The sequence below is a fragment of the Leucopleurus acutus genome (genome assembly GCF_964270905.1).
Source record: "Leucopleurus acutus genome assembly, chromosome: 3".
NCBI classification, from domain to species: domain Eukaryota; kingdom Metazoa; phylum Chordata; class Mammalia; order Artiodactyla; family Delphinidae; genus Leucopleurus; species Leucopleurus acutus.
In genome coordinates, this window is record NC_139145.1 from 16519758 (window position 1) to 16591846 (window position 72089).

At 39.1% G+C, this 72089-nt stretch overlaps 1 long non-coding RNA gene across 1 annotated transcript; it reads left to right on the plus strand.

Moving 5' to 3' along the window:
* The first annotated feature begins 1424 nt into the window (after positions 1 to 1424).
* Positions 1425 to 31732, plus strand: LOC309960122. Its single transcript, XR_014326118.1, has 5 exons — positions 1425 to 1540; positions 2458 to 2670; positions 5844 to 5970; positions 6712 to 6807; positions 29359 to 31732. It is a non-coding gene; the product is annotated as an uncharacterized lncRNA (long non-coding RNA).
* Positions 31733 to 72089: the final 40357 nt, after the last annotated feature.

Sequence of the window (72089 nt, forward strand, 5' to 3'; positions counted from 1 at the left end):
GGGCAAGGGCAAGTAAAAACATCACAGTATTACCATGATTTCAAATGTGGTATTTTCCTTGATTGAGTTTTCGGGGTTTTTTTGCTGTAGATATTTTACTGTTTTCCAGAGCTTTCATATGGTTATTTTAGCCAGTTTCTATTTATGTTTCCAAGGGGGGCTGTGGGCTTGGAGTTCCCTGCTAAGCCATTTTGCTGACGTGCCTCTACTTTGACTTTATATTAACATTGTACTAGAAATCACAGCCCACTCAATATGGCGATTAAAAGAAATAAAATATAAAAGAAGCAAAAGTTTTGCAAAAGAAACAAAACTGTCATTCACATAGTATATTACATAGAAAATCCAAAACACAATAAATTCATTATTGGAATTTATAAGACTTCAGGCAGTAAGCTATACACAAAACCGGTACTTTACAAATGAAATTCAAAAAGAGATACCACTTACAATAGCTTCAAAAAGTATGAAACATACTCAAATAAAACTCAAAAAATATGTAATACTGCTATGGAGAAAATATATGGAGACTTAAATAAAAAGACTGCTGTACCATGTTAATGGATTGTTAAAGTCCATATTGTTAGATATTAATTTTCCTCAGGTTGATTTATGGATTCAAAGAATCCAGTCAAAGCCTCAGCATTTTTATTTACAAGTTGACACGATGATGATTATTCATATGAGTTGATTATAGCCAAGACAGTTGAACAAAAACTTACGGAAGGATACTCATTCTACCTTACCGAGATTGTTTCCTAATATGTTAACAAAGAGCAGTATTCGTGACCCTAATCCGTGCTGCAACTTGCCTCCGTACCTAACCCAGACACTTCCAACCCTGCTTTCCTTTCGCTTTTTCCGTTAATGCTTATTTTCTAAAATGCTATATAATTATGTTCATGGCTTACTGTCTGCTCCCTCCCTCCTTCCCCCACCCCCACCCCCCCAAAAAAGTTCTCCAGAGCAATGATCTCTGTTTTGCTCACTGAGGTATTTCAAATCCTTTACAATAGGGCTTGGCGCGTAGCAGGTGCTCAATATACTTGTTGAAAGACTGAAGAGGAAATAGGTTTGTTTTTTGAAGGTTGTCTACTTGCCTTACTATCATTTACGCAGATGCAGAGCTACAATACACTGTCCTCGGCGAAACTCCGTTTCCTCTCGGAAGAACCGGGAACCCAGGAGCCGGCAACTCACGGAGCGCGGCCACTAGCCCAGAATGAGTACCCGGGCACATGACAGGTTCAGCCGGGCCTCTCCACGCAGCAAGCGCGGAGAACTACACTTCCCAGAATCCTTGGGTTCTCGCGTGGACTACATTTCTCAGGGGGTTAGCGACCGTTCCCCCGCCTCCACCTCACTACCCGGCTCCGGACCTGCACAGGAGTTGGGCGTTTGTCGCTGGCGTGAGCGGCGTTCTGGGCTGGGGTCGGCCCAGACAGCACCCCGGGGAGTCCCGACCCGAAGTTGCTGTTAGGCCGTGGCAGTTCCGGAGCTTCCCGCCTGCGGCCCGCGGAACACCCGAGGCCTGGGTGAGGTGAGCGGCGGAGGCTCGGCAGGATGCGGGAGGGAGGACCGGGCTTCGGGAGGATGCGGCGCCGGGGTATGGGACAAAGGCCCAGGAGGCGCGAGCCGGGCCTTTGTGGGCGCCGGCGGGCCGAGGGCCGGGCACCCCGGCTCTGTCCGCCTGCCGCCACCAGCCATCCCACAGTACCCCTGAACGAGACAGGTCGGGCACTTCGTCCCCATTGGCTGGACCCAGCCACCCTTCTGCTTCCTCCCGACCCATTCCCAGTGCGCTACCTGCCCAGCGCCTGCGGGCATTTGAATTTGTTTCGGGCCGGCAGTGAACGTGAGAAATTTCCTCCCTTTACCATCACTCCTGCACTTGCGAGTGACAGGCTTGTTTTGCGCGAGAAGTGAGTCGCCGGCTTCCCCCAGTGGCAGAGTCAGGACTGGAACCCAGGTCTTTGGTTTTCTGTGCCCTTTCCTCAAGACAGCAGCCACCTCCCCGCCATAGGAGAGCTGATGTTTTCTCTTTCCGAAGCAGCTTTCTCTAGAAATCTGGAAATTGTTTCCTTGATAGGAGGGGGAGGAATTGGGTGGGAAGGCTTGAGGTGGAGAAAAGTTGTCACATGCACGCAGGGAGGTTAGAGCAGGTGCTCTGGAGCCCGCGGTGCTTGGAATCCTGGTGCCACCCTCCCTGGCTGTGTGGACTGGGACAAGTTGCTCCCACTCTGCCCTCAGTTTCCTGATCTATAAAATGGGGTGCTGACAGTGCCAGCTGTGCTGTGGGACTCGATGATGTATTGATAGGTAGTGCCTGGCACGCGGTGAGGCTCAGGGAGTTGCTGCTACTGCTGATGGAGTCCTAGGACCTTTTCCTCTGAGCCAGGGAAAGAGCTGGGCCTGGACCAGGACCCAGCCCTTCTCTCTGGTCCTCTCTACTCCTAGCTCCTGACTTCCTTCCTGAGGGCACATGGCATCATTCTCAGGTGGTGTAAAGGTTTCAGAACTGCTGATTCTGAGGGGTGCAAAGCAGAAGGGCCTTCCTCCTGGCTCCCATTTTCTTCTCTCAGATTTGGCTTCTGGAGACTTCTCCCATCCTAAGGGGAAACTGCCCAGAAAGAGGACATGGCTACTGAACAGAGGGAAACAAGGTCTCAGGTGAGTGCATTACCATCTCAAGTCTTACAGACAAATAGGTTTGTTTTTTAACCCTCAAACTGAAGTTCTGTCCCCAGTACAGTCTTCGCCAGGATTTGGAGCCCATGTCCTTCTCCCTTTGAAGAGTTGGTCCATCCTGGTAGATGGTGGATTGCATAGGGATTGCTTGCCTCCAACCCCCCAATCCATGTGTTGTGTCTCTCTTTTTTTTTTTTCTGATAGACACTCTTTTATTCATTAATCTCAATTCACTGTATGATTACTGAATTGACAGGTAAGATGCCACATATCTTATACCACTTGGGGTCAGAACACATAAACATGCGCACTTGGCAGAGTTCCTTTCTGTCCTGCCTCCTTTGCTCAGTCATGTCCCCCTCCCTAACCTTGGCCAGGATGCTTTTCTTTTTCTTTCCACCCCGAGAATCTTAATGATACCTTACCCAGGCTTTTCCCAGTCCAGAGTTTTTCGTTTTTTCTCCCTCTTAACTTTCTGGATCATGTGCCTTGCTTCTATCACTCTCTTGAAAACTGATCTTGACCTGCCATTGTCATCTTTATTCTGTGGGAATGAGGGTGGGACCCCATCCAGGTGAGGCGGTGTGTGAACAAAGGATAGCCATTTTGGTGGGGACACAGATAGAGAGGTCTCTTGACTTTAAGAGCTGAGAGAAGACTCCTCAGGAAGTGGCAGGGAGGGTGCTGTGGGATATCAGTAGTGGAGAAGCAAGGTATACAGGGTGTACAGTTAGAAGTGGGGCTCTCAAGCCAGACAGCCAAGTTTGAACCCGTATCTTCTGTTACCATTTATGGGCCTTAGGCAATTGCATCTCTCTGTGCCTCAGTTTCCTCACCTGTAGAATGGGAATAACAACCATGCGTACCTCATAGGGTAGATGAGAGGAATTGCAGCATGGCAAGTGTTTCAGTAAGGGCCAGGCACATAGTTGATGTTGAATATGTGGTGATTGTGGTAGCTGAACAATATTATTCTAGTACATGATACTATTACTGTTGATAGATAAAAATTAACTGTACAGTGTTTTTAGGACCCAGAAAATACTGTTCATTCTGTACTCATTTTCATCTAACAATAATAGTTAATGTTGCTGGGGGAATATCCCGAGGGCTTTACCTTTGTTCTCACTCTCATAACAGCGCAGCAGTTATTACCCCCATTTTACACATGAGGAAACTGAGGCTTAAAGAAGTCAAGTGACCTGAAATCAAACCCAGGTATGTCTGGCCTCTGAGTTCATGCTGGTTATTATCCAGCCATTCCTCTGGTGCATCTCTCAGAACATATGGCAGTCCCAGCCCCTGTGTTACCAGAGCTCTCTGCAGTGCGATGTTGTATATCATTTGGACCCACGAAATGTCATGGTGGTTGATCTTCTGAGGCTATGGCTAGGACCTGCCTTTGCATATTTGGACTGCTTTTTTTTAAGGCTTTCACATTCCATTCCAACAGAGCCAAGCTGCTCTCTTGCCCAGAATTTTCTCTGTCCCTGTGTGTGAGTCCTATGTGACATTTCTCCCTAACCTCACCTGCTGTGTGGAATTGTGTGTAAAACTCAGTAATAGGATGTTTAAGATAAGAGGGAGAGTATACCAAGTGCTGTGTTGGAAGAAAACTTTAGTTATCATCCTGTCTCTGCCATTAATAAAGTATGTGACCTGGAATCTTGACTGTCCTGGATCTTGTGTTCCTCGTCTCTAAAATGAGGATTAGCAGATATGGTGTATGGTCCTATCCAGCTACACATTTTCCTTTCAGTGTTCAAATTCATGCACTTTTCTTGTCTGCCAGTTAGATTGTAAGTTCTTTGAGAGCAGAGATCATTTCTTGTATTCCTGCCAATGTGCCAATAATTTAATGCCTTTTCTTACTATAAAAATACTTCATGATCATGGCAAAAAACTTTATAGAGAATAAAACATGCACATATATATATATGGGTATATGTATATATGCTTGTAAATGTACATGTGTGCATAGATGTGTGTATGTACATGTATTTGTCTATATATTTTTTCCGTATATGCAAAAAAAAAGTAAAATCACCCTTAATCCCACCATCTGGAGATGATCGCTGTCAGCCATTTGTTATGCATCTCTCAGCATCACTTGCTATGTACATATATAATTTTTTTTCAAAAATGGGACCAAACTATACATACTGATATGTAACTTGCTTTTTATACTTAACATTATTATGAATGCCGTTTTAAGTCAAAAATACTGACTTACACCATCAATTTTAATGATTCATAGTACTTTATATTGACATGATAATAGGTAAGATCTGAACCTTTAATATGAGCCATGTATGGTTTTAAGTACATTGTATGGATTATTTCATTTATTTATTAACTATTTGGTAGGTTTTGAGAGGCAGTTTTACAGAGTGGTTAAGAATGGAGCCTTAGACATCCACCTGGAATTGGAATCCCAGCACTACCACTGACCAATTGTGTGACTTTAGACAAATTTCTTATCCTCTCTGTGACTTCTCTTGTGTAAAACGAGGACAATAATAGTACCTTCTTCCTAGCGTTGTTGTGAAGGTAAAATAAAGATTTACACTAAAGATTAATATAAAGCTCTAAGAATAGTACTTGTCCTGAAGAAAGCATTCAGTTAATGATAGCTGTTTTAATTTCCATTATTACTGTCCTCAGGCTGCAGAGAGCACACAGATAGTGCCTTAAATTATTTAACTGAGCCTCTGTCAGTGATTATTTAGGTTGTAGGTGTTTGTTTCTCTGCTGTTAACTAACACCATAATAAATGTCCTTTTGTGTGCATTTTTTTGCACTGTTGGTTATCAAACAAATATAGTAATTGGAGAGTTAAAAAGTATGCACATTTTAAAGCTCTTAATATGTATTACCAAATTGCTATTAGAAAGATTATTCTAATTAACACTCCCACTAATGGTCTTAATACCGCCACACATCTCTGTGTGGTTAACACAGGGCCTGGTTCATACTTCATGGTACTCAGTATGTATTTGTCACAGGTCAAGTGTTCATTAAACGAGTGACTTGAAACCTTAAGAACCTAGAATAATATAGAAGCATTTCATGGTAGCCTGTCTACTTCCTACTGCCGCCCTCTTCACCCTGTGTGATGGGTGGTCTTGGGTGAGCTGGGATGCTTGTCTCTACAGCTGTCAGTGACGTTTGAAGATGTGGCTGTGCTCTTTACGCGGGATGAGTGGAGAAAGCTGGCTCCTTCACAGAGAAACTTGTACCAAGATGTGATGCTGGAGAACTATAGCAACTTGGTGTCATTGGGTAAGGAAATTTCCTCTGTTTAGAAATTGGGATAACTCAGCATCTGATTCCCTGGATAAAAGCCATGGATCATCAAAACTTTAGCTGAGTTTTGCCTTAGCACTGTACAAATTGGATCTCCACAAATAAATCTGAAAAACTTTTTCCTGCTAATAGGCATGGATGCCTGATGCCCCACGGATGGGACAGTCTACAGAGCTGCACATTAGAAATTCCCTCATAGTTCAGGCATTTCCCACTATGATTGTTCTATGATGTGTCTGCTCATCTCTAAGCAGAGAGCATCTTTCATCCCTCTTCTTTGACCCACCACTTGCCTTTCCCGTTCACTTTTCCAGCTAGATGAACACTGTATAATCCATATTTGAAAGGGAACCAGATAGTGTTTTCTCATTTTAAACAGTCTACCTGGTATCTTCTCCATAGATACCTGTTTATAAATATGAATTTAGTCTGTACATCTCATATATTTCCTCTTTTATAGAAAGCTAATGGTACCCTATTTCAAGGGTACATGTTTATTGTACTTTCCTAACATGTAACTAATTATTACATTGTTATGTTTTACAAGTCCCTTGCTTTTTCCCTAACACACCCCTCACATCATGGGGGCAGAACTTGAGCACCCTAAGGAGCTCTTTATATCATCCTGTAAGTTTCCACTCAGATCTCAGATACCTCTTCGTGTCAAAACCAAGTTTGCTGTTGTTTTTATTTTTTTGTTTTTTTTCCTATGAGCAGGACTCCTATTTTCCAAACCTGAGGTGATCTCCCTGTTGCAGCAAGGAGAAGATCCCTGGAAGGTAGAGAAAGAAAGCCCTGGAGGCTCCTCTGTAGGTGAGTGGGTGGGGAATCTCTGCAGGCAGCAGTCTGGTAAATGAGTGCATGTGCAACTTGGAGATGTTGGTCAGGGAAATTTCTCCAAGTTCTCAGTCCTCAAGAAGTTTTGGAGAAGGGTCACAAACTTCTGCGTCATGTCTGATAATCACTTCACAGGTAAATCTCCCAGGATCTTTATTCTTTCCTCTTGTTTCGGAGGAGGGCTGCATTTTCATGTATTCACTGAGCAAACTTAGTCCATGTAAGGAACTGCAGATAATTCGTTCTGACTGAAGCCCAGGGTTGTGGGAAAAGAAAGAGATGAGGAAGGAAATGAGATCAGAAAGCCAGGTGGGGGCCACACTCTGAAGTGCTTTGGTACAGTTCTTAGAGATGGGAACTGTCCGTGGGTGACTGGAAATAATTCAAGGATTTTAAGCAGAAGAATTACATGGTCCTTGATATTTTAGAAAAAATGGTCAGAGTCTGAAACACTTTAAATGTCCTTCAGTAAAGGCATAGCTAAAGAAGCTGAGGTGGGTCCCTACACTGGCACACAGCACCACAGTCAGAAACAAGCACTGGTGTGGGTGGAGCTCCAAGGCACGTGAAGGACTAAAGCTAGTTACAGTGCATGATTATGACATGTCGCCATTTATGTGTAAAGAAAATTACGTGGGTGTTTGTCTATATGCATAATATGCATGTAAGTGCTGAGAGAAAGGGCACGGGACACCTAAGGTGGTAACTAGTTACATTTGGATTAGGATCGAGAATGAGTATTGATGAAAGGGGACTTTATTTACATGTAATGTTATTAAAATTTTCACAGAGAATATATTCATAAAGTCCTTATTATGCAATTTCAATTTAATAAGAATGGTCACTTTGGAAACACTGTTGGTCTTAGATTTGAAGTGAGGAAAAACTAGAGGTGGGAACCTTCTGGAGATTATTGTGTAATGCAGGCAAGACGTTACCTGCAGGAAGGCACGTGCAGTGGGTTCAGGAAAGAGGAGAGACTTCCCTGGTGGCGCACTGGTTAAGAATCTGCCTGCCAATGCAGGGGACATGGGTTTGATCCCTGGTCTGGGAAGATCCCACATCCCACAGAACAGCTAAGCCTGTGCACCACACCTACTGAGCCTGCGCGTCACAGTTACTAAGCCGGCGTGCCTAGAGCCCAAGCTTCACAACAAGAGAAGCCACCACAATGAGAAGCCTGTGCACTGCAACAAAGAGTAGCCCCGACTTGACACAGCTAGAGAAAGCCCGTGCGCGGCAACAAAGACCCAATGCAGCCAAAAATAAATAAATAAATAAATATAACATTTTTTTAAAAAAAAAGGAAAAAGGAGAGGTCCCTTTGTTAAGGGTTCAGGACGAGTTCGGTGTGGCATGGGTTTCATTTGAGATGTGAGTGAAATATGGGTAGAGGTCACCAGTGGACAGCTGTAGAAGGTATACAGGGTTGGAACTCAACAGGGAGGTCAGGGAGCCGTCAGTGAGAAGGTAGCATTTGAAACCTTGAGCTGAGCAGACGAGGGAACGGAGGAGAGGACAGAGTCCCAGGAAACCTCAATGTTTATGAGGTGAGTTAAGAAGGAAGAATCTGTGGCTGAGCCTGAGAAGAAGTCACCAGAGGAGAAAACTGGCAGATTCGGCTGTCAGGGAAGTTGAGGACTGAGAGCTGTTGAATTGGGGAGGCCAGGGCTCTGGGGGAGCCAGGTTCTAACCCTCGCCCACTGCTTTCCTGTCCCGTGATAAACAGCAGTGCAACCTTGGACAGAAGGACGCAGGTCCTGCCCTGGCGGAGCTCAGTGGAGGGGGAGGCTAAGCGCACACAGGGCTGTGGAATGACAGACTCCGGTGAGGACCTCGGGAGAAGAGCCACAGGTGCTGTGAGAACGTGAAACAGGAGGGGTGCTGTGGGTAAGGCTTCCCGAGGAAGGGCCGGATCCCACGTTGTGAGAAGCATTCAGGCACAGGAAGAGCATGTCCGAGAGTCCAGACAAAGGAAGCCGGCATGTAGAGACGGGAGCGGGGAGAGGGGGCTGGGACCTGAGAGCCAGGCACAGCCCCTGAGGAGTTGAAGTACCCTGGCCACGGGCCCAGGTTTATATTCTGCAAGGATCAGCCTGCAACCAATGTGGAGCCACCTGGCATAGACGTGGTAGGACTTGTCTGAGGTTGCTGTTGGGTCCAGACAAGTCAGTGATGCCCCCACACAATGGGGGCCCAGCAGAAGGGCTGTGGGACAGGCTGTCTCAATCCCTGAAGCGCCCACACCTTTAGTAGAGCTCATTCTTTCCCGTATAAGGTGAGATCTTTTGAGGTGGGAATCACACTTATCTCTCCTTATATCTTTTAACTGTCATTTGGGAGAAATATTCTAATTTTGTGGGAACTGCTGGAGACCACCACAAAGTAAACAGAACGCAGGCAGCAGGGAACCAGTGGAGAGTTTAGGAGGAGCGTCAGGTGTGGACTGAGTATGGCTTGGAATATCAAAGGAAGAGAAGGAAGAATTGTTCACTTTCCATTCGCCTCGGGAGCCTCTGATCCATGAGGAGCCCCCCTTCCTGAGTGAAGTGTTAGTTGGATTAAACTGAATAGAAAGTATTACTGGAGTCGAAAGCTGTCCAGAGAGACCCTGAAGACACCTAGTGGTGATGTCAAGTCCTTCTCAGGTTTGGGAAGCTGTCCCTGAAGGAAAACTCTGGGTGTCTGGAGGAAGTAAGGACATCAGAGCCAACCAGTGTGTGCATTTCTCTGGACGGGATGAACCTCCTCTCTTTGGTCAAAGGTGACAGTCAGATGGAGCGTCCTGGGAGTGCTGGCCTGTGGTTGTGGTTGTGTCTCTCCTGCAACCCTGGCGAGTCTCCCATCTGCCTGGACTAAAGTGCCCTCAGAACAGTTTCCCTTCCAAGGGGAGCTCAGTTCTCTGAGCTCAGGTGAAGGATCTGGATGTTCTTGGAGGCACCTTGATCATTAACTCTAGACCAGAACCAAAAACCGACCCTTTGAACAGCCGGTGACGGAAAAGCTTATGCTTCCTGTATAGGACTCCTAGAACCTCTAATTGCCTCCAAATGTGCTTTTAAAATATTATTTTCACATCAAAACTATTTACAACTAGGAAAAATAAAACGAACAGAAAAAACAAACTGTGTCACCCCTGGCTCTGTATGTTTTATATTGAGAAATGGGAGGAAATGGCTCAAAGAGACTCATCTGAGTCTCTTCCTTAAGAAATGAACCCAGGGCTTCCCTGGTGGCGCAGTGGTTGAGAGTCTGCCTGCCGATGCAGGGGACATGGGTTCGTGCCCCGGTCCGGGAAGATCCCACATGCCGCGGAGCGGCTGGGCCCGTGAGCCATGGCCGCTGAGCCTATGCGTCGGGAGCCTGTGCTCTGCAACGGGAGAGGCCACAACAGTGAGAGGCCTGCATACCACAAAAAAAAAAAAAAAAAAAAAAAAAAGAGAAAAGAAATGAACCCAAAGTCTAATCATTTTTCTGGAATATTTTATATGTATATATATATGTATACATATATATATATAATATGGATAATGTGATTAAATCAACTTGAACGTCTCATGAGTTTGGTTGACACCCAATGTGAAAATATTCTTAAAATCAAAAATTTAAAAATTCAGGGATGATTAGGTAAATTACCTCCAATGAAAAAGTGTTTGTCTTTTTCTCTTTCTTTGTTATATTTATGCTAGAATTCAGGGCAGACTGAACCTGGCAGGGTGGTTGGCTGAGGGGTCCCTTGTGGGCTGCCTTCCACCCACCAAGATTTGGTGAGGCTGCATCTGCAAATTTTTTTAATTTGCAGAAAGGTGCTGTAGGGGTTAGAGCAGCAGTGGTTTTAATATAACATGCAGTGGTTTTAAAGAGTTAATTTACAAGGTGAAAGTTGAGCCCAAATGCTCTGTAGTCCTGTTTAATATGTTTGATTTAGTCTTGTCCTCATCCCCTGCCACCAACATCTGTTGTCCTTGTAGCTGCCAGAATAGTCTATTTAAAAGGTAGATCAGGTTATCTCACTCCCATGCTCAAAACCTTTAGTAGCTTCTATCACATAGAACACAATCCAAAGCCCCTAGTGTGGCCTTCGTGGTCTGGTCTTGGCTACCTTTTCACCTTCACCTCCTTCCTCTCTGCCCTTCATTCAAGAATTCTAATCCCCTGGTCTCCTTGTAGTTCTTCAGACAGGCCACCTCAGGGCCTCTGCTTGTTTTTTCCTCTCCTGGACCATTCTTCCTGAGCCACAAGCCCACATGACTGACTTCCTTGAGTTGCACAGGTTTCTGTTCAGATGGCACTTTGTCTATTAGACACAGCACATCTGAACATGGCCCTCTGTCCTCCACATTCTTTTTTTTTTTTTAATTTTATTGAAGTATAGTTGATTTACAATGTTATGTTAATTTCTGCTGTACAGCAAAGTGATTCAGTTATACATATATGTATTCTTTTTCATATTGTTTTCCATTATGGTTTATCACAGGATATTGATTATAGTCCCCTGTACTATATACAGTAGGACCTTGTTGTTTATCCATTCTATATATAATAGTTTGCATCTGCTAATCCCAAACTCCTAATTTAACCCTCCCCCACCCCCTTCCCCCTTGACAACCACAAGTCTGTTCTCTATATCTGCAAATCTGTTTCTGTTTCATAGATAAGTTCATTTGCGTCACATTTCAGATTCCACATGTAAGTGATATCATATGGTATTTGTCTTTCTCTTTCTGGCTTACTTTATTTAGTATAATCTCTAGATCCATTTGTGTTGCTGCAAATGGCATTATTTCATTCATTTTTATGGCTGAGTAGTATTCCATTCTGTATATATACCACATCTTCTTTATCCATTCATCTGTTGATGGACATTTAGGTTGTTTCCTTGTCTTGGCTATTGTAAATAGTGCTGCTGTGAACATAGGGGTGCATGTATCGCCTCTTTCTTTTTCTTTTTTTTTTTTTGACAAAGGAAACACAACATTTTTATACTTAATGCATTCTTTAAAACATGCATGCAAGTTAAATGTGTAAAATCCAAGCAACAGACTTAAATGTTATAAGAAGGTCTCCATTCTCAGAGAGCTAAAAAATAAATGTGGACATGAATTTTAGTGGTGTAATCTCCATTTCACTTATAGTTTTAATTTTGTTCATTTCCTTTACAGTCCAGTGGCTTGACTTCTTTTTTTGTGGAGGGGAGGGCTAGCTGTCTACTTTTTATTTTAATATTTATTGGAGTATAGTTGCTTTACAATGTTGTGTTAGTTTCTACTGTATAACAGAGTGAATCAGCTGTACGTATACATATATCCCCTCTCTTTTGGATTCCTTCCAATTTAGGTCACCACAGAGCATTGAGTAGAGTTCCCTGTGCTATACAGTAGGTTCTCATTAGTTATCTATTTTATACATAGTCTCAATAGTGTATATATGTCAATCCCAATCTCCCAATTCATCCCACTCCCTCTTCCCCCTCGGTATCCATATGTTTCTTCTCTACGTCTGTGTCTCTATTTTTGCTTTGCAAATAAGATCATCTATACCATCTTTCTAGATTCCATATATATGTGTTAATATATGATATTTGTTTTTCTCTTTCTGGCTTATTTCACTCTGTATGACAGTCCCTACGTCCATCTAAGTCTCTATAAATGACCCAATTTCACTCCTGTTTATGGCTGAGTAATATTCCATTGTATATATGTACCATATCTTCTATATCCATTCCTCTGTTGATGGACATTTATGTTGCTTCCATGTGCTGGCTATTGTAAATAGTGCTGCAGTGAACATTGGAGTGCCTGTGTCTTTTTGAATTATGGTTTTCTCTGGGTATATGCACAGCAGTGGGATTGCTGGGTCATATAGTAGTTCTATTTCTAGTTTTTTAAGGAACCTCCATACTGTTCTCCATAGTGGCTGCATCAATTTACATTCCCACCAACAGTGCAAGAGGGTTCCCTGTTGTCCACACCCTCTCCAGCATTTATTGTTTCTAGATTTTTTTGATGATGGGCCATTCTGACCAGTATGAGGTGATACCTCATTGTAGTTTTTTTTTTTTTTTTGCGGTACGCGGCCCTCTCACTGTTGTGGCCTCTCCCGTTGCAGAGCACAGGCTCTGGACGCGCAGACTCAGCGGCCATGGCTCACGGGCCTAGCCGCTCCGCAGCACGTGGGATCTTCCCAGACCGGGGCACGAACCCGTGTCCCCTGCATCGGAAGGCGGACTCTCAACCACTGCGCCACCAGGGAAGCCCCTCACTGTAGTTTTGATTTGCATTTGTCTAATAATTAGTGATGTTGAGCATCTTATCATGTGTTTTTTGGCCATCTATATGTCTTCTTTGGAGAAATGTCTATTTAGGTCTTCCGCCCATTTTTTAATTTTTAATTTTTTTTTTGATATTGAGCTACATGAGCTGTTTGTATATTTTGGAGATTAATCCTTTGTCAGTTGCTTCATTTGCAAATATTTTCTCCCATTCTGAGGGTTTTCATTTTGTTATGGTCTCCTTTGCTCTCAAAAGCTTTTAAGTTTAATTAGGTCCCATTTTTTACTTTTGTTTTTCTTTTCATAACTCTAGGAGGTGGGTTAAAAAAGATCTTGCTGTGACTTATATCAAAGAGTGTTCTGCCTATGTTTTCCTCAAGGAATTTTATAGTGTCTGGCCTTACATTTAGGTCTTTAATCCATTTTGAGTTTATTTTTGTGTATGGTGTTAGGGAGTATTCTAATTTTCTTCTTTTACGTGTAGCTGTCCAGTTTTCCTAGCACCAATTATTGAAGAGGCTGTCTTTTCTCCATTGTAATTGTTGCTTCCTTGTCATAGATTAGGTGACCATATGTGTGGGGGTTTATCTCTGGGTTTTCTATCCTGTTCCATTGATGTGTATTTCTTTTTTTGTGCCAGTACCATACTGTCTTGATTACTGTAGCTTTGTAGTATAGTCTGAAATCAGGGAGCCTGATTCCTCCAGCTCCCTTTTTCTTTCTCAAGATCACTTTAGCTATTCGGGGTCTTTCGTGTTTCCATACAAATTGTTAAATTTTTGGTTCTAATTCTGTGAAAAATGCCATTGGTAATTTGATAGGGATTGCACTGAATCTGTAGATTGCTTTGGGTAGTATAGTCATTTTCACAATGTTGATTCTTCCAATCCAAGAACATGGTATATCTCTCCATCTGTTTGTGTAGTCTTTGATTTCTTTCATCAGTATCTTATAGTTTTCTGCATATAGGTCTTTTGTCTCCTTAGGTAGGTTTATTTCTCGGTATTTTATTCTTTCTGTTGCAATGCTAAATGTAATTGTTTCCTTAATTTCCATTTCTGATCTTTCATTGTTAGTGTATAGGAATGCAAGAGATTTATGTATTAATTTTGTATACTGCAACTTTACTAAATCTATTGATTAGCTCTAGCTGTTTTCTGGTGGCATCTTTAGGATTTTCTATGTATAGTATCATGTCATCTGCAAATAGTGACAGTTTTACTTTTTCTTTTCCAATTTGGATTCCATTTATTTCTTTTTCTTCTCTAATTGCCGTGTCTAGGAGTTCCAAAACTATGTTGAATAGTAGTGGCAAGAGTGGGCACTAGGGGTGCATGTATGTTTTCAAATTATAGTTTTTTCTGGATATATGCCCAGGAGTGGGATTACTGGATCATATGGCAACTCTATTTTTAGTTTTTGAGGAACCTCCATACTGTTTTCCATTGTGACTGCACCAATTTACATTCCCACCAACAGTGTAAGAGGGTTCCCTTTTCTCCACACCCTCTCCAGCATTCTTCCACGGTCTTTATGCCCTCACCATGTGTTATTTTCGCTCAGAGTACTTATCACTGCAAAATAGTACATATTTATTTATAATCTGCTCTTCCTCTGAATTATAAACTCTCTTGTGCTGGGTTGTCTGTTTCATTTGTACCCATTTCTCCAGTATCTAAAATAGTGCTCGGTCAGAGTTGGCTTCCAGTTAATGAATGCATGAATGACTTGGCTAGGTTAGTGGTGATGGACACAGAAAGAAGAGAACCAGTTTCAGAGACATTTAGTAGATAAATGCAGCAGGACTTAAAGATGAATTGGATATGGAAGATAAAGGAGATTGAGTTGTCAAGGATGGTTGCTTGGTTTGTGACTTGTTCAGGGATGGATAATGATATAATTCACTGAGATAGTGGTAGTAGGAGATCAGATTTGGAGGAATGATACCAATTTGATTTTTTACTTTAGAGGGAATTTTACTTTAAAAAATTTTTTTTTGATTTTAAGATAATTTTAGATTCACATAAGAAGTAATACAGAGAGATCCCATTGGTCCTTTACCCAGTTCCAAAACTATAGTTCAAGACTGCAAACAAGATATTGATGTTGATACAGCAAAGATATGGAAGACTTCCTTCTGTCACCATAAGGATCCTTCCTGTTACTCATTTTTAGACACCCACTTTCATCTTGTTCCTTGTCCCTGTTCCTCACCTCCTCTTATTCTTAACCCTTTGTAACCACTAGTCCATTTCTATAATTTTGTCATTTCAGGAATGTTATGTAAATGGAGTCATACAGTATGCAACCTTTTAGGACTGTTTTTTTTTTCACTCAGCATAATTCTCTGGAAGTTTATTCAAGTAGTTCCTTGTCAGTATTTCCTTGTTACTTATCAATATTTCATTCCTTTTGATTGCTGAATAGTTTTTTGTAAAACACATATACCACAGTTACATAACCATTCACTGTTGAAGGACATATGGGTTGTCTCCAGTTTCTGACAATTACAAGTAACATTGCTATAAACATTTGTGTACAGGTTTTTGTGCAAAAGTAAGTTTTTATTTCTCTGTGATAAATGTGGAGGAGTGCAATTACTGGGTCATGTTGTAGTTGCATGTTTAGTTTGAAAGACACAGCTAAATTGTGTTCCAGAGTGGCTGTACCAATTTACATTCCACCAGCAACGCAGCAGCATATGAGTGATTCAGTTTCTGTGCATCCTTGCCAACATTTTGTGTTGTCAATACTTTTATTTTAGCCATTCTGATAGGTATATGGTGATATACACTGTGATTTTAATTTGCATCTTCCTAAGTTCTAATGATGTTATTTCCATGTGCTTTTTTGCCATCTGTATATCTTCTTTGATGAAATGTCTGTTCGTGTCTTTTGTCCATTTTCTAATTGTTTGGTTTTTTGCTGTTGAGATTTGAGAGTTTTTTATATATTCTAGATGGTAGTCATTTGATGGATATGTGGTTTGCAAATATTTTTTCCTAGTCTTTAGTTTCCTTTCATCCTCTTAATTGTGTCTCTGAGGAACAAAAGTTTTAATTTTGAGAGGTCTGGTTCATCAGTGTTTCCTTTTATGGATTGTCCTTTCGTTAAGTCTAAGAACTCTTTGCCTATCCTCAGATCTTGTAGATTTTCTTCTGTGTTTTTTCTAAAAATGCTGTAGTTTTACACTGTACATTTATTTCTGTGATTCTTTTGCATCTAATTTTTGTATTAGATGTAGGATTCGGTCAAGATTCTTTTTTTTTGCTTATGGACAGTCAGTTGTCCCAGCATTATTTGTTGAATAAGCTATCTTCCTCCACTCAGTTCTTTTACACCTTTGTCAAAAAGCTGTTGAGCCCATTTGTGAGTCTGTTTCTAGGTGTTCTGTTTCACTGATCTGTGTGTTTATCCCTCCACCCACATCACACAGTGTTGACTACTGTAGCTATATATAGGCTTTAATATTGGATGGGTTGATTATTTCTTTATTCTTTTTCAAAGTTGCTTTAACTATTCTAGTTTCTTTGCTTTTCCATATAAATTTTAGAATAATCTTATTTATATCTACGAAAAAATCTTGCTGAGATATTGCAGTAAACCAGGTAAACTTGGAGACAGTTGAGATCTTTACTATGCTGAATCTTCCAATCCATCAATATGGTGTATCTTACCATGTATTTAGCTCTTTTTTGTTTCTGTTTTTGGCCACAATGTGCAGCTTATGGGATCTTAGTTCTCCGACCAGGGATTGAACCTGGGCCCTCAGGCCCTCAGCAGTGAAAGTGCTGAGTCCTAACCACTGGACCACCAGGGAATTACCTATTTAGCTCTTACTTAATTTCTTTCATCAGTGTTTTGTAGTTCGCAGAATACAAGTCCTGTACATATTTTGTTACATTTACACCTAAGTATTTTTTGAGTAATTATAAATGGTATTATAAATATAATTTCAGTGTCCACATGTCCATAGTATATGGAAATAATATTGATTTTTGTATGTTTATCCTTATATCCTGTGACCTTCCTAAACTCCTAATAGTTCTAGGAAATGTTTTGTAGATTCCTAGGGATTTTTTTAATGTACTATCATCTCAAGATAGGGATAGTTTCATTTCTTCCTTTCTGATTTGTATGATTTTTATTTCCTTTTCTTACCATATTGTACTAAGTAGACTTTCAGTACTATACTGATTAAGAGTGGTGAGAACAGACATTCTTGCCTTGTTCCCAATCTTAAGTATAAAGCATTTAGCCTTTCACCATCAAGTATACTGTTAGCTCTAGGTTGCTGCAGATGCTCTTTATCAGGTTAAGATATTTTTCTGGGAGGCCAAATGACCTTCACTTCAGCAGATTACATTTATAACATAGTGACTAAGAGATTTAAGAGTCATACCAACCAAATACAGTGGGTGAATCTTGATTGTTTCCTAATTGAAAAAATTTATGAAGCAATTAGGGAAGTTCAAACACTTCCATGTATATAAGATGCTACTAGTGAGTAGTGTTAAGTTCATTGGCTGTGAGATGTTTTGCTGTTTTTGTTTTTTTTTTTTAAGACCTTATCCTTGAGAAATGCATTTGGAAACATTATTAGATGAAATGATATGATGTTTAGGATTTGCTTTAGCCAGTCTGATGGAGGAGGAGTAAGAGCTTATATATGAAGTGTTGGTGGTTGTTGTTGCATTGTACAATTCTCTCTATTTTTGTATATATTGAAATTTTTCCATAATAAAAAGTTTTAAAAATTGGAGTTACGAAAAACAAATTGTCTAGACCAGCATTCCTTTTTTCAGTAAGACACAGGATGTTCACAAAATGTGCACCCATCTATAATTATACTGTTATGTGTAATTCCCAGCATACCAATTTTAAGTCTTTCAATCCTCTGGTTCTCAAGAAAGCCCTGTGAGAGTGCCAATTAAAGTCACATTTTTATTGAGATATGACATTGAATCTGACTGATTATTGGATAAATCAGGGAAATACTTCAGGAAATAAGGCCAAAAAGCCATTTGGGGTAAAAAAAATATTGATTCTGCCTTCAACCCTCACCCGTATTCCTTCATGTAGTATTGGGGAAAGTTTTTTATCTCCTGCCAACTCAGAAAAACCTCTCCAAAAGACAGAAAACAGTTACTATTGAATAAACATTAAACCAGATTTCCGCATGCATCATAGGTAACCTGCCGATGAGATTAAAAAGGGTGGGGTTTCTTTCTGTTTTTTTGTTTGTTTTTTTTTTTGCAGTACGCGGGCCTCTCACTGTTGTGGCCTCTCCCATTGCGGAGCACAGGCTCCGGACGCACAGGCTCAGCGGCCATGGCTCATGGGCCCAGCCGCTCCGCGGCACGTGGGATCCTCCCGGACCGGGGCACGAACCCGTGCCCCCCCCGCATTGGCAGGCAGACTCTCAACCACTGCGCCACCAGGGAAGCCTTCTTTCTGTTTTTGTAATGTAGCTGAGCAATTATATACATATTCTCGAGGTTAATTGTAATTTGTCCTCATTTAAGGGGACTGACAACACAGTTAGCTATACATTCTTTCATATTTATCCTAAATTCACCTGGCCGTTGGGCTATCTGTGCTAGTGAAAAGAAAACTGGTATAGTATGATGAGCAGGTGGTAACAGTTTGGAGTTCCGCACTAGGTAAACTTCCACAATGACAGGGAGATAGGATCACTATCCTTCTTGATGTTTACATTTCAAAGAGATGGCTCCCAGGCTCTCAAGAAAAACATTCCTGGTTTGTAATGCTCACAGAGGCTTTACAAGTTTACATACATATCAAAGGCATAGAGGAAGGATTTACAAATACAAATTTTCTCAAAGAATATTCTAAGAAAAAGGGCAGGGGTGGCGGCACATCTTTCCCTTTTGGCAAAAGGGAAGATTCAATTTTTAAGTCTTCACTAGCAAACTGCCAATCCCCTAAAATCCTAGAAAACTGTAACCACTGCCTGTACCTCTTTCCTGCCTACATCCTCCACTATCTAAGGATAGTTTGGATACTATTCAAAGCTCACATTTGCTTCTGTTTCTATCTTTTGTTTTTGTTGTAGAAATGATCACATTGTGTTGTGACTGCATGTTGAATTATTCGTTTCTAATGTTAAATTAGGCTCCTGGAGGAAACGAATTATTTCTTTTCATTACTAGACCTCTGGTGTCTTACAGAGCACCAGTGCCTAGAATAGAGTCTGGCACACTGTAGCAACACAGTAAATATTTGTTGAATGAATAAAATAAAGAGTAATCAGTGTCTTTTAAATAACAGAATGTGATAAGCTGAATAATGGCCTCTAAAGATACCTGGGACCCTGTGATGTTACCTTTTGTTTTGTTTTGTTTTTTTAATTTATTTATTTTTGGCTGTGTTGGGTCTTCTTTGCTGCACGAAGGCTTTCTCTAGTTGTGGTGAGCAGGGGCTACTCTTCGATGGGGTGCATGGGTTTCTCATTGTGGTGGTTTCTCTTGTTGCAGAGCATGGGCTCCAGGAGTGTGGGCCTCAGTAGTTGTGGCTCACGGGCTCCAGAGCACAGGCTCACTAGTTGCAGTGCACAGGCTTAGTTGCTCCACGGCATTTGGGATCTTCCCGGACCAGGGCTCGAACCCGTGTCCCCTGCATTGGCAGGTGGATTCTTAATGACTGCGCCACCAGGGAAGTCCCTGTGATGTTACCTTAATATCACCTTAAGTTACCTTAATATGATTGAATTAGGGATTTTGAGATGGTGAAGTTATCCTGGATTATCTAGGGGTGCCCAAGTGTAATCACAGTTGACTTTTTATGAGAGAGGCAGAAGGAAATTTGACAAGAAAGCAGAGGTAGTATAATGATGGAAGCAAAGAGAAATAAGATGCTATGCTGTTGGCTTTCAAGGTGGAGGAAGAGACCATGAGCCAAAGAACGCAGCTCTAGGGGTTGGAAAAAGAAAGGGAGTGGATTCTCCCCTTGAGCTCTACTAACACCTTGGTTTCAGCCCAGTGAAACTGATTTAAGACTTTTGACCTCTAGACAGTAAGAGAATAAAATGCGTTGTTTTAAGCCACCAAGTTTGTGATACTCTGTTACAGCAGCCATAGGAAACTAATACACAAGATGAGTTCTCTAAGGATAAAAACAGTGGAAAATAATACTGGATGGGTAGGAAACTGGGATCAAAGGAACATAGTGAGAGTCAGTAGCAGTAATCATTATAGGGTAATGAGACCCTCAACCTAGGCATACTTTAGGGATGGCTGTTAGAGACATTTCAGTGATGGAATTTAATTAAGAGCATTTGGTGACTAGGCTTGGAATGCAGGGGACAGAAAGTTTTGAGATGGGATTAAGAATTTATGGCAGAGCAACTGTAAGGTTATGATGTCATTCTGAACTAGGGAAAATAGTAAAAAGGTTTGAAAAAGCACGTGCCAGGTTCAGATTTGGACAGACTGAATTTGAAGTATAAGAAAAATACTAAAATGGAAATGCTAGTAGGCAGTTAGAAATACCACTTAAAGTATTTTGAGGAAAGTTGGGATAGTCATTCATGCAGCAGGATTTAGAGTGGATAAAATCAACTAGGGAAAGAAGAAGGTTGAAGATAGAATCTCAGAGTCTTAAGAGCCAAGGAGAGAGAATCTAGACCTAATGACAGAAACTAGTCAGAGTGGTAACCATGCACAGATGACAACTGTTTGTCATTTGTTAGACTTTCTGCCCCCTGGCAGAGGAGAGATAAGCAAGATCATTTTGGTATCTATAAACTTCTGACTTGTTCATGAGGTAGCTCAGGCTTGGTCTAAGATAGACCAATGTTTGATCTGCATTTCAGGAGATAGATTTGTAGGCCTTGCTAAAACCAAAATAAAAGGAAGAAAACCCTAAGCTGGTCATAAAGAACACTTAGGAGGTCCATGGTCCAAGGCTCTTCTTTGCTTCAGGGGCATGGTCCAAGGCTCTTCTTTGCATGAATTTAGGACTCTGGTGTTAGCACTTGATGGTGTAGTTGGGATGAGTAGAACTGATACAGCATCTTGTAGCTAGGCTTACAAGATTGTCATCCTATCTTGCAGATCATGACCTTTTTTCATCCAAGCCGACTGATAGGGCCTCTTATCTGAATGGAACGTCTTGATATGGTTTTTTAATGCTTTGTAATAGTCTACACCTTTATAATTTGGCATATAAAGTGAGCGTCCTTGACTCTATTCCTTTTAGATTTTTGAAGCTTTTTTTTCCTTCAAACTTTTTATTAATGATGAATATACAAGTCTTTGTGTGTGGGTAGTCATCTGTCAATCTTGATAACATTTAAAACTGAATAATAATTTTCTCAAAAATATTAATCTAGTTATAGTTCTTTTTTTAAATTAAGAATTATATATATTTTTTCTATTATCATTATGAACTCATGGCTTTTTATGATGTAGTATTTTTGATACAGCTTGTCGACTTAGTCATCAGGAACTCTTTTAAAGCAGGTCCTGTGTCCCTTGACACAGCCCTTACACACACACACACACGTATATGTTTGTGTATATATGTTTTTGAATCTCAAGGGCAGAGGATTGAGTTAGCCATACTCTGTTTAGTAGCACATTTTTTACACTCATGTCTACAAGGCCCATTTTTTCATTCTTATATTTCTACTCCATTCTCTTCCCTATTCCCTATCTCACCCCACACCACGATAGGCAAACATGCTAATGAATTTAATGCGTATCTTACTAAACTTATAAATTTTGTTAGCATCCTTGCTTTCTATTAATATCAGTATGTCCCACACTCACTGTGTACCACCTTCCAGAGCCCATACAAAGAAATCTCACACATATTTTGTACCTCTCATAGGCCATAAAGGAAATAGCCATCCTTCTAAGGAGTCCTCACTCATTTTAGTGTTAGAGATCAAAATCTTGAAGACTGTAACACACATGTACTGGTGGGATGATATTGTTTAGAGCTCCTTTAGAAAACAGAGCCAGAGATTTATTTACAGGATATTTTATTTTCCATTTTAGTTCCAACATTACTTTAAAACTTACCTATTGAAATTTGACTTTTTGTAAACTAAAACTGTGCTTTTTTTTTTTTTTTTTTTTTTTGCGGTACATGGGCCTCTCACTGTTATGGCCTCTCCCGTTGTGGAGCACAGGCTCCGGACATGCAGGCTCAACGGCTATGGCTCACGGGCCCAGCCACTCCGCAGCATGCGGGATCTTCCTGGACCGGGGCACGAACCCGTGTCCGCTGCATCGGCAGGCGGACTCTCAACCACTGCACCACCAGGGAAACCCTGTGCTATCTTTTATAGTTCAGTGAACCATATAAATATTCTAGCTGAAATCATTGAATTATGGCCTTAATAAAATTTTAGTTGAATTCAGTTTTTTACTATTATCATGTTAGCCCTCCTTTACCTCCTTCTGTCCTTGGCTGTCCATATTACTGACCTTTGACTTTTCAGTACTGCATGCAATTCATTATTGCCTCTTGCTTGAGGCACATACTGGCTTTTCCTAGCTCACAACTTTTGGCTTCATCTTATATTTTGACACTTCCATACACTACCTCAAAAATGCCTACCTGTTTCCCTGCTTGGATTGGTCCTGAAACCTCCCCACAACCCAACTATTCTATAATACAATTTCTAATATGAGTTTAAAAGATGTGTGTATATCAACTAAGAGTATTTGACATTGTTCAAAAAGATTAAAAAACTGTGTTTAAAGAAGATTAGTAAAACAAAAATTGTAATTTGAGTGCCATATTGAGGAATTTATAGTGAGTAGGAGATGATTTCTGGTCATAACCCACAAGGTAGAAGAGGAAACTATATGATATTAATGGATATACTAATATTGAAGCAACTTTGCTTGCATTCCTGGAATAATGCAGTGTTGGAATCTGTTTGCTAAAGATAATTTTCTTAGAATGTTTGCACTGATATTGATAACTGATACTGTTATGTAGTTTTCTTTCTTTGTATTATTATCTGGTTTGTTTTCATATTATATTTCCTTCATAAAAGGAACTAGGAACTTTTCCTTTCTTTTAAATGCACTGGCATAATTTATAGAGCCTTGGGACTATCTGGTCCTTCAAGATTTGGTAGAATTCTCCAGTGCTTTTTTATAGGATTGCTCTTTAATAACTTAATTTTTTCAATGATAATTGGTCTGTCCCAGCTTTCTAATTGTAATGGGGTCAGTTTTGGTAACCTGCATTTCTCTAGAGAATTATCTGTTTCATATAGGTTTTCATAGATTTGAATAGAGATATCTGTTCTCTTCATTATTAATTCCTGTTTTTATCCTTACTTTTTTCTTCCATGGCTTTCTTTCCATTTACTTAGTTTTTCTAGTGTTGTGAGCTGGGAATTTAAATTAAGCTGTACTTTATGTTTCCTGTGCTCCTGTTCCGATCTTCTTGGTTATTTTTTTCATATTTTTCAATTCAAAGTGGGATTAATCTTTCTGGTGGTCACTTCAGCTCTTCTTCAGGCTCTTTGCTAGAGTTCTTCCTTTCTCTGGCATTTTTTTTCAGTCTACCATTGCTCATCACAGAGCCTTTTACCTGGGGAAGTGAGGATCAGGAGCATACAGGGCTATGATGCTGGGAATTGTTGCTTTTTCTCTCTCTCTCTTTTAAACAACTGTGTTGAGGTATAATTCACGTACTATAAAATTCATGGCTTTTAAAGTGTACAATTTAATGGTTTTAAGTATGTTCACAAAGATCTTCAACTATTGCCACTAATTTTAGAACATTTTCATTACCCCAGAAAGAAATCCTGTACCAATTAGCAATCACTCCACATTCCTGCATCCTCCTAACCCCTGGGAACTCCTAATCTACTTTCTGTCTTTGTGGATTTGACTATTCTGGACATTTCATGTAAGTGGAATCATATAATATGTAGCTCTTTCTATCTGGCTTCTTTTACTTAGCATATTTTCAAGATTCATTCATGTTGTAATATGTATCAGTACCTCATTCCTTTTTATGGATGACTAATATTCCATTGTATGGATATATCACCTTTTGTTTATCCATTCATCTGTTGATGGACATTTGAGTTTCCATTTTTGGTTATTACAAATAATGCTGCTATGACCATTTGTGTAAAAGTTTTTATTTTGACATATGTTTCATTTCTCATGGGTGTATACTTAGGATGAAATTACTGAGTCATATGTTTAGGCTATGTTTAACTTTTTAAGTAACTACCAAACTGTTTCCCAGAGCAGTTGTATTTACTATTTTACATTCCCACCAGCTATGTATGTAGATTCCAGTTTACCCAAATTCTCGACAAAACATTTTATTGTCCCCTAATTATTTTTTTTTTACTGTGGTAAAATAAAAATAATGTAAAATTTACCATTTTAACTATTTGTAAGTATACACTTTGATGCCATTAAGTACATTCACAGTGTTGTAACCATTATCATTATCCATCTGGAGAAGTTTTTTATAATCCCTTACTGAAACTCTCTACCCATTAAATAATAATTCTCCATCTGCTTTTCTCCCCAGCCTCTGGCAATCACTATTCTACTTTCTGTCTCTGTATTTGACTGTTCTAGAATCCTCAGAATTGGAATCATAGAACACTTGTCATTTTGTGTCTGGCTTATTTCACACTGCATGATGTCTTCAAGGTTCATCCATGTTGTAGCATCTATCACAATTTCATTTCTCTGTAAAGCTGAATAATAATCCATTATATGTATATACTACTTCTTGTTTATCCATTCATCTGTCAATAGACATTTGGGTTGTTTCCACCTTTTGGCTACCGTGATTAATGCTATTATGAGCATGGGTATACAAATATCTCTTTGAGTCTTTGCTTTCAATTCTTTTGGGTATATCTGTAGGAATGGAATTACTGAATCCCATGGTAATTCTCTGCTTAACTTTTTGAAGAACTGCCATACTGTTGTCCACTGTGGCTATATTATTTTACATTCCCAACAGCAGTGCACAAGGGTTCCAGTTTCTCCACATCCTTGCCAACATTTGTTATTTTCTGTGTGTATACACACACACATACACACATGTATATAAAATATACACACACACATATATTTTAGCCATATTAACAGACGTGAAGTGGAATATTGTGGTTTGAATTTTTATTTCCTGACATGTTGAACATCTTTTCATGTGCTTATTGGCCATTGGTATGTCTTCTATAGAGATATGTCTATTCAAGTTCTTTGCTTATTTTTGAATTGGATTGTTTGTTTTCTTATTGTTGAGTTGTAGGAATTCTTTATATATTCTGGATATTAACCCTTTATCAGATACATAATTAGAAAATATTTTTTCCTGTTCTGTAGGTTACCTTTTTATTCTGCTGATAGTGTTCTTTGATGTACCAAAGCTTTTATTTATTTTTAATTTTTTTTTTTTTTTGGCCACACTGCTTGGCTTGCAGGATCTTAGTTCCCTGACCAGGGATAAAACCCTGGCCCTGGCAGTGAGAGTGCTGAGTCCTAACCACTGGACTGCCAGGGAATTCCCCCAGAAGCTTTTAATTTTGATGAAATCCAATTATTTGTCTATTTTTTTCCTTTGTTTCCTGTGCTTTTGGTATCCTATCCCAGAAATCATTGCTAAATCCTAAGTCATGAAGCTTTTACCCTATGTTTTCGTCTAAGAATTTTATAGTTTTAGATCTTACATTTAAGTCATGTATTCATTTTGAGTTAATTTTTGTGTATGGTGTTAGGTAAAGGGTCCAGCTTCATTTTTTTTGCAAGTGGATATCCAGCTTTCCCAGCACTATTTGTTGAAAAGACTGTCTTTTCCCCATTGAATAGTCTTGGCACCTTTTTATGGGCAAAATTCATTTGCCCATATATGTGAAGGTTTATTTCTAGACTTCCTATTCTATTCTATTGATCTATATGTTCATCTTTATGCCAGTACCACAATGCTTCGATTATTATAACTTTGTATAAGTTTTGAAATCAGGAAGTATGAGTACTCCAAATTTGTTCTTCTTTTTCAAGATTATTTTGGCTTTTCAGGGTCCCTTGAGATTCCATGTAAATTTTAAGATGAGTTTTACTATTTCTGCAAAAAAAACGGCATTGGAATTTTGATAGGGCTTTCATTTAATCTCTAGATAACTTTAGGTAGTATTGCCATCTTATGAGTATTAAATCTTACAGTCTGTAAATACCTGATGTTTTTCCATTTACCTATGTCTTCTTTACTTTCTGCAGTGTTTGTAGTTCTCAGTGTACAAATCTTTTACCTCCTTTGAGTTAATTCCTAAGTATTTTATTCTTTTTGATGCTATCGTAAATGAAATCCTTTTCTGTATTTCTGTTTTGGCTTGTTCATTGTTAGAGGATAAAAACACAACTGTTTTTGTGTTGATTTTTTATCCTGCTACTTTGCTGAATTTGTGTATTCTAACAATTTTTTTGTGGAACCTTTACATTTTCTACATATAAGATCATCTGTTGTCATCTGTTGCAGACTATTATATATATAATGGATAAACAAGATCCTACCGTATAGCACAGGGAACTATATTCAATATCCTGTGATAAACCATAAATAATGGAAAAGAATATGAAAAGAATGTATGTTTGTGTAACTCAAATCACTTTGCTGTACAACAGAAATTAACCCAACATTGTAAATCAACTATTCTTCAAAGAAATAAATTTTTAAGAAAGATCATGTCATCTGTGACTGAGATCATTTTACTTTTTCCTTTCCAATTTAGATATCTTTTATTTATTTTTCTTGCCTGATTGCTCTGGCTAGAAATTCCAATACTGTGTTGGGTTGAAGTGGTAAAAGTGGGCATCCTTATCTTGTTCCTGATCTCAGAGGAAAAGATTATAGTCTTTAACCATTGAGTATGATGTTAACTATGGGTTCTTTAAGGATGGTCTTTATTGTGTTGGGGTATTTTCCTTCCAGTCCCAGTTTATTAAGTGTTTTGGGGTTTTTTTAATCATGAAAAGGTGTTGAATTTTGTCAGATGTTTTTTTCTACATCACTTGAGATGATCATGTGATTTTGTGTCTTCTTTCTGTTAATGTGATGTGTTGCTTTAATTGGTTTTCATATGTTGAACCATTCTTGCATTCCAAGGATAAATCTCATGGTGTATAATCATTCTAATATTCTGAATTCTCTTTGCCTAGTACTTTATTGAGGATTTTAAAATCAATATTCACAAGGAATATTGGTCTTTAGTTTTCTATTCTTACAGGGTTTTTGTCTGGCTTTATTATCAGGGCAATGCTGGCCCCATAGAATAAGTTAGGAAATATTGCCTCGTCTTTAGTTTTTTGGAAGAGTTTCAGAAGGAGTGGTGTTAGTTCATCTTTAATATTTGATAGACAATAAAACTATCTGGTACAGAGCATTTTTACTATTGGGAGGCTTTGATTACTGGTTCAATTGTTTTACTAGTTATATGTCTGTTCAGATTTTCTACTTCATAATTCAGTTTGGGTAAGTTTTGTGTTTCTAGGAATTTGTCCATATCATCTAGGCTATACAATTTTTTGTCATACAGTTATCCATGGTTTTTCCTTATAATCCTTTTTATTTCTTTTGACTCTGTGGTAATGTTGCCAACTTGCATTTCTGATTTTAGTACTTTGTGTCTTCTCTTTTTTATTTTTAGTCAGTCTCACTAAAGGTTTGTCAATTTTGTAGATCTTTTCAAATAACTGATTTTGCATTTGTTGATTTTTTTCTCTACTGTTTTTCTATTTTCTGTTTTATGTATCTAAGTTCTTGTCTTTATTATTTCTTCCTTCTGCTAGCTTTGGGTTTAGTTTGGTTTTTTTTCTAGTTCCTTAAGTTGTAAAGTTATGTTGTTAATTACAGCAGGATTTAAAATATCTTTATATATATATTTCTTAATCCTTATATTTTTATAACATTGAAGTGTTTTATCCAAGAATAGGAGAGGTTTTTCAGGTGACTTTAATGTTATTCAAGACTGTTCTAGGGACTTCCCTGGCAGTCCAGTGGTTAAGACTTCACCTTCCAATGCAGGGGGTGCATGTTTGATCCCTGGTCAGGGAGCTAAGATCCCACATACCTCGGGCCCAAAAAACCAAAACATAAAACAGAAGCAATATTGTAACAAACTCAATAAAGACTTTAAAAATGGTCCACAACAACAATAAAAAAAATCTTTAAAAAATTTTTTTAAAGACTTTTCAATTTTTTCCCATATAAGTTGTTCATATTTCTTGTGAATTCATTTCCCTAAATCTTTGTATAAATGAAGATTATTGATTTTAGTGTGTTAATTTTATATCCTGGTATGTCACTGATCAAGGTTTATCATTGATTCTCTGAGGTTTAATTTCAGCTATAGTATTATATCATCAGCAAATAGAGATAGTTTTATTTCCTCTTTACTCATGCTTATGCCTCTAATTGATTTTGCTTGTGTACTTGTATTGGTTGATACATCTAATACAATGTTGAACAGAAGTGAAAGTAATGGGCATCCTTGCCTTGTTCTTGATCATAGTGGAAATGTCTCTAGAGTTTCTTCATTAAGATACTGGCTTTAGGACTAAAGTATATGTATTTATCTTGTTGAGGAAGCATCCCTCAATTCCTGTTTTTCTTGAATATTTTTATTTTTATTATCAGTGGTGCTGAATTTTTTAAGGCTTTCTCATTATCTCTAGATATACTCATAATTTTTTCCCTTAGGTACATATTATAATATACTGTGGTTAAGTGGTATAATAAGGGGAATAGATTTTTGGAGCTCAGAGTCAGGAAAGGGTGCAAAGAGGAGCTTAACACTGGAACTGAATCTGAAGGCTACAGAGAAGTTTGACATGTAGGAAAAGTAGGGAAGACATTCAAGATTAGAAATAATTACAGAAATGAGAGTGATGTCATGGAGATAATGTATGAGTCTGTCATAGGCTTTGGATACTAGACTGCATTTCCCAATTCATACTCCTCCTCTGATGCCTTCTCTCCATTCTCCTGGTAATGTGTATACTCTCACCTTCTTTAAATGAGCATCTTTGTTTTATTCACCCTAGTACTCCAGCTCTCATCCATTATTATTTTATATGGTAACACTGTTACTTTCCTATTTTTTCCTCTTGCTAGTTTCTTTTAGCCAGAAAGGAGTGCCTTATTTAGATATCATTAATATTTAGTCCTTCTACACATTTAGTCTCAGCTAATCATGTGGATCATTGGCAATTTCTTTCTTTTTTTGTTTTCTTCAGGATGTAAGAGCAGTCTTAAAACCACAAAGTCAACTCAAACTCAAGACTCATCATTTTGGGGGCCAGTAAGGAAAAGACTCAAAAAAAATGAACCCTGGAACTTCATATCAGAAAAATCCTGCTTATATGAAGACAGAATAAAGAAACAGAAGGACAAAAATGAAAGTTTACAAATAATTTCATTCACCCATACAAAGATCCTCACTGTAGAAAGAAGCCATAAAAATAATGACTTTGGCCAGAATTTCAGCCTGAAATCAGTGTTTGTTAAGCAACAAAAGACTGCTAGAGAAAAAACACCCTCAAAATATGAAATACAAAGAAATAGCTTCAGGCAGGATTCAAATTTACTTAACCAACCAAAAACCAAGACAGCAGAAAAACGCTATAAATGTAACATTTGTGAAAAAGCCTTCATTCACAATTCATCCCTTCGTAAACATCAGAAAAACCATACTGGAGAGAAATTATTTAAATGTAAAGAATGTTTGAAAGCCTTCAGCCAAAGTTCAGCTCTTATTCAACATCAAAGAACTCATACTGGAGAGAAACCCTATATATGTAAAGAATGTGGAAAAGCCTTCAGCCATAGTGCATCCCTTTGTAAACACCTAAGAACCCATACTGTGGAAAAATCCTATAGATGTAAAGAATGTGGTAAATCCTTCAGCAGAAGGTCTACCCTTTTTATACATCAAAAAATCCATGCTCGAGAAAATCCCCACAAATATAACCCAGGAAGGAAGGCATCCAGTTGTAGCACATCCCCTTCTGGATGTCAGAGAATTCATCTCAGAAAGAAGTCCTATTTATGTAATGAATGTGGCAATACCTTTAAGTCTAGTTCATCTCTTCGTTATCATCAGAGAATTCACACAGGAGAGAAACCTTTTAAATGTAGTGAGTGTGGGAGAGCATTCAGTCAGAGTGCATCTCTTATTCAACATGAAAGAATTCACACTGGAGAAAAGCCTTATAGATGTAATGAATGTGGAAAAGGTTTCACTTCTATTTCACGACTTAATAGACACCGAATAATTCATACTGGAGAGAAACTGTATAATTGTAATGAATGTGGTAAAGCCTTAAGTTCCCACTCGACACTCATTATTCATGAGCGAATTCATACTGGAGAGAAACCATGTAAGTGTAAAGTGTGCGGGAAAGCCTTCAGACAAAGTTCAGCTCTTATTCAACATCAGAGAATGCATACTGGAGAAAGACCCTATAAATGTAATGAGTGTGGGAAAACATTCAGGTGTAACTCATCCCTTAGTAATCACCAGAGAATTCATACAGGAGAGAAACCGTATCAATGTCTGGAATGTGGGATATCCTTTGGCCAAAGTGCAGCTCTTATTCAACATCAAAGAATTCATACAGGAGAAAAACCCTTTGCATGTAGTACATGTGGGAAAACTTTTAGGCAGAGCTCATCACTTATTGCGCATCAAAGAATTCATACTGGAGAGAAGCCCTATGAATGTAATGCATGTGGGAAACTCTTCAGCCAGAGGTCGTCCCTTACTAACCATTATAAAATTCACATTGAAGAGAACTCCTTCAAAGTGGATTTGCATGTGTGAAATCCTTAAACCAAAGCTTATTAGAATACAGTTGGCCTTGCTTATCTCTGGGTTCCACATCCACTGATTCAAATAACTGCAAATTTTAAATATTCAGAAAAAAAATTCCAGTAAGTTCCAAAAAGCAAAATTTAAATTTGCCACACACCGGCAACTATTTTCATAGCATTTGCATTGTATTAGGTATTACAAGTAATTTAGAGATGATTTAGAGAGGATGTGCATAGGTTATATGTAAATTCTACACCATTTTATATAAGGGAATTGATCATCCTCAGATTTTGGTATCTGTTGGGGGGGGGTCCTGGAAACAGTCCCCCATAGATACTGAGGGACAACTGTATACATACTAGAGAATGATTTAGTAAATGTAATGGATATGATAAAATTTCTATTTTAATTTAGTCCTCACAGTTATTAAAGTCTAAGGATAAACCTTGACTGTGTAATAAATACGTGGGACACATTCATACCTGTCAGTCACTTTTTTAAATATCCTGAGACAAATCACAAAATATTGATTTGTAAGATAAAAGGTAAGGTTTTTCTCTTATACAGCATTATACACTTTATGCAACATATAAACAGAAAAATTTGGGTGCAGGGGTGCTGGATTTCTCATTAGAAACCAACTGTATAAGCTAATAGCATATTTATTACAACTAACATTTTAATAGCAAACAAAATCTTAAAATATATGCATTTATTAGAGCCAAGGACCAAATAATAGATAAAAATAAACTGCAAACTACCTCAGTCTGGAACTTGCCTTTTCTTAAACTGTTGTCAAACTTTGTACATGGTTTTCATCAAAAAAAGAGGCAAAACAAAAATAAACCCTCTGTTTTGTTTTCATCAAAAAAAGAGGCAAAGCAAACCCTCTGTTCTCTTCCTCCTTTATTTTTCTAGTTACTTCCAAACTACACCTATTTCCCAAATTTTTATGCAATTTCTAATTTTGTTTTTAGAATTATTTTTCTTTGTTGTATTGAAGTCATATTTATTCTATAACTGTACTTGCTATGTTCTATACAGCATGCTAATTTAAGTAGGAAAAATATACTTTGATTAGGTAATCATTTTAAAGTTAAAGCTATTTTTTTAGTTCACTGCAGAAGAATTCCTAAGAATCTATCTCCTGTAGCAAAGTCTTAAAAAGGGATCAACTTCATGAAATAAAAGCATGTTTTCCCCACTTGAGGTTTTCTAATTTTTAAAAATCTCAGACTCCAAAGGAAAATAAAAGAAGGGAAAGAATTCTAAACCATTTAAAAGCCAGTTTACTCAGTAAATGTTTCTTTAGCCCCTGAGCCAGGTATTATCCCAGGCACTGGAAATTGTTCAGGAGAAAAGAACAGGCCTTCAAGAAGTCATGAATTGAGGGGCAAAAGGAGGGGGTTGAAGAGGTAACAAAGTAAGTAAATTACCATGTGTTAGAGTAGTTTTCACAGAGAAATAGATGATACAATGATACTATGTTACAGAACACAAATACTGTAGAGATTTGTGCAGGATGCGGAAAGAAAGAATGGACCTAACAAAGGGAGCCCCAAAGGAGCAGGGACAGTCATTCCTGAGCCCAATTTTGGAAGAATAATGGGAATTCTCCAGAGAGTGAGATGAGTGCTTCAAGGGGAGGGAGCCACATAAGCAAAGGTAAAGGTGGGTGACAGCATGACATGTTTGTAGAACATCTGTTAAGTTGTGAGAATGACAGGTTGAAGCTTGAGAAGAAGGCAGAACTGAAGGTCTTCCTGCCATCCTAAAGAACTTGAATTTGATTCTGAAATTTCTAGAACCAATGAAAGATTTTATATAAGGGAAATTGTTCTGGCAGTAAGGTGTAGAGACTGAATTTAGGAGGTTGAAGACAGCTGAACAGACAAACCTAGAAGACTAGAGCCAGAAGACTAGAATTCAGAGTAATTAAAATACACAGTTGGTAGTCAAAACCACACTATGTGAACTTGGCCAGCAGAGTGTACAGATTAGAATGAGAAGCAGGGATCATGGATAAACCCCACAAAAAATATCAGTAAATAAGGAGTTGGTAGAGGAAAAGGAATTTAACTAAGATGAAATGGAATGGCCCTAGAGGTAGGAGAAAAGCCAGAAGAGTGATGTTACTGAGCCCAAAGGAGAACTGAATCTCTGTAGTGTCAGGTGCCACAGATCACATAACAGAGTAAATTGGAATTGGTAGCTAGAATGTTGGAGACCTTGGCAAGAGCAATTTCTGTTAATTAGGGTGAACAGAAGCCACATTATTCTAGGTTAGAAGATGAGAACTAGTGGGCTGTTTTACACTATGTTTCAAGAAGTTTAAATGAAGGGAAGAAAAGAGGGTTGCATTTAGAAGGGAGAAAATTACTTAGGGAGCATTTCTGTGTCAATAATTGAGGCAATGTATACACATGTTGAAGATGAACTAATGAGATCATTGTGTGGAACATATTTTCTGAGAGATTCTGAAAGAATTAGAGCATAGGTGGAAGAATTTACCTTAGGCTGGAGAGAAAGGTAGCCTACAGAAAGATAGGAATGCAGATAAGTTTCTGTTTAATTTGAAGGTGAAGGAATTTCTATCGACCTTATTTTCTGTAAAGCCGGAGAAGGATTTCACTTTTTTAAGATGTTGACTATAGTAGCAATTTTTGGATCTTCGGGTGCTTAAAAATGTTAATGAGTTTCAATCTGTGTTCTGGAGACTTTTTAGGAAGTCATGGCTCTGAGTTCACTCTATACTCATGTTTCAGTAAGAAAGCTCCAGTTTTATTCTATATGTTTGATATCTGTGTTACTTTTTGTGTTTTTTTTTAAGAAAAGAATTTGCTGGTAAATTAAAGTTTAAAAAGTACTTAGGATAAGAAAGAATGCTTTAAAAGAGTGATAAGTCTGAACAGAGACTGGAAAGGATTATAGGAGTTCAACAAGTGTGTGGAAGTAGATGGAAAGACATTCACATAGGGGAAAGGTTTGTGCAATGGAAAGGAAGCATAAGAGGACATGATGTCCTCACTGTACTCTTGTAAGTAGTATTTTTTAAACTTCATTTTCCAATTATTTGTTACTAGTACATAGAAACAAATTGATTTTTATATATTGACCGTATAGCCAATAACCTTGCTAAATTGACTTTTTCTAATAGCTTGTTTGTAGATTCTTCGGAATTTTCTGCAAACACAATGATCATCTGTAAATAATGACCATTTTATTTTTCTCTTCTAGTTGTAATACATTTAAATTTTTCTTCTTACATTATAGTACTATATACAAGCCAGTACAATGTTGAATATGAATGATGGCATTCATTTTTCACCATTTAATGATGTTACCTTTAATTTGTCTGTGGATATCTGTTATCAAAATAGAAACATACCCCTGTATTCCCAGTGTGCTGTGAGTTTTTATCATAAATGAGAGTAGTATTTTGTCGTATTTATTTTCTGCATTTAGTGAAATAATCATAATTTTTCTCTTCACACTTTTAATAGGTGATTATATGGACTGAATTTTTATGCTAACTGATGTGTTCCTGAAATAAATTCTACCTGGTCATGATACATCATCATCTATGTTGTATGTGTTTATAAGATCAGGTTTCTTCCTTAATAAGTAGAAGCTTGATGAAGTGACCAATATGTGTTTAAGAACTCAGAGCAAATTTTTTTATCATCCAAATCTGAAGGATGAATGGAATCATAATATCTAGAGAGAGGAAGGGGATGGCAAGGACAAGAGTACCACAGGAGCAAAAGGCTCAGAAGGAGAGTGTATGTAGCATCTGTAGAGACCAGCAGGTAAACAAGCCTTGCTGATGTGGAGGATTCCTGGTAGGATAAAAGAAAAAATAATATTGGAAATGAAAACTAGAGTTAGGTTATTAGAAACTTTAAATGCTATCTGAGAGTACAGGAATTTGGATATGATCCTTAGATATTAAATCAGTATATTTCTGAGGAGCAAATGGCCAATTTGAAACCTGTTTTAGGAAGACTGATGGGACAGAAGGTTCAAAGTTTCTGGCTTGAGAAACTGGCTGAAGGATGGATTCTTGAGAATAGTAGTTTGGGACAGTCTGTGAGAAATGTTTAGTGAGAAGATTAAAAAAAACAAAACCAGAGGTTAGCTCTGCTCTTAGTGCTTGACAATTGTCCTGCACAAACTGACATACCACAGATGCTAAAATTCTTCAAGCTGACAGTATTATTTTCTTTTTAATTAAGGTGCAGTTATGCTTTCAAAATGAGAACCTATAATTTCAGTTAGTATTGTAAGTCAGTATGCTTCAGGTTATAAAAACAGTTGTTTAAGGAATACAACTTTCAAGAACTATTTTTAAAGTTTTTTGTTGTTGTTGTTTTCTTTGAGAGAGAGAACTTTCAATGAGAGCATTGGACAAAAAGTCAAGAGACCTGTGTGTTTTCCTGCCCCCATTCTGGTTCAAGTTACGTAGTCCCTGGCCTTTTCAACCCTAGAAATTCCACTGTGTTTTTTCATATACTGCTTTACGGTTCCTAATGGTATAGATTAACTCAAAATTTTAAATGTTCATCTTATGTATTTTGGGGGTAGAAACATCATTAGTAACAATATTAGCATATATTGTTGGATAAAATAATCAAGTTATAGATTACAAACTAAAATTTTCAATCTAAAAATCAAATTGTTCTAGGAAGATGGAGTAGGCAGATATATACTTTTTGCTATTTGCCCACTAAGTACATTTTAAACTCCTGTATATTATATTTAAAACAATCATAAGAAGATTCTGAAGAATGGAGAGAAGCATATAGGCCAGCTAGGAACCTCAGGACTGGTGATACGGTAGTTCTTTTTGCCTCATATATCCCAAGTGTAGAGCTGAAGAAGCAGGAACCCAGAAACAGCAAGAGACATAGACACAAAAAAATTTACAAAACCCCAACAAAGCCTACTTTCATTAGCCAAAGGACCAGGAACGGAGTGCCCTAGCAAGACAGAAAACTCTTAGGTAATAACACTCTACTCCAGCCAAACAACACGGAAAAAACTGGTCCCATCACTACACACACCAGCAAAGGCTGAGTGGAGAGCCTAGACTTCCACCCTTATAAGGCTGTAAAGAGGGGCCATAAAACTTTGCTGGTGTGTGTAGTGCCAAGAGCTAGGACATTCATTCATGCCCGGTGGTAATAAACAACCTCTCTTCCCAGCAATAATAGTGGACACTACATGGGGAACTGGGACACCACCCTCCCTTCCACTCAGTACTAAGAGCATCGCATCCTCTCCCTGCTGGGGTGGTATCAGAGGGGGCCTAGTGTAGGGACAGAATTTTTACCACTGCCCAACAGTGATGAGGCCACACTCCCACCCCATAGTGCCATAGGAGGCCAAGTAGGGAGCAAACAAGGCACTCTTATCTGTCTCAGCCAGAGTGATATCAGTGAAGGCTTAGTGAGGAACTAGAAATCCCACCCTCATCAAGGAATAAAAAGGAGACCCTTAACTCCTTGAGTGTCTAGGGAGGCCAAATAGGAAAGCTGAGCTTCTACCCCACATGGCCATTATGAGGTGGAACTTCATAATGCCGTATTTGCTGTAGCAGTATCAAAGCAAGTCAGCTGAAGCAAAAGATTCAAATAAGATCCGGAGTTTCATAACATAATACCCAAGTTTTCCAGGATTCAACAAAAGACTTTCATCATACCAAGAACCAGGAAGATCACTTGAATGAAAAAGACAATTAGTAAACATCAAGAATTAGGTGACAGAGATGTTAAAATAATCTAACAAAGATTTTTATAGCAGCCATCATAAAAATACTTTGATGAGCAATTTCAAAAATGTTTGAAACAGGGCTTCCCTGGTGGCACAGTGGTTGAGAGTCCAGCTGCCGATGCAGGGGACATGGGTTCGTGCCCTGGTCAGGGAAAATCCCACATGCCGCAGAGCAGCTGGGCCTGTGAGCCATGGCCGCTGAGCCTGCGCGTCCGTAGCCTGTGCTCCGCAACAGGAGGCCCGTGTACTGAAAAAAAAAAAAAAAAAAAAGTTTGAAACAAAAAATAGAGCCTTATCAAAGAAATTTAAGTCTCAGCAAAGAAGTAGAAAAGATAAAAAAAGAAACAAATGGAAATTTTAGAACTGAAAACATGCAGTAACAGAAATTTTAAAAATTCACTGTATGGGCTCAAGAACAGAACTGAGTGTATAGAGAATATGTATGAACTTAAAGTTAGTCTCCTGAGTCCTGTTTAAAAATATTGGTTCCTGGGACTTCCCTGGTGGTGCAGTAGTTAAGAATCTGCCTGCCAATGCAAGGGACACAGGTTCGAGCCCTGGTCCGGGAAGATCCCACATACCGCAGAGCAACTAATCCTGTGTGCCACAACTACTGAGCCTGAACTCTAGAGCCCACAAGCCACAACTACTAAAGCCCACGTGCCTAGATCCCGTGCTCTGCAACAAGAGAAGCCACCGCAGTGAGAAGCCCATGCACCACAACAAAGAGTAGCCCCTGTTCGCCACAACTAGAGAAAGCCCACACGCAGCAACGAAGACCCAACACAGCCAAAAATAATAAATAAAAATACATAAATTTATTTTTAAAAATCCTTTGTTCATTTAAAAAGATATCAGAAAATGAAGACATTATTAATGAATTCATTTACTTATTCAATTTATTTTACCATCAAAAACAGTCCATTCTTTGCCCACTCTTAATTGGATTATTTGTCTTATTATTGAGTTGTGAGTTCTCTGTATGTTCCAGATACTAGTTCCATGTCAGATATATGATTTACAATCATTTTTTCCTATTGTGTGAGTTAACTTTTTTCAGTAAGCGGGCCTCTCACTGTTGTGGCCTCTCCCATAGCGGAGCACAGGCTCCGGACGCGCAGGCCCAGCGGCCATGGCTCACGGGCCTAGCCGCTCCGCGGCATGTGGGATCTTCCCAGACCGGGGTACGAACCCGTGTCCCCTGCATCGGCAGGTGGACTCTCAACCACTGTGCCACCAGGGAAGCCCAAACTTTTCATTTTTTGATGGTATACTTTGAAACACAAACATTTATCTCGAAGTACTTTCTAATATCTCTTTTGAATTGTTCTTTGACCATTGATCTTTTTAAGAGTGTGTAGTTTAATATCCACATATTTGTGAGTTTTCCATATTCTTGTTATTGATTTTTAATTTCATTCCATTGTGGTTGGATAAAACACATCGTATTACTTCAATACTTTTATTTAGGGTTTTCTGTTTTTGTTTTTGTTTGTTTCTTTTTGTCTAGTACATGATCTATCCTTGAGAATTTTTCCTGTGCCCTTGAGATTATATAATCTGTGTTGCTGGGGGAATTGTTTTACCAATATCTGTTAGGTCTAATTTGTTTATAGTGTTGTTCAAGTCTTCTCTTTCCCTGTTTATATTCTGCCTGGTTGTTCTGTTGTTGAAATGGGATATTAAAGTCTCCAAATATTAATATTTAACTATTAGTTCTTCCTTCACTTCTGTCAGCTTTTGGTTCATGTTTTTGGTGCTCTGTGTTTTTTTTTGTTGTTGTTGTTGGTTTGTTTTTTAATGTCTTTATTGGGCTATAATTACTTTACAATGTTGTGTTATTTTCTGCTATACAACACACAAAGCAAATCAGCTATATGCATACATATATCACAATATCCCCTCCCTCTTGAGCCTCCCTCCCACCCTCCCTATCCCACCCCTCTAGGTCGTCACAAAGCATCAAGCTAATCTCCCTGTGCTATGCAACAACTTCCCACTAGCCATCCATTTTACATTTGGTAGTGTATGTATGTTAATGCTACTCTCTCACTTCGTCCCAGCTTCCACTGCCCTCCTGTGTCCTCAGGTGCATTATCTATGTCTGTGTCTTTATTCCTTCCCTGCCACTAGGTTCATAAGTACCATTTTTTAGATTCCATATATGTGTGTTAGCATCTGGTATTTGTTTTTCTCTTTCTGACTTACTTCACTCTGTGTGACAGTCTCTAGGTCCATCTACCTCATTACAAATAACTCAATTTCATTCCTTTCTATGGCTGAGTAATATTCCATTGTATGTATGTGCCACATCTTCTTTATCCATTCATCTGACGATGAACATTTATTTCGTTTGCTTCCATGTCCTGGCTATTGTAAATAGTGTTGCAATGAACATTGTGATACATGTATCTTTTTAAGTTATGGTTTTCTCAAGGTATATGCTGAATAGTGGGATTGCTGGGTCCTATGGTAGTTCTATTTTTAGTTTTTTAAGGAACCTCCATACTGTTCTCCATATTGGCTATATCAATTTATATTCCCACCAACAGTGCAGGAGGGTTCCCATTTCTCCACACCTTCTCCAGCATTTATTGTTTGTAGATATTTTGATGATGGCCACTCTGGTGTGAGGTGATACCTCATTGTGGCTTTGATATGCATTTCTCTAATGATTAGTGATGTTGAGTATCTTTTCCTGTGTTTGTTGGGAATCTGTATGTCTTCTTTGGAGAAATGTCTCTTTAGGTCTTCTGCCGATTTTTGGACTGGGTTGTTTGTGTTTTTTATATTGAGCTGCATGAGCTCCTTGTATATTTTGGAGATTAATCCTTTGTCAGTTTCTTGGTTTGCCAATATTTGCTCCCATTTCTGAGGGTTGCCTTTTCGTCTCCTTTATGGTTTCCTTTGCTATGCAAAAGCTTTTAAGTTTCATAAGGTTCCATTTGTTTATTTTTGATTTTACTTCCATTACTCTAGGAGGTGGGTCAAAAAAGATCTTGCTGTGATTTATGTCATATAGTGTTGTGCCTATGTTTTCCTCTAAGAATTTTGTAGTGTCTAGCCTTACATTTAGGTCTTTAATCCATTTTAAGTTTATTTTTGTGTATGGTGTTAGGAACTGTTCTAATTTCATTCTTTTACATGTAGCTATCCAGTTTTCCCAGCACCACTTATTGAAGAGGCTGTCTTTTCTCCATTGTGTATTCTTGCTTCCTTTGTCAAAGATAAGGTGACCATATGTGCGTGGGTTTATCTCTGGGTTTTCTGTCCTGTTCCATTGATCTATATTTCTGTTTTTGTGCCAGTACCATACTGTCTTGATTACTATAGCTTTGTAGTATAGTCTGAAGTCAGGGAGCATGATTCCTCAAGCTCCGTTTTACTTTCTCAAGATTGCTTTGGCTATTCGGGGTCTTTTGTGTTTCCATACAAATTGTAAAATTCTTTGTTCTAGTTCTTTGAAAAATGCCATTGGTAATTTGATAGGGATTGCACTGAATCTGTAGCTTGCTTTGGGTAGCATAGTCATTTTCACAATGTTGATTATTCCAATGCAAGAACATGGTATATCTTTCCATCTGTTTATATCGTCTTTGATTTCTTTCATCAGTGCCTTATAGTTTTTTGCATACAGTTCTTTTGCCTCCTTAAGTAGGTTTATTCCTAGGTATTTTATTCTTTTTATTGCAGTGGTAAATGAGAGTGTTTCCTTAATTTCTCTTTCTGATTTTTGTTGTTAGTGTATAGGAATGCAAGAGATTTCTGTACATTAATTTTGTATACTGCTACTTTACCAAATTCATTGATTAGCTCTAGCAGTTTCCAGGTGGCATCTTTAGGCTGTTCAGTGTATAGTATCATGTCATCTGCAAACAGTGAAAGGTTTACTTCTTCTTTTCCAGTTTGGATTCCCTTTATTTCTTTTCCTTCTCTGATTGCTGTGGCTAAAACTTACAAAATTATGTTGAATAATACTGGTGAGAGTGGACAACCTTGTCTTGTTCATGATCTTAGAGGAAATCGTTTCAGTTTTTCACCATTGAGAATGATGTTGGCTGTGGGTTTGTCATATATGGCCTTTATTATGTTGAGGAAAGTTCCCTCTATGCCTACTTTCTGCAGGGTTTTTATCATAAATGGGTGTTGAATTTTGTTGAAAGCTTTTTTTGCATCTATTGAGATGATCATATGGTTTTTCTCCTTCAATTAGTTAATATGGTTTATCACATTGATTGATTTGCACATATTGAAGAATCCTTGCATTTCTTGGATTAACCTCACTTGATCATGGTGTATGATCCTTTTAATGTGCTATTGTATTCTGTTTGCTAGTGTTTTGTTGAGGATATTTGCATCTATGTTCATCAGTGATATTGGCCTGTAGTTTTCTTTTTCTGTGACATCCTTTTCTCCTTTTGATATCAGGGTGATGGTGGCCTTGTAGAATGAGTTTGGGAGTGTTCCTCCCTCTGCTATATTTTGGAAAAGTTTGAGAAAGATAGGTGTTAGCTCTTCTCTAAATGTTTGATAGAATTTCCCCCATGAAGCCATCTGGTTTTAGGCTTTTGTTTGCTGGAAGATTTTTAATCACAGTTTCAATTTCAGTGCTTGTGATTAGTCTGTTTATATTTTCTATTTCTTCCTGGTCCAGTCTCAGAAGATTGTGCTTTTCTAAGTATTTGTCCATTTCTTCGAGGTTGTATGTTTTATTGGCATATAGTTGCTTGTAGTAATCTCTCATGATCCTTTGTATTTCTGCAGTGTCAGTTGTTACTTCTTTTTCATTTCTAATTCTATTGATTTGAGTCTTCTCCCTTTTTTTCTTGATGAATCTGGCTAATAGTTTATCAATTTTGTTTATCTTCTCAAAGAATCAGCTTTTAGTTTTTTTGATCTTTGCAATTGTTTCCTTCATTTCTTTTGCATTTATTTCTGATCTGATCTTTATGATTTCTTTCCTTCTGCTAACTTTGGGGTTTTTTTTGTTCTTCTTTCTGTAATTGCTTTAGGTGTAAGGTTAGGTTGTTTATTTGAAATTTTTCTTGTGTCTTGAGATAGGATTGTATTGCTATAAACTTCCCTCTTAAAACTGCTTTTGCTGCATCCCATAGGTTTTGGGTTATCGTGTTTTCATTGTCATTTGTTTCTAGGTATGTTTTGATTTCCTCTTTGATTTCTTCTATGGTTTCTTGGTTGTTTAGTAGCATATGTTTAGCCTCCATGTGTTTGTATTTTTTATAGTTTTTTTCCTGTAATCAATATCTAGTCTCATAGAGTTGTTGTCAGGAAAGATGCTTGATACGATTTTAATTGTCTTAAATTTACCAAGGTTTGATTTGTGACAGAAGATTTGATCTGTCCTGGAAAATGTTCCATGTGCACTTGAGAAAAAAGTGTATTCAGTTGTTTTTGGATGGACTGTCTTATAAATATCAATTAAGTCCATCTGGTCTAATGTGTCATTTAAAGCTTGTGTTTCCTTATGTATTTTTTGTTTGGATGATCTTTCCATTGGTGTAAGTGGGATGTTAACATCACCTACTATTATTGTGTTACTGTTGATTTTCCCTTTCATGGCTGTTAGCATTTGCCTAATGTATTGAAGTGCTCCTGTGTTGGGTGCCTAGATATTTACAATTGTTATATCTTCTTCTTGGATTGAAGAAGAAGATATAACTACTCCAGCTTTCTTTTGATCTCCATTTTCATGGAATATTTTTTCCATCCCCTCACTTTCAGTTGGTATGTGTCCCTAGGTCTGAAGTGAGTCTCTTGTAGACAGCATATATATGGGTCTTGTTTTTGTATCCATTCAGCCAGTCTGTGTCTTTTGGTTGGGGCATTCAATCCATTTACATTTCAGGTAGTTATTGATATATATGCTCCTATTACCATTTTCTTAATTGTTTTGGGTTTGTTTTTGTAAGTCTTTTCCTTCTCTTATGTTTCCTGCCTAGAGAAGTTCCTTTAACCTTCATTGTAAAGCTGGTTTGGTGTTACTGAATTCTCTTAACTTTTGCTTGTCTGCAAACCTTTTGATTTCTGCATTGAATCTGAATGAGATCCTGCTGGGTAGAGTAATCTTGGTTGTAGGTTTTCCCCTTTCATCATTTAAATATATCTTGCCACTCCCTTCTGGCATGTAGAGTTTCTGCTGAAAGATCAGCTGTTAATTTTATGTCGATTCCTTTTTATGTTACTTTTTGCTTTTCCCTTGCTGCTTTTAATATCTTTTTCTTTGATTTTAATTTTTGTTAGTTTGATTAATTTATGTCTTGGCATGTTTCTCCTTGGGTTTATCCTGTATGGGACTCTCTGCACTTCTTGGACTTGGTTGACACTTTCCTTTCCCATGTTGGGGAAATTTTCAACTGTAATCTCTTCACGTATTTTCTGAGACCATTTCTTTTTTCTTCTCCTTCTGGATGCCTATAAATCGGATGTTGGTGTGCTTAATGTTGTCCCTGAGGTCTCTGAGCCTCGTGCTCTGTTATTAGGTTCATATATGTTTTGAATTATTATATTTTCTTTTTCTCTGATTAAGGGCTTTAACACAGAATATATAAAGAACATTCACAGTTAAATAAGAAGGCAAATAACCCCTAAAAAACTATTTGAACCCTTTACCAAAGAAGATACATAAATGTCAATTAAGTACATGAAAAGCTATTCAAAAATAATTATTGGAGAAATGAAAATTATGAGACTGATACGGTGCCTACTTTGCTAAGGAGGCAAGTTTGGAGAAATGCAAATTAAAACCAAAATTAGACACCACCACGCACACACCAGAATGCCTTAAATGTTAAAAACTGATAATACCAAGTGCAGACAAGGATATAGTACAATAGAACACTCACACAGCTGAGGGGTTAAAAATGGTTCACGCACCTTGAATTATTTTATCTTCTCAGTGGATTGGCTCTTTTATCACTATAATTGTCCTCTTCATCTCTACTAACTTTATTGTTTTGAAGTTTACCTTGTCTGGTTTTAGTATAGCCACTCCAGCAATTATCTTTGTTCTTTGCATGAAATATATTTTTCATCCTTTTACTTTTAATCTTTTTGTATCTTTGAATCTAACATTTGTCTCCTATGGGTAGTATATAGATAGATCTTGTTTTTTTTATCTAGACTGATGATCTCTGCCTTTTTATTGTTTTGTGTAATCTACTCATATGTAAAATATTTTATTTACAAACTACATTTTACTTTTGGATTTCTATGTCTCAGGTATTTTTTGTTCCTCTATTCCTCTTACACTGCTGTCTTTTACATTAAAGTGGATATTTTCCATAATAGCATTTTAATTTTTATGATTTTTTTCATTATAATTTTTAAAGTTGTTTCCTTCATGCTTCCTCTAGGGCTTACCTTACACAACTTATCAAAATAAGCTTCAAATTTATTTTAACTTAATTCCAGTGATGTATAGAAACATTACTTCTATATAATTATATTCTCTTCCCCCCCTTTTGCAGTATTATTGTTATACATATTACATCTATAAATATAACAAACCCAACAGTACATTGTTATAATGATTATCTTATGTAATGTTTTGACTTTTAAGAAGCTGAGAAAAGAAAGGAGTACAAGTAAATGTTTGTAGCTTTTGTTATATTAACCTCATTATTTATCATTTCTGGTTCTCATCATTTGTTCCTGTGGATTACCATCTGGAATTATCTTCTTATCCCAGTACAGCTTTGTTTCCACCCACCTTTTTTGTATAGTATAATTGACAATATAATACCTTTCTAAATGTTAGGCTTGACAATACATTACATGATTACTGTTTTATTCAGCTACTTTTTAAAATCAGTTGAGACAAATAAGAAATATGTATATATATTATCTATTAGAATTACATAATTACCTTTTCCAGTGCTTTGTTTTTTTCATTTGGATTTGAACTACAATCTGAAGAATTTCCTTTTAAGTTTCTTGCTAGGTGGGTCTGGTAGAAACAAATTTTTGTTTTTGTTTATCTGGGGATGTCTTTATTTTGTCATCATTTTTTAAAAGATAGCTTTGCTGAATATATGATTCTTGGTTGACAGGTTGGTTTTTTTTTTCCTTTAGCTTTTTGACTATCCCACTGCTTTCTAGACTCCATTGTTTCTGTTAAGAAGTTAGCTGTTATTCTTATTAGGTTTCCCTTATAAGTGACAAGGGGTTATTCTCTTGCTGTCTTCAAGATTATGTTTTTGTTTTGGCTTTCAGTATTTTTAGTGTGATGTATATAATTGTGGCTCTATTTGCATTTATTTTACTTGGAGTTTGTTGAGTTTCCTGAATGTGTAGGTTATTGTATTTTTTAAATAAATTTGTGTTATTTTCAGTTATTGTTTCCTCAAAATAATTTTCTGCTCCCTTCTCTCCTATCCTTCTGATACTCCCATTATGCATTCATTGGTGTACTTAACCATGGCCAACATTTATGTGAGTCTCCTTGCATTTTTCTTCATTCTCTCTTCTCTCTCTTTTTCAGATTACATAATTTTTATTATCTACATTCAAGTTTGCTAATTCTTTCTTCTACTAGTTCAAATCTATTGAGACACTCTAGCAAGATTTTCATCTCAATTGTACTTTTTCAGCTATTTTGAAGTATTTTTCTGTTTCATCTGACATCTATTCACAGGCAGTTTCTGGTACCTGCTTATTTTCCAGCGTATGGGCCATGCTTTTCTATTTTTTTGTGTGTCTCATATCTTTTGTTGTATTTTGGAATATCTTTTGTTGTATTTTTGGGGTATTTCTAATACCTGTAGATCATTACTTTTATGTTCATATTTATACTGTTAATGACTGGCTGGATTATTTTAGCAAACTCTACCCCCCCACACACACACACACATACACACACACACACACACACACCCCACTCATGGTGTTAACCTTCTGATATTATACAATTCAATGGATGCAACACTTGTCTCTCAAACAGAATTGGGATCCAGATTTACGTGACTTTAAGTCCTGTCTTTAAGACCAGGATCTCGTTCAGAATCAGATGGAGTCTACCACTGCTGCTGGGCCTGAGGTCTGTCAACAGAAGACCAGGAAATGGGTGTCGAGATTACCAGACAGGACCCAAGGTTCACAGAACCCATAACAGTACTCGAGTGTCTCAATATAGTTCACTTTTGAGGGGGCAGATCCAGAGCTCTGACCCTCAGAAATGTGGATGGACCAAGCCTGGAGCTGGTCCTGGGAAGTGGGAGGTGGCCATGTGCACAGGAAATAGCTGGCTGGAACAAACACCATCAGGGCTGGGTTAGGTGGCCCAGACCTACTCCTTGGCTCTCTGCCTCTGAACCTGCCTTTCTCAGGGGCCATGAACATTCTACACAATATTCCCAGATGATTCCCTCAGCATTGTTGCTTTGGGCCTCAGTTGTTGAGGAGCAGCTAGGAGAGAGAGGCAGGGCAAGCTCAGTGTGTGAAGTCCTTTCCAGTCTTATGAAGACAGGAGCATGGGCAGAGGCTGGTCTCATAATTCTCTACTCTGCTCCGGGCAGTGTGATGAGCTAGGCCAGCCCATGTTGGTCACCTAAGGATCATGAAGTGGAATATAGAAGAGACATACACCTGAGGGGATATGTTCCTCCCAATCTGGCCCAGGTTCTACTGTAGGGCTTCTCCATAATGATGGGCCAGTGTTCACTTGGCCTCTTGAATATTCAAGTCTTACAAACTAATCTGGGGACATTGTTTCCAGTTCTTCTTTGTGGCCCTGGGCTTGAGACTCTGGGCAGTTGTCTTTGCTGTACATGATTCTTCTTCCTTGACTCAAGATGAAACTTCCAAAGGATTCCCCATTCTTACAGCAAGGACTGGCCAGGAAGGGACAGAGAAATGTGGATGCACCTTGGCATGACTCACTCTGTATATTCGAGTGGTTTTCAGAGGCCCTCCCCCTACACTGACAAGGCCCACACATGCCTTTGTGTCTGTCAGTGGGAGAGGATAAAACTTTAACAAGAAGGTCAGAACCCAGCATCATTGGGAAAAGTAATGTCCAATCCCTTTACTCAAGGGCTTGTCAGGAAGCATCTGTGTGCCTGGGTATTGTTCAAGTTCACTAATGAATAACGAAATCTGAAAACTCACAGAACACAAGGACTTTGACTAAGTATTTCACTGCCTGAAAGGGCTCATCCTTTGTTTCAGGAATGTAATGTATCCTCAGAAGGGGCCTTGATTACCCTCTGCTTACCACACTGTAGACAAAGACGGAGCTGTAGGTACAGGAAGCCACAGGCCCTGTCAGCCTCAGAGATGCCCCTGGGGGCCTGGGAGGGGAATTTAGAGCTGGTGCAGGTCCTGAGGCTGAGACAGAAAGTTTAGAGAGAAAGAAAAGTGACTGATAGAATGTTGTAACCAGAAAGCTTCTCTTGTCCCTGAGTTTCCTTTTCTTTCTTAATGACTTAAAATTTTTAATATTTCAGTCATCACCTAATTTTTAAAAATGAAGATATTTTAACATGAGGTAATCACTATTAATTCACAATCCTTGCTTGTGAATCTGTTAAAATATGGAAAATCACACTATTGAAAATAAAAATCTAACATTCTTAACACTAAGAAGTAAGCTAGAATTACATTATATAAAAGTAACAGGACTTCCCTGGTGGCGCAGTGTTTAAGAATCCACCTGCCAGTGCAGGGGACACGGGTTCGAGCCCTGGTCTGGGAAGATCCCACATGCCACGGAGCAACTGAGCCCATGTACCACAACTACTGAGCCCATGCTCAGAGCCCATGCTCTGCAACAAGAGAAGCCACAGCAATGAGAAGCCCACGGACCCCAACAAAGAGTAGCCCCCACTTGCCACAACTAAAGAAATCCTGCATGCAGCAACAAAGACCCAGTGCAGCCAAAAATAAATAAATAAATTTATTTTTTTAAAAAAAAGTAACAAAGATTCTCAGTCTCAAGTTAATAATCAAGAATTTATTTCAAAATCCTTTCAGAGCCTCCCCTTCTGCCTTTAATGAAATAATAAGATCCAGACTTCCTTCCAACATCAAATGAGTAAAAAGCCAGATGAACTATGTAAAGGAAATATTTCAGACACTGGATGAGAAGAGCGCAGGACAGTGGTCTAGAGGCAGGTAGCAAGTGAGGGGAGGCCCAAAGCTGCCCCAGCTCAGAGCCTGCAGAGCTTCCAGGATACAGTGATGAGGAGATCCAGGCAGAGAGTGAATTAAGTTAAGGAAACAGGGATAAAATTTTGAGGAGGGAAAGGCAGCTATAAATCTAGGGCCACAGTATAAAGAGAAGGTTCCTGAGCACAGAGAGAACTCTGGAGATCTTCATGGGTGTTTGCTGAACTCTTTGCACAGGCACTAATGAGTATATGCACATGAGGAAACTATCCAGGCTGGATAAGAACCATGGATAGGGGAGCAAGCTGAACAATCCCCGGGGTCACTCAAGTGGATCATTCTGTGTCCACAGAAGTCAGAACGTAAAACCTCCGACCTGGTGGGTCATGCTATAGAGTCCTTAGAAATGTATTGCCCCACTAGCAAAGCCACATTAGCCTATCCTGGTCCTGCCTTACAAAGCTTTTATAGTATCCTCAAAAGACCAAGCTCTTTAAAGCAACTGCATCATTTTAAAAAGTCTAAAAATATTTAAAATAATTCTGTGATGGTTAATTTTATGTGTCAACTTGTTTGGGTGAAGTGATGCCCAGATAGCTGGTCAAACTTTATTTCTGGGTGTCTCTGTGAGGATGCTTCCAGAAGAGATTAGCATTTGTATGGTAGACTCAGCGAAGAAGATCCACCCTCACCAATGTGGGCGAGCATCATTCAATCTGTTGAGGGCTGAAATAGCACAAAAAAATGTGGAGGAAGTGTGAATTTTCTTTCTCCCTCCTTGACCTGGGATATTCATCTTCTCCTGCCCTTGAACATCCAAGCTCCTGCTTCCCAGGCCTTTGGACTTGGACTGCATTATACCACCAGCTTTTCTGGTTCTCCAGCTTGCAGACAATAGATCATGAGACTTCTTGGCCTCCAAAACTGTGTGAGCCAATTCCTATAACAAATCTCCTTTTATATATAATATAATATTGGTTACAGAAACAATGGGATATATGTATATTACATATAATAGGTCCTCTGGAAAACCCTGACTAATACAAATACACACACACACACACACACACACACACACACACACACACATATATACAGTCTACCAACCACCAACATAAAATTAATGATGTCTAGCCTCCAGGCCCAAATTACAAGATATGCAAGAAATCCAATTCATGACAAGGAGAGATACCAGTCAATAGAAACAAACCCATAAGTGATACTTATAAAAGAATTAGTAGACAAGGACTTGAAAATAACTATTACATAAATAACTGAGATGTGAAAGACATAAACTGAGCTGAAAAATCAAAGCACCTTCACATTCTCATTAAAATTAGAATGGTAACATAGCACAGTGGTTAAGGTCATGCACTCCAGGGCCAAGTGGCAAGTTCTAGTCCCAGCTCTGAAAATTACAACTGTGGAGTCCTGCTCCAGTGAGGAAAACATGCTGGACCTTAGTTTTCTATTTTGGAAAATAGGGATTGTAATAATACCTTCCTTGTAAGTTTCTATGAAAACAAGTGACTTAATATTTGTTATAAACATAGAAGATATTTTAGGGCTGTATAAATACATATGAAATAACTGAAAGACACATAAGCCAGTGACCTGCCATAAGCAGAGTAAGTAGATAGCTCTATTTTACCTCCTTTATTGCTGAGATTTCAGCTGCACTTAACACTGAAATTCTGGAGAGCAGTCTGTATTTCTTTTCTCTGCATCTTCAAGGCCTATTCTATTGCCCAGAGAACAGGCAATGTTCTCTTAGTGGAAATTTTTGTTATTGATACTGTTTGTTGTTTAAAGGTTTTATTTTTTATAATCACAAATAATTGCAGCTGATGAGCATCAAAGCCATCACCTATAGAGACTGTGCTCCAACTCGGGCATAGGTCCCCACTGTGTAGAGAAGAGTGGCTGCTAGGAGAGCTGGTGGCAAATGCAAGAGCATATGACAGAAATCTTAAAAGTTCAAAGTCCACACTGGTGTCAGAGTCAGGGCCAGAGTCGTCTTAGGCACAGCAACCCCTGCAGCCACAGGGCACACACCCTATGTTCCTGCCGTCTTCCTGCTGGCTTTGGGGAACCCAGCAAAGGCAGCTGGTTCCAGAATTGGTATTCCGAGTCTATTCATTTAGATACACAAGCTTTATGTGTTGTTGTTAATGTTTCAGTCAAATCTCTTTTCTTTTTTAAAAAATTAATTTATTTATTTATTTTTGACTGCATTGGGTTTTTGTTGCTGCATGTGGGCTTTCTCTAGTTGTGATGAGCGGTGGCTATTCTTTGTTGCAGCATGCGGGCTTCTCACTGCGGTGGCTTCTCTTGTTGTGGAGCATGAGCTCTAGGCATGTGGGCTTCAGTAGTTGTGACACACGGGCTCAGTAGTTGTGGCTTGCGGGCTCTAGAGCACAGGCTCAGTAGTTGTGGCACACGGGCTTAGTTGCTCTGTGGGATGTGAGATCTTCCCAGACCAGGGCTCAAACCCGTGTCCCCTGCATTGGCAGGCAGATACTTAACTGCTGTGCCACCAGAGAAGTCCCTCAACTCTCTTTTCAACTTCAACCTTTATTTCTTGTTTTAGATGTTTTGCTTATAAAATGCATATAATTAAATATTGTTTACTTTTTCCACTCTAATAAGTCATTTAACAGGAAGATTTGGTCCACTTACACACTTACATTGAACATAAGTACTGATACGTTTATATTTAAATAGGCCATATTACTTTGTGCTTTCCATTTGTTCCATCTGTTCTGTGTCCCCTCTCTTTTCTCCATCCTTGAATTCTTTTTTTTTTTTTTTTTTTTGTGGTACACGGGCCCCTCACTGTTGTGGCCTCTCCCATTGCGGAGCACAGGCTCCAGACGCGCAGGCTCAGCGGCCATGGCTCACGGGCCCAGCCACTCCGCGGCATGTGGGATCTTCCCGGACCGGGGCACGAACCCGTGTCCCCTGCATTGGCAGGCAGACTCTCAACCACTGCGCCACCAGGGAAGCCCCATCCTTGAATTCTTTTGGATTAATAACTTTTAATCATTCTATCTTTTTTCTCTCTTCCAAGCAGAAGTTACTCACTCTGTCATTTTTATTCTAGTGATTAGCCTAGAAATGCACCACATGCATTAGTATTTATCAAAGCCCAATATCAACTGATGTTAACTGAGGATTAATTACTATCCTCCTAGAAAATAAAAGGACTAGATCTACAAAACACTTTTCTGCATGTGTTTTGGAGAGTATAGGTATCCATATCTGTTGGAAATAGGAGTGAAATTGCTGAATAGTAAGGTAGACATGTGTCAGCTTTAATATTTAATAAATACTGCCAAACAATTTTATAATGTGATTGTACCAATTTATATTTCCCTTATCATTGCAAACAAGGTGTTGCCTATCTATTATTGTAATGGATCTGGTGAGTGTGTATTGGTACCTCATTGTGATTTTATTTTATGATTTCCTGGTGTCTAATCAAGTTGAGCATCTTTCCTATGTTTATTGGTTATTTGGATATCCTACTTTTTTTTTTCCATTTTGATATCCTTCTTGTGTATTCATGTTTCATGCCCATCTTTCTATTGGGTTGTCTGTTTTTTACTGATTTCTAGGAGTCCTTTATATTTCATGAATTCAAGTCTTTGTAGATATTTAAGTATTACAAATATCTTCTCCACTCAACTGCCTGCCTCTCATTATCTTAGTTGTCTGCCCACTTCCTCAAGTACTAATTAGGTTACCTTTTGGAGGACTTCTGGTGAAGGGATGCTAGTTGTTGTTGAAGGCCCTTCTTAGAGGCAGCTTCTAACTGCATTTCCAGATTTGAGTCCAGTTCTCTTTCAGATTCACAAACTGACTTTCTGAGGGCAAACAAAAATGAGCATACCCTTGGTGACAGACTCAAACTATTAAAAATCAAAGAATCTTATGGACATCTTAATGGAATTGCTGGCTCATAGGATGTAAATGTTCAATTTGAGTAGTTACAGCTAAAGAGTTTTCCAAAGAAGTTGTACAATACACATTTTGTGTCCAGCCAGCTACTGCACATCCTCATGAACACTAGATATTGTCAGTCTTCTAATGTTTCCCATTCTGCTGGGGATGTAGTAATATTGTGTTGTGATTTAAATTTGCATTTCCCTGATAATTAAAAAAGTTTATTGGCCATTTTGATATCTTTCTGTTCAAATTACTAGTTCTTTTTAAATTGGATTTTCTGCTTTTTTTCTCATTTATTTTTAGGAGCTTTTCATATATTCTGATGTGTCCTTTGTCAGTTAAGTGTGCTACAAATATCTCTTCCTATTGTGTGTCTTGCATTTGAATTACCTTAACTATCTTTTGATAAACAGAAAATTCTAATTTGAACGCATGGTGGTGCCAACTAAAAATTGTCACTTGCCATCTGCCTCTATAAGAATTAGGTCATTAGCCACTGCAGTCACTGACCTTCAATACACTCTGAAAAGAGTTCAGGGTGGAGATCAGGAATGAGTCACTCTGTGCTCTGGGAAAAAAACGGCAGAACAAGCCTTCAGATAGTTAGATATTTTCAGGAGAAGATTTTATGAGCCCAATTTCTTGCATCTTCTCATATCTAGAAAAACACTAAAATCAATGGACATAGATTTTAGTAACTATTACTTGCCTCTTGGTTGTCACTAGAAATCAAGGTTTTTAAGAGTAGGGGATTCTAATTTAAATACATAATTAAAGCTACTGAAAATAATAAAACATTTCAGTATGGTAGAATGTGTGTTTTCCATTAAGATGGTATGAGAAATGGAATTACATTTTGCTGAGAAAGTTTTGTACCTGGTCAGGATTAACTAAATTTAGATTGAAGTTAACTAAGTAAGTGGATTTTTTTTTAAGTAAGCTAATACAAGACTGGAATTTGATTTCTCTCTGTTAGACGTGCTCTTTTTGATAACAGATTATATAAGTTTCTGTGCCCTTAGGTGATGCGTATGTGTTTTCTTTTAATCGTTTTGTGACGTTAGTTAAATGAATAAGTATTGTTTCACAGTGACCTGTTGTGTTTTAAAACTGTTTTGATATTTTTAACAAACTTCCCAAATATCAAATCTAAGCTTTTTAGCCTCCAGCTGACTATGGGATACTTCGAAAGAACATCTCTGAGACATCTCAGAGAGAAATGTCAAACTAGGTTTATTTGGTATGTTAAACTACTTCAAAAACATTGTCAAGTGATTGGAGATGAACCTTAGGTTATAGTGTATGGATAAATGTCATTTATATAGATATTCCAAAATTTATATGGAATCCCTAACATCTGATATGTCCTGATATGTTATCAATCATAATACTAGTTATTCTAAAATGGTATACCCAAGTTTCCTGCTAATTGCATTGTACTCAAATCTTTAACTATGCTATTTTAAGTTTTGTCCTGATGTTTTTACAAAATGAAGATTTTCAAGAAGGCTGATAAAAAATGAACTTTTAAACAAATATAAGTTTCTGTTAGCCTTTAGATAATATCACTGGACTGGGTAACAAATGACAAGACTAATGGGAAACCTGATTATTTCATCCAGATCAACGGGAATTAATTACATGGCACTGAATGAACTGGTAAATATGATTTATAACTTTATGACTTTGGGAAATATACTGGCTTTAATCTTTGTTTTTCGGAAAAACCTTTTCTCTTATGCTATGACCTACAACAAGTTGATAAAGTATGCCTTTGTAAACAAAGATGAAACCTTTTTTTTCTATTTGATCCTGCCAGAATTTGTTGTCTCTAGCTGGCTCTCCTGTGGACTTAATATTATGCTAATTATTGTTTTAATTTGTTCTTTGTTTCCAAATTGTTTGTGCTTTGTGTCTCCCTGCTGCACTATGTCTTTGTCAATATTACTAGCTACATTACTTATATCCTGTCTATTTTATAAGATTGTTGCCTCTTGTAGTACCTAGTGTGTAACCAGGCCTCCAACAAAACTTCTTCTATGGCTAAACATCTTAAGGAAATAGATCACATTTATAACATAAAATAATTGTAATAATGTGATTCTAGGTATGGGAAGAAGCAACAAGGGAAAATGTCTTCTGGATCATAATTAGACAGAGGATCCAGAGAATCTTTAATTATCAATAGGGCCTAATCCGAAAATTAGCACCTGGAGTAGCATATCAAGAATTTTCACCTGACCTCGGATAAGCCTCCCAGCACTGTGGGACAAAATTTGGTCATAAAATGTCTCCCAAATATTGGTCAAATTCCTGACCAAGAGGAGAAGATCAATCATCAGGGATTGCAGCCCTCCAACGTGAGCCAGTGAAGCCTGAGAAAACTCAGGAAGGAGAAGAATACCTGCCATCTAGCAGCCATCAGACTGCAACCACTCCCTATGGTGAGTCCTGAGGAAACTCAGGATATGAAAATACAGGATACAGGCCCCAGATAGCTGTGGTATATATCAAAGGAATGATTTCATTGAGCCCAGACTCTTGCATCTTCCCATACATAGAAAAATGCTAAATTCCTTAACTTGAGATGTGGCCTCCTAAGCTAGAAGCCCTCAAAATTCCTGTTAACTCTCAACTTTTAGGCTGTAAATATTTTTAAGTCTACAGGTGTAAAGTAGACTCTTCCAAAGCGGAACAAAAGACAAATCTCAACATTTGGAACTCTGACACCGATGGCAGACACTCCCAAGAAAGATCCATCTTACTGAGCAGTTAAAGTGTTGTCACCCCTTTTTCCACAAGATTGTGGATTGGACATTGACAGTGGGGAATTGTAACAGGGAAGAGCTAAATTGGACTCTATGTGATCTGTTTCTTTCACTTTAACCTTTGCTTTTCGTTGCTTTTGTTATTATAATCATACATAATGGCCGGCCTCAGGGAACCCTGCCCCTCTGCCTGAATGTTAAACTAAAGTGCCTCTGTTCAGCTCACCGGAAGACAATCTGACCCCGCCCACCTGTGGATGGCTGCAAGAAAGAAGAAATTTACACATCCCCTCACCGAGGCTGGCCACTCCAGGAGATATTTGCAAAACTTATGGCCTTTTTACTTTACTTCCTCATCTCCTCCCCTTCTCTGTGCTATAAAAGAAACTGGCATCCAAACCCTGAGAAGACGGTTTTTCAGAGACAGTAATCTGCTATCTTCTCGGTCTGCCGGCATTCCGCATAAAGTCGTATTCCTTGCCTCATCACCTCCTCTCCGATTCATTGGCCTGTCGTGCAGCGAGCAGAGCGAGCTCGGACACGGCAACATGGGGATCTGCTCACGGGCAGGTTGCCCCACAGGGCCGCTGGGCTTGATCGCAGCCTCCTTCAGGAGAGCAGAAGGTCGGAGAATATCTCTGAGTCCAGATTACCAGGGACTCCCTGCCACAGGGCTGTGCCCGAGTCACACCCCGCCCGCCGACTCGGCTATGGAACTCCGAGGCTGCGGCGTAGAATGGGGGAGAGGCTAACCTAGCAGCTGCCGAGGCTCCTTTTGCCTTGAGGACACCTTCTCTTCTCATGCCCGCGTCGGCCTGGACTTCCACTCCAAGCACACACTAAATATTGGAGGATCAGAAAGAGGGCGTTTGGAAGTCGAGACGCACCTGTCAGCACCTACGGTGAGTCTCCCGGAGTGCACTCCATGACCTTTGACTGTCCCCGTACGGGAACTTCGGTTCCAATTTGGGAATTTCCCTGCAAGGGGAAATCCTTATGTGGAATTCTCCCTGCAAAGGGAAAATTCTGATGTGGAATTCTCCCTGCAAAGGGAAAATTCTGATGTGGAATTCTCCCTGCAAAGGGAAAATTCTGATGTGGAACTCTCCCTGCAAAGGGAAAATTCTGATGTGGAATTCTCCTTGCAAAGGGAGATTCTGATGTAAGGCGCCGCTTTGGGGCAACGGTCCAGGTTGAGTGGGACTCGGAAGTCACGTTTGGGTGCGTCTCCGCCATATGTTTCTCTTTTCTTTTTGAGCATCCCTTTGCTGTTTCCTTTTACGGTTTACGTTTTATGTGCGACTTCCAGCTGACGAGGTGAAGGTTTATGTTTTGATTTGAGCGCGCTAACATCTAACGTCTGTTACCAACTGCTCGAGCCAAAACAGGAAGCGCTTCCCCTAAGGTTCCACCCCTACATGGGAACCCTTGGGGAAAATTTTAAATGACTGGTCCACCTATAGCTATGATCCAATGACAAAGAAAAATGACCTGAAAATGGGTCTCCTACAATTAAATCTCTATTGCCACAGGATGGGAAAATGGACTGAGGTTCCCTTATGTTCAGGAATTTATGTCCCTTTTATTATAATCCTGCTCTGGGTGGCTGCATAATCAAAAGCCTGAGGGAAAAAAACCCAACTCTCCTGACATTCTAAATGATCTCCTTCTAACTTCTCCCAACTCTCAGGATGGGGGAACCAAGCTTCCCCCACTCCTACAAGTTCCCTTACTCCTTCAGATTCTTCTGATCAAACTAAGACCCCACCTCCCCAGAGGGACAATCCCTGCTGGGACAACATTTTATCAGCCAGTCTGCCCCTGTTATCAGAGCCAATTTGAGCACTATCTGGTTTAACTTTTAGCTATGAAACCATGACCACAGAAAGAGAAAGATGATTTTCGACAGTATGGCCACAATATTGTTCAGACTCCAGAGAAAATTGGTTAAAATAAATTTTTTCTTAAAATTGCAAAAACCAGTCCTTTTGGCATGTGCAATTAGAAAAAGCTACCTTGTTAAACTACTTCTCTTCAAAATTCTGACCCTGAGAGAACAAAAATATACCTAGGACAAAGCTTGAAGTTAACTCTTATGTCCTTGAGCTACAAACACAGCCCACTTACCTGAGACTTCAGCCTTGGGTTAATTAGTAGAACTTCAAGCCAAGAAGAAAAAAAAAAAGAGGCAAAGAGACATTTTAAATCTCAAGTGAAAACTATGAGAGCTCTCTCTGTCTGGATATATGTGTATGTCTCAGTATGTGTTTTTGTCTTTGGATAATATTGCTGAGGTTAATTTGTAAATGAGCTCTATTTAATTGGCTTAAAAGAAAAGTAAACAATTCTAAATACAAGAAAAATTAGGCTAAATAAATTTCAGGTTCATGTGACCTGGGAAATATTCAATATTAAATTAATACCTGGTATTAATGTTTAAGTTTGTTGATCTAATCAATATAGACATGTCTTTAGAGCCAGCAACATTAAGTATAATACTTTTATTGTGCCTAGGTTTAATATAAACTAAATAAGATCTTATTATATCTGTTACAAATTTGTCAACAATGAAAATAACTCGATGTGAAGAAACTTCCAAGACAAAAAAATGCAAATAAGATAAGAGCCTTGGGTGAACTTTTTAGGAATAATTATGCTTTAGGAACATCTACTTAAGAATAATCTCTCTAGATATTCGACAACTTAAAACATTTAGAGTTGTGCTAAATTAAGTTAAAGGATGGAAGTTTATTAAATAACTAGTCCATTTCCAAATAAAATAAGATACTGAAACTGTAATTACTGAACATTGGCTTCCTTTTACAGAGAAACAAAAGGTTTAGAACTATTAAAAAATGTGTTTGGTGCCACACTGAGATGTTTTCTATATGAAAGCACATTCTTCAAAAATTATTATTTGGATGTATATTTACCAACCTACAGAGTGGTGATATAAAGGATAGTTCATGGTTGCTTAAGGAAAGTAGGATGTATGTTTTTAGTAAAAAAGGTATGCGGGGGCTTCCCTGGTGGCACAGTGGTTAAGAATCCGCTACCAATGAAGGTGACACGGGTTCGAGCCCTGGTCCGGGAAGATCCCACATGCCGCGGAGCAACTAAACCCGTGTGCCACAAGTACTGAGCCTGCGCTCTGGAGCCCGCGATCCACAACTACTGAAGCCCGTGAGCTACAACTACTGAAGCCAGCGAGCTACCACTACTGAAGCCTGCGCACCTAGAGCCCGTGCTCTGCAACAAGAGAAGCCACCGCAATGAGAAGCCTGCTTAGCGCAACCCTCCAGTTCGCCACAACTAGAGAAAGCCCGAGTGCAGCAGCGAAGACCCAATGTAGCCAAAAATAAATAAATTTATTTTTTAAAAAGGTATGAGGAATGGAATTGCATTTTATTAAGGAAAAAGGAAGTAGGACTAACTTACAGGTGGCTGTTTCTGAATGGGAATATAAAGTGATGGATACAGAAAGTGATAAAAAAAGTTTGTGGAAAGTGGACCCCAAGAAAAGAGTTTTGTGCATGGTACAAGTTTTCTTAAGATGTTGAACTGCCTTGGATGACAGATTTTAATTCTTTACCTTTTAAGTGATCAGGTCTATATTTGCCTTTAAAATCTTTTACTGTTACTTTGGCTAAGTGAATAACTGTTGTTTCACAGTGACATATGATCTTATCTGACTGAGTGTTCTAAACCCTTTTGTTTTTTTGATAAAACTTCCCAAACCAAACTGTAGTGTAGTTTCTTTGACCTCTAGCTAACTTTGGGATGCTTCAAAGGGCCCCTGAAACATCCCAAAGAGAGATATTACACTAATTAGGTTCATTTGGTATTTTAAAAGTACATGGGAAGTATTGTCAAATGTGTAATAAATCTTCTTAGGTTATATTGTATGGTAATTGTTACTAATACAGATATTCTAGAAATTATATATGGAATTTCAAAAAATTCTGATATGTTGTGGTAAAATGTTATCAGTTATAATTCTAGTTATTATCATAAGTGTCATATGTCACAACAGTAACCAAGTTACCTTGTTAATTACATTGTAATCAGATTTTAAACGTGCCTTAAGTCTTTTGTCATTATAGACACTTACACGGTTTTACTCTGATGCCTTTGCAAAAATGCTTCCTCTTCAAGAAGATTTATAAAAAGGACTTTTGCATAAACACAAGTTTCTGACTTTCAGACCATAATGATAAACTGGATATAAAGAAGCTCTTCTCCTCAAGCTACTTATGATTTACAATAATTTGGTAATTTACATCTGTGTGTAAAATTAAAGCATTTATCTTTTCTCTCTATCTGCTCCCTCCAGAGATTGGAAACTCTCAGGTCCCCAGCAGCTTTATCAGATAAATTAGGAAAGCTATCTCACAGGTACAGAAACCTCAAGGTATTTCGGAGAACTTGAAAAGGGAGGAATTCACCTAGATCTGGTAAGCAAAATCTGTGACAAGCCCTTGGTGTGACTTTCCTGAGAGGTCTTTTAAAAGTTCACTCTGAGACCCCTTATAAAAATTTCAGCAAGCAAAAAAGCCTATATGATCAATTACAGTTATATAAATCATCAGGCCAAGTTTGTTGAGACCAGACTGAAATTTGGTTCTCTCTCTGTGTTAAGAGAACCAAGTTTTCTTGGAGTGCTGCTTTTAATAACAGACTATGTAAATTTCTTTGCCTTCAAGTGATTTGTATGTGCTTTTAAAATCTCTCGTTATTTTGGTTAAGTAAATAAGTATTATTTCACAATGATCTATGAAGATTTTGACACACGTACCTAAAGTTCATTTGGCTTCTACACAAATTAACCCCTCATTGTCAGACTTCTGCTATCCTGATGTCTTTGTAGCATGGCAACGGTCTATTCCTAAGTCAGAAAGTTTAAAATGGGTAAACAATAGCTGTAAATTAAAGTCAGGGCTATGGAAAATCCAAGATGGCCACTTGGCTTTTTCTGTCTCCCTGATAAATCTCATTTTATTTGATAGGATAAAGCCTTCCCTGGCTACAAGATTAATGCCCTCACAATGGAAAAAAATTATGTTTCACTAAATATTAAATTCTAGTTTTGTTAATTAAGGTCTGTGTTTACCAAGACTCACTTCCCAGATAGTTCCTTGCTGTTATGTTATATTGCTAAAAGTTTAATTAGATTATTAAAGGAAACTCTTAAGTTTGTTTGTAAAGCTTATCTCAGTAGTCTATCTTTAGATGAAGATCGGATGCCCTATGACTTACAACCAGGGGATTATACATACTGGAAAAGACACAATTTAAAGGACTATCTCCAACCTGGATGAAAGGACCCTTATCAGAGAGAATGGCTGACCTCAAAATCACCTTAAAACAACTCTCAAGGGCTTCCCTGGTGGCGCAGTGGTTGAGAGTCCGCCTGCCGATGCAGGGGACACGGGTTCGTGCCCCGGTCCGGGAAGATCCCACATGCCGTGGAACGGCTGGGCCCGTGAGCCATGGCTGCTGAGCCTGCGCGTCCAGAGCCTGTGCTCCGCAACGGGAGAGGCCACAACAGTGAGAGGCCCGTGTACCGCAAAAAAAAAAAAAAAAAATGTACATGACCATGCCAAATGGCTCCATTCCTTTGGACAGGGTAACACAAGTGCTGACTTTATCTGGACTAGGATCAAAATTACTACCAAACGAAACGTGGCTCTTAGGCTTGCTTGGGCCCCTGGTTACAATAATTCTTTTACTAATCTTTGGCCTCTTTTTTTTTTTTTGAACTACTTGTTAAATTCTGTCTCCTCCAGAGTACAACAGGTTCACATCAAGATAATGATGATGCAAAGATTCCACCTATTTCTAAGAACAGATCCTGCCAAAATAACAGCAGAAGTCACCGTGGGGCCCCTTTATAAAACAGGGCAAGAGCTCCATGACCCCAACTAGGTGGGGTCTACGAGCCCCTTGACAGCCTGATGAAGCTACAGAAGACAGACCGTAGTCCCTCATCCTCCCAATAAAGATTTCTTGGGGTTCATGTCTCAGGGGGGATTTGAAATGGAAGATAGATTGGCCTCTGGGCTGGACAGCTGGTGTTTGTCAAATGGAGCAAAACTGAAGTTTTGTCCTCAGTCAGACAAGAAGGGCGCCCGTTTCCCTTCCTCCATTGATATGGAGGGAACGAACTAGCAGTGGGGAATTTGTTGCAGCAAAAATAGAAATGAGACTTTTCTGATAAACAAGGAAAACAAGCAACAGTGAACAGGCTGGGAAAACAGCATAAACAGGCCTGAAAGAGTTAAGCAATCTTGGTTATTCTTTAGCTGTTACTACTAATGAACACTTGTAACTAGACTTGTACTTCACAAAGCTAAACAAAGGTAATTACTCTGATTCCATATGAATTATTCCCTGCCTCTAGCATTTACCCTCGCTGCATTCTCTTAGCAAATCACCCCTTGTAACTGTTTACTCAGGCCATAACCCAGAGATAAACGGACCCAATTACCAGGTTGCCTGATGCCAGCAGTGACTTTTAAAATACTGCAAGAAGAAGAAGAATGCAAGACCTTCACCACTTTGATCCTTATCACTTATCCTGGACTGCGAGTTCCACCTATAAGACACCCTGTGATTCCCTAGGACAGGAGGGCACAGTTCTTGCGGCGCTAGCCTGCTGTGTCTTCCCTTCTGCCTGGCAGAAAAATAAAGCCATCTCTCTCTTCCCCCAAAATCTCTGCCTCCGTGTTTCTGTTCGGCATCAGTGCACAGGGAAGCCGATATTTCGGCAACATCAACACCTCGTCTCCGATTCATTGGCCTGTCTGCGGCGAGCAGAGCAAGCTTGGACTCGGTAACAAGTGCAGGTGTAAGATATGTCTATTACCGAAAGTTTTATTGAACAGCACTGATTTAGAATCTACATTTCTTTACCATTCACCTTTAGATCTATAATCCACATACTGTTGAAACTGAGTCCTCCTAAAATCGAGTTCCGCTGACAAATTTATGATTAACCTCTCTATCCAAAATGTTATTCTCTTTCTTTTTCAACACCTGTTCCCCTCAAGATTGAAGAGTATCAAAGAAAAGGTGGGGGGCGAGGGTTGAAACTGAGCAGGCCCCTGTGGGGCCCTCTTGGGCCCAAAAGACTTTTTGTGTCCCCCGTTTCTGGTTTGTAGGAAAAAGGTTTTCAGCCTCCTAGACCTTACCTGAGTTCCAAAGAGCATTATCAAATAGTTACTAATTAGGGCAGTGAAAGAATACAGGAAGAAACAGGAGTACAGCATGGGGCAGGGTCCTGGTTCCTCCTCAAGGAATATACATAACAATATGTCTCTGCGTTCTTCTATAGGAACTAGCCTCCCCACCACCAGGTGGAGGATGGTAACTTCAGGCTGAGCACAAGCACCTGGGCCCAGACTGGTAGGAACCAGGAGGCTGATGATTGAGATTCTTGGAACCCCACCCCGTTACCTCACCACCAACCAAATCAGGAAGGTTACACACCCTGCAGCCCTTCCCTCAACTTTTTCCTGTAAAAACTCTTCCTTGAAAACTATTGGGGAGTTTGGTCTTTTTGAGCACAAGTCACTTGTTCTCCTTGCTTGGCCCTTACAGTAAACCTTTCTCTGCTCCAAACTCCGATGTTTTGGTTTGGGCTCATTGTGTTTTGAGCACACTAACTAGGGTTCAACAACACTATTAAGTTTGTGAATAAGATAAGGAAAGGATCAAGTTTTATTTTTTATATATATATACATGAAAAGGCAAGTGAAAGAATATTCATAGCGGCATTCTTCTTAATATCAAACAACTGGAAACAACCCAAATGTTTGAAGGGATAAATAAATTATGATGTATTCACATAACAGAGTAATGGGCTGCAATATACAACAATATGAGTTTATCTCCAAATATAATGTTGAATGAAAGAAGCCAGACACAAGAGAATATATACTGTATACTGTAGTTATTTAAAGTTTTTAAAATGCAAGAATAATCTACAGTGTTAGGAGTCAAGATAGTGGTCATGTTAGCTAGGCAGCAGTAGGGAAAGGATAGAGTTAAACCAAAGTGTGATTTGTTTTGCAGAAACTATCAGTTAAATGGCAGAAACACACCATGTTCCAAAAAGGTTACAGTGCATTCCAGTCAAGATACCACAGTGCTAACGAACAACCAAGAACCTGCTTGCTTGCAGTTTTTGGCAACCTAGCGTAACCTTTGCCTCATTATAATGATCATGCCTACCCTTTCATGAATATGTGTGATACCCCCAGGCTTAAAACTTCCCCTGTCCAGCTGTTCATGGAGAGTTATGTCCCTGTCTCCTTACTTGTCAAAAGTAATAAATGCCTCTGTTTTAATGGAAAGTACTTGGTGTGTTCATTGGCTATGCACCCCAAGGAGGGACCAATAGTGTCTAGTAACAGTTACCTTTGGGTAGAAGTGATGAGGTAGTTGTTGGGAGGGCATGGGGGGAGTATTTGGAGTACTGAAAACATTCTATTTCCCTGGATGGCAGTTATATAGCTGGGTGGTGGTTGTGTTATGGAATCAAACTTTGGTCTGCTAGCCTGCAGGCAGTAAACCAATCTACTCTACTGGGTTGTGGTGAAGGAAAGTGCGGCGTCTACTGTAAGGAACCAGACAAGGAGTCTGGGACAGCTAGTGCTCAAAAAGTCCAAACTCCCGGATGGGTTTCAGCAAAACATTTTTAAAGGCAAGGTGAGGGAGGAGGAGGAGTCCCAGGTCTGTGATCGGTTCATGCACAATTTTCTGATTGGTTGATGGTGAGGTAACAGGGTGGTATCACTGGGGTTAACGTTACCAGTCCTCAGCCGCCAGTAGGCCTGGTGGCAACATGCTCATGGTCATCAGGTAGTTAATTTCTTCCATTTGGAGGGGTTTTAGCATTTGCAAAACAACTCAGGAAATGTGCCTCAGATACTATTATATAGGTACTTCAGAGAGGAGCTACAGCAGAGGATATAGGGGAGGGGTCTGTCCCAGGGAGGTCCCATAGGGTCCTGCTTGGTTACAGTTATATAGCAGTGTTAACTTGTGATGGCCCATTAAGCAGTTTGCTATTAAAGAATAGGGCTTCTTTCTTTAAGGTAAAATTATGACTGTCATATAGGTATAAAATGAACAGATTTTAAGTTAACTAGTGAGGGAACAAACAAAAAGTTACAAATGGTGCAAAAGACGTGAAATGAATTTATAAACAGATACAGAACTGGTTTTTGTGTGTGTGGGGGGCGGGGGGCTGGAGGGAAATCAGTTATCGCTCCACCAGACAATTTATTTGCCAGTGTACAGAAAAGAATAATTTGTATTGTTTTCAGCTGTCTACTGATATTTAAACTTACAAACTTTTAAAATAGCTCAAAGATAATGAAATGTTCATACCTTATAGAATCAGATAACCTGGAAGGGCATGCTCTAGACACATAGTTTTCTCCTGCAGACACCAAATAATCCTTTTGGTCCATTTCACAGTCTTTCACATAACTTAAGAGTTGTCAGTCTGTATATTATACTTCCATTTTAAAAAAAGTTTATTAAAAAATAAAATTAAATAAAGGAAAATAGAGAGTTCTGTAAACCATGCATCAGCTTTCTCAGGTGTTCCCCAAGGCTACTTTAAATTCCTGAGACTTCCGCACTGACCAGCTTTCTTTAAAGCTTCAACCTCTTGCCACATGGCTGGCCTCTGTCTTACTTCCCTCTTCCCAATTCCCCCTTCCAGAGACTAACTATCCAGATGTCTACTTGGTGGGACAGGGGAAATTGACTGTAATGTTGATTGGGAAAGGAGATCTAAAGATTTGCCTCAAAGAGTTTTCTCCTTGCCCTCTTTATCTTTTTTTTGTTTTAGCCTCCAGCTTCAGTCCCACTTCCAGAAGTATCTGGTATTACCACTCCTGTTTGAGGTTTCTGAGATATAAAGTCAAACTGGCTTTCAGCTTTTTTTATAGCTGTCTGGGGATTTGGCATTTTTCAGGTTTGCCAAGAAAATAACATCCATCTACTTTTCAGATCCAAAATGTTGCTGGTGTGTCCTTGCCTGATTTTTCCTGAACTTGTGAGTTAACTTTTCAAATAATACCTTAATTTTGGCTTTAGTAGGTTGTGGAAGGGAACAAAATTTGATGTATTGTTAGAGAAAAAAGTATTATCCTACCTGTTAAAAAAAATTGTTCATGATATTTGTTAAAGAACAGTAAGGCAGAGTTTATTCAAGGGGGGCCATTGTGATTGGGTATAGGGACCACTGCAATGGAATCTTGCAGTTGGGAAGAGGGACTGAGATCAATTCCAAATACAGCATAAGCAAGTAGGAATTTATAGCCAATGAGCCAGGTGGGGGTGGTCAGAGAATAGATAATTACTAAGAGGAAACATCAGGGGTGAGGGGGGACCAAACTAACAGAATACTTGCTGAAAACAGACATCACCTGAGGCATGGTGGAGGAGGAATTACCAGATATCAAGAGTGATAAGATATGGAGGATGGGGTATTCTGGCTAAACTGATTTAGTAGTATTCTTGCTAAAATTTGACAATGCAGAAACAAAAATGAGAACCCAACTCTTGAGGCCTAGTTGAAAAAGAGCTCAGAGGAGCCTGATTAGAGTGTGACCAGCCTAATCTCTAAATATTCCATTTACCTAAATTTTAAAAACTTTTCTGGTACTTTTAAAAATGTCTAATTGTATTGTTGTCAAAGAATGTGGTACTTACGATACCAGTTCTTTGAAATGTGTTGAGACTACTTTTATAACCTAGCATAAGGTCATTTTTTATAACCATATGATTAAAACTTATTTTCATTAATTTGGGGATGCAATATTCTATGTGTTTGTCCATTAAGTAAAAATTGTTAATTTTGTTCTTCAGATATTCTATATCTTTAGTGATTTTTTTGGTGAGATTTTCTGTCAATTTCTGAGAAAAATAGTTTAAAAATAACTCAGTAGATTTGTCAGTTCTGTCAATTTTTGCTTTATATATTTTGAAACTCCATTATTAAATACATAAAAGTTTATGAATATTTTCTTTTCTCGGTGAATTAACTTTTATTGTTATGTAATTACCTTTTCCACCTCTAGCAATATTTTTTGCTTTAATGTGTGTGTGTGTGTGTGTGTGTGTGTGTGTGTGTGTGTGTGTGTGTGTTAGTAGCTACATTAACTTTCTGGGGTTAATATTTGCCAGGTATATCTTTTGCCAGTTTTCCACTTTCAAGGTTTGTGTATCCTTATGTTTTAGCATATAGCTTAGATTTATAAAAATGTAGTCTGCCAGTATTTTTCTTTCAATTGGAAAGTTCGGTTCATGTGCATGTGTAGTGATTACTAATAGACTTGGCATTATTGCTATCATCTTCTTGCATATTTTTTATTTACCTGAGTTTTTATGTTTGTGGGTTGTTGCATTGTGGGGGGGGGGGTGTTGGTTTCTTTTGGTCATTCTCCCTCTCCTTATTCTACATTCTCTGCCTACTTGTTGGGAAATTGCACACTCTTATGTTGTGAATTTTATCAAGGGCCATTTCTCCACCAAACCATGATGAATATGTTCATGCAGTTTCTGATGTACGAATGACCTTGTAGTCCTGGAACAACTGTCTGATTCAAGGTATTTGAATCGAAAAATACAGTGGTATATTTTTACTTTGTTTGTTTGTTGCTATCTGGGTTACCTTCACTTGATTAAATGAACTGTGAAGATTTTCATGTTTTTCAATATTTTGAAATAGTTCAAACATCTCTCAAAAAGAAACAGAGTTGGACACTAGTTTAACAGAGTAAAGACATATTTTATTCAGTACTATTGCAATAGGGGCTTCAGTAAAACTGAACTCAACTCCCAGTAGAGCAAAGACAGCTGGGGATTTACAGCTCCAACAAGCAGGGTAAAGGGGGTCAGTGGATGGAAAATTACTAAAAAGGAGACAGCAAATTTGGGGGGATCCTTGCCAAAGGCTGGCCAAGGACTTAGACATCAAGAGTAGGGGATGAGGAATTTGATCAGATATTAATAATGCGGGATTCTACCTAAACTGACTTAGCAGTATTCTTGCTAAAACTGGGCTCCACAAGCCAAGGACAGGGCTCAAGGAGGAGACCTAGTAGAAAAGAAGTCTCATAGGAACCTTCCTAAAGTTTAGTCAAAGGTGGAGTCTTGTCACATCAATAGAAAGAGGCAGATGAAGCTACCAGTTATTTTTAGAAAAACAAATATTACAATCTAAGCTACCATATAGATCTGCCCCAAATGTCATGTACTTCTCCAAATTCCAGCGGCAGACCCAGCTGTAACTGACAGCTCTGGCCACACATTTAATTAGAGATTTTGTCTGCATTCCTTTTTTTAAAAAAATTAATTTATTTTTGGCTTCATTGGGCCTTCTTTGCTGCGCGCAGGCTTTCTCTAGTTTGCGGTGATCAAGGGGCTACTCTTTGTTGTGGTGCTCAGGCTTCTCATTGCAGTGGCTTCTCTTGATGCAGAGCACAGGCTCTAGACGCATGGGCTTCAGTAGTTGCAGCACCCAGGCTCAGTAGTTATGGCACACGGGCTTAGTTGCTCTGCCGCATGTGGGATCTTCCCGGACCAGGGCTCGAACCTGTGTGCCCTGCATTGGCAGGTGGATTCTTAACCACTGCTCCACCAGCGAAGCCCTTGTCTGCATTCTATACAGTGATAATTCTGAAGCAAATAGGGCAGCACCTGACACTGAGCTAGGAAAGGAGGTACAGTGGCCACCATTCATGGAGTGCTCACTCTGCATCTGGTATGTTAACTACCACATCTACTCAGTCTTCTGACAACTTTGCAAGGGACTCCTCTAGGCTCCCTTTATTTCAGAGGAGGAAAGTGAGGCTTAGCCAGGGCTGTCTGACCCTTCTTCCCTACCCATGGGTTAGGAACCTACAGGTTCTAATGAGAGGCTTCTTTAGGGTTGCCGGGGTAAGGTTACCGCGCAGTCAACTCCTGGCTTGGCAAGCCACAACCCCACCGAAATGAGGTAGCCATTCGGGAAGCCACCACCTTCCGTCCCGCTGGAACCGCCCCTCGCCCCACCATCCGAGGCCCGCGCATGCGCACTCCTGACGCTCGCGCCGCGCCCCCGCAGCTTTGTGGGAAATGTAGTCCGGCTCCCCGGGGTGGAGATGCTGGGAGGGGCGGCATTGGTCCGCTGGTTGCTCTGGCTCCTGCTGGGAGAGGGTGAGTGCGGGGCCGCGGCGGGAGGCACCGGGTCTGGAGGGCGCCGGAGGGCCTGGCGGGAGGAGTCCAGTACAGCCGGCCAGGCCCCTTAGGGGCGGGGCGGAGCGGGCTGCAGATGGGCCGCGACCTCTCGGACCCTGCGCAGCGCCGGGCTTCTAGTTCCAGATGTTCCTCCTCTCGCCCCGGGGGCCCAGCCGGGTTGGGAACACCGAGAGCTGAGGCGCCGGACGCGGTCCTTCCACCACCTGTCCCCCGAGTGACGAGGGCAGGGGACCCGACGCGGCGGCCCCGGGTCCCAGGGGCAAGTGAGGGACCGAAGGCTCTGGAAGTCTCTCGGACCCTGGGTTCCTCCCCGTCGCGGGCTGTCCCCCGGACCAACCTCGAAAGTCTCGGGGGATGCTGGACCAGGGTGCGGGTCTCCGGGCTCCAGCACCTGCCCTTTGTGTAAACCGCATCTCGGGGACCGCCCTCAGTGATTTCCGATTCCTAAGGGTGATGGCGTGGGCTCCCCTTAACTCATCTCTCTGTAAGAATGGGGAGGCCAACCCTGTGCAGATTTCTGCTTCAGGGAATCCTTTTCTTTCTTTTCTTCCTTTATTTATTTATTTATTTAAAGCAGTTTTTCTCTTACCAAAAAAAAAAGTTCACTGTAGGACAACTAGAAGATTCAGAGGAGCAAAAAGGAAAAAATCATTTGAAAACTGTCAGAATCTGCATGTCGCCATGTATATACGTATAAACACAGAAACGCTTTGTTTTTAAGCAAATATATGGATATTAGTATTCTTTTCTCCATTTACTTCAAAAATGAGTGCACAAGTCTTAAGCTCCGTGATTTTTTAATAAATATTTTTATCTGTGTAGTACCACTTAAGATGCAGAATAAACTTTTGTAAGTTTTGAAACTATCTACTTATGCCAATTTTTAAGAACAGCTAAGTCTGCTTGTTAATGAACATGAGGAAAAGTATGTCTGTACCATATTTAATCCTCTCTTTAGGCCTTTGTTTTCTTTCTCAGGGCTGTTGTGGGGTTTTTTGTTTGTTTAGTATTATAAACAATATAGGCCATCTGGCTACATATATCTTTGCATTCTTGTCTCATTCTATAAATCTCTTCAAGTGAAATTTCTAGATCATACTGTAAGGCTTTTGATACCTCCTGTCCTATTCTCTCTAGAAAAGTAGTAGTTTATAAACATTGCAAGGTAAGGGTGCCTGATTGACCCACAGCAAGTCTGAGTGTTACTATTCTCTAACTTTCTGAGAGGTGCAAACAATAGGGTTGTTTAGATTTGCTTATTGAAAACTAGTGAATATTTTTATGCAGTTTGCATTGTGTTTTTAAATTGTGTCTGATACACAAGTATATTTTCAATTTCTATGCAGAAATGTTACATTTTCATATGTTCAGATGTGCAAACCTTCCCTTCATGTTTGGGTCTTTGACATCATTGTTAGAGGGTCTTCTATTCCATATGTCACAAAATGTTCATCTTCATTTTCTTGTAGTACTTTAGTTTCACTTTATACGTAAATTTTTATTCTTTTCCAAATGGTAAGTCCTTGTTCCAAGTTACTGAATCATTCATCCTTTCTTCATTGATGTGAAATGTCACTTTTTTCATATCCTGAATTCTTATATATAAATTTTTTTTCTGAACTGATTGTGTTGGTAGGATTTTAATTTGTTCTATTCACCCTTTTCCCTGGTAGACTATAACATCCGAGGGTAGAGAGTTTATCTATTTTGTTTACAGCTGTATTCATCCCTTGCCCTAAGAATGGTGCCTGGTACACAGTAGGTGGTCAATAAGATACCTGGTGAATGAGTGACACTATACAGTAACACTATGTTCTAATTATCATAGCTTTATAATATCTGGAGGGCAAGTTCTCACATCCATTGTTATACAACACAATTAACTTTTTAAAAAAAATCATTTTTTCCATAATTAACTTTACAAGATTATTATTTAGCTGTAACTTGGTTGGGAATATGTTAAGTTTATAAATTAATTTCAAAGAAGTGACAACTTAGGATACTGTGACATCCTATCCAGGAGTATGGTATGTCTCTCTCTGTTCAGCTTACTTTATATATCTAAATAAGCTTAATAAATAAAAAGTGTAGTTTTCTCTACATTAATACTATACACTTCTTATTTGGCTTATCTGTAGGTGTTATATTGTCGATGAGAAAAGATATTCACAACTTAAAAGTTGAGAGTTATGTTTTATTCGGCAGGAATTTTTAGGACTTCAAGCCCAGGAGGCAGCATCTCAAGTAACCCTGAGAGAACTGCCCCAAGGAGCCGAGGGGTGGGTGGGGGCTGGGGGGGGCAGGATATATAGGAGTTTTGCAACAAAGGGCAGGTAGTCTGAATGTCAGAAGATTATGGTTAATTAAAGAAAACCAGATACCTCAAGTTGAGGAATTTAGCACTTTTCTATGTATGGGAAGATGTAAGAGTCTGGGTTCACTGAAATCATTCCTTTGATACGTACCTCAGCTATCTGGGGCCAGTATCCTGTGTTTTCACATCCTGAGTTTCCTCAGGGCTCACTGTGGGGAGTGGCTGCAGTCTGATGGCTGCTAGACAACAGGTATTCTCTTCCTTTCTAAGTTCCCTCAGGGCTCACCAGCTCACTGGTGGTGGCTGCAATCGCTGATGACTGTGACATCCTTTGTTTACTGATATGGCGGGCAGTATTACATTTCTCAATATTTTTTGTTGTTGCTGGAGTCTTGTTTCTCACATCTTTTCCTTCCCTCAGCTCTGCCTCCTCTGATCCTGCCCATCCCCTGGGAAGGACACCACAGGAAGGAAGGAGAAGGCAATGGCTGCTGGGCCTCTACTATTGGGAGTTCAGGTGAGCTCATTTTTCTCTCTTAAACCTCTCCCTTACTCCTTGTTCCTGTACTGTAGGTGGGCCTCACCACAGAAAACAGGGCCATTGAGATCTCTGAATGTTGGATGTTTTCCACAAAACTCCCCCTCAGCATCCCTCAGCTAGGTTCTCAGCTTCCAGTTCCTTATTCAGCAGGATGCCTTGCCTGCTGAGCTGTTGGTATTGTCCAAGTGTCAGAAAAGGAACAAAAATCATGTGAGAGATAGTCCTGGTGCTTATAGGGCTATGGACTTTCAGGGAACATAAAAGAGGTCACATCTCTACAAGGAACAGTCATGATGATTGTACATGTATATGATTATAAGAACAAGTATGGTTAAGTACCCACATTGTCAGTGTTCCAAGACCTGGAAAGAGAGAAGATCAGTGTGGTGACCAGAAGTAGGGTTGGGTAGGGATACCTGGAGAGGATTTGCTGTAATGGAGTCAGAGTGTCCCAAGTTTAAATTCCGACTACCATTTAATAGCTGCACTGTCTTGGGCGAGTGACTTGACTTCCCTTGAAGCATCTGTTCCTCATGTGATGATAGAAATAACAGCATTAACTGAGTGTTTGCCACATACTTGACATTGATAAGAATTTCACTGGACTTATTTCATTAGAACTTTCAACAAACTTATGAAGTAGGTATTATTAAATGAAATAAGTAATGTAAGTAAAAGGAGCCCAGCTTTGGTTCCTGAAATGTTGAAGGTACTAGCTCAGCGGTAGGCATTCTTAGCGTTATTCCAGCCACTAACTTGGTGTTTTAGAGTTTGTCGACTGAAAAAAAAATGCACAACATGAGGGTTGTGAGTTAAGTTTTATTTGGGGCAAATTGAGGACTATAGCCTGGGAGACAGCATTTCAGATAGCTCTGAGAAACTGCTCCAAAGAAGCAGGGGGGAAGGTCAGTATATATGTGATTTTGGTGAGGTGGGGGAGGTGCATGCAATCAAGCACATATTTTTTTTTTGTAGAAGGTTTCTGCTAGTCTCGTGAAGGTTACTGCTAGTCACGAGGAGCAGACATCACCATGAAGGATTTTAGTGCTTTTCTAGATGTGAGGAGATATAAGAATTGGGCTCATAAAATTGTCTCTCTTGAAAATATCTATCTATCTGAAGACCTGTACTAACAGTTTTTCCCAGAGCAGAGTGCTGATCTCCACCCTGAACTCCTTTCAGGGGATGTTGAAAGTCAGCAGCTGTAGTGGCTCGTAATTTGATCCTTGTAGGGGTAGATGGCAAGTGCCAATTTGTAGGTGACAAGTTTTAGAGGTGGAGCGAAGGTAGAAGGGACTGGAAGGGAGAGGGAATCAGATACAGTTTGGGGTCAAGTACCAGGAAGGAGGAGCTTGTGTGTTTGGTGGGGTGGTAGGCATGGGAGTAGAGGAGGAGTCAGAGGAATTTAAATAAGGGAGTTGGCATGATAA